The sequence below is a fragment of the Saccostrea cucullata genome, unplaced genomic scaffold (genome assembly GCF_032062105.1).
Source record: "Saccostrea cucullata isolate Sc308-1 unplaced genomic scaffold, CSIRO_AGI_Scuc_v1 ctg140, whole genome shotgun sequence".
In the NCBI taxonomy this organism is placed as follows: domain Eukaryota; kingdom Metazoa; phylum Mollusca; class Bivalvia; order Ostreida; family Ostreidae; genus Saccostrea; species Saccostrea cuccullata.
In genome coordinates, this window is record NW_026927245.1 from 237,346 (window position 1) to 302,883 (window position 65,538).

Genomic DNA, 65,538 nt, shown 5'->3' on the forward strand with positions numbered 1-65,538 from the left:
ACACATAAACTGTGATTTGCAACACTTATTGGTAAGCATAGAATTTATGAATATTTATATTATATTTCATTAATATATATTGTTACAATATTTCTGACCACGTGTCACCCTTCTGAAATAAAACTGCAAATTTGTTAAACGACCAAGCTTCTTTGTTACATCACAGGCCTTTAGATCGCTTAGAAAAAAAAATTGAGGTGTTGAAAAAAAAAATAAAGGTATGGAACTCTTTTCATAGGGTACCTACTTTCGCCAATAAAATTCTTTTAAATCAAATGCTTTACAATTTTACTTTCTATCCATATCTATTTAAATATAAACAATCTTCATTACTACCAAAGTTCATTCCGTAATTCCTTATACTTCTCGAGATATTCTGAAATCAATTCCCAAATTGACAATAATTTTTTTACTCGACATCAGCTTGGGCCTTCACTAATTGTAAAGCGGGAACGACGGGACAAATTTTCCCCGAGTTTATTCTAAACTCAATGAATATTTGCTCATTTGCATTCAAGCTTTACAAGGTTTATTTTTAATTTGATCATATGGTGTAAGTAAGTCATAAACAACATTTTAGCGGTCTAATTGTTTTGAAAATCGAAAGGTATATAATGCAATCCGGGAAAAATTCGTTCTACCATGGCTTCATTTACATTTATAATCAACATGGCGGTAGTTGTTGATGTAGACGTTTTCAAATTAATTTTTCGCGAAAGGAATATTATTACGGACTTAACATTACAATCTGGAGTAAGAAATCAACTTTGAATTGTTGAAAGATATTGCAAATACTATGCAACTCTTCGCCGCACTTCAAACACCGTCTGTTTACATGTGAATGACCAGGGGCCCAAGCTAATGTCGAGTAAAAGAAAGTAGGTCATTTTTGAAATTGATTTCAGAATATCTCAAGAAATATATGGAATTTCGGAATGAGCTTTGGTAGAATTGAAGAATGTTTATCTATGAATAGATTTAAATAGAAAGTAGAATTTTAGAGCATTCGAATAAAAAATATTTTATTAGCGAAATTATGTACCCAGTGTAAGAGTTCAGTACCTTTATTTTTTTTTACACACACAATTTTTTTTAAGCGATCCAAAGGCCTGTGGTTACATATTACATGTACATCTGATGGAAGAAATTCATGTAATCTCGCCATGCATTATTCCACAAATGCATATAGTTAATGCTTTGAAGTCAACAAACTGCATTTAAATTAGTAAGCTTATACTTCCTTCGTTTATTTCTAAGCCCAAAATTTAAATTATCAAATTAACAGATGTTACATAACTCGTAAAAAGGTAAAACAAAAACATCTTTAGCTGAGCACTCTTTCTGGAAAATTAATACATGTATAACTCAGAGCAAGAACTGTATCGCGATACAAGAACACTTCATATGTATTTTCTTACAAAAAAAAAAAAAAGAAAAAATTTCTAAACAATGGACAATTTTAAATGATTACTATAGAAGGAAAAGGGCATGCTTTATATAATACATGGCAATAACGAATAGCATTCAAGCTAAACTGTCCATTCAAACAACAGAAATTTTGGAGCAGAGTAAACATGGACATTTAAAAAATCGAAGGTTGGATCAGGTGCCATGGAGGAATAAGAATCCCCTGTCGACAGGCCACACCCGCCGAGTGCTCCTTGTCATGATCAGAAAATTTTGGAAAATCCATCGACAATTCAGTGTGTACATGATACCCTAAAAATTAATATGAAAAACATCAGTAGTATTTAGATTGTATTATTTGACAAGGTCGTTGTATCGACCATAGAATTTACGAAATGATGACTCTAAACGAGACTGCTGATATTCTTGTTTCATCAACTTTTTTGTCAAATCAAATCAGTTTTTTTTAAGTTGAGTACAGTAATATGCTATGTGAATTGTCAAAAAGTATAACTAACACAAATAGATTGATCTGTTGCTTTTCACAACTCAAACGGTTAATAAGAATCACCATTAAAAACAACAATAACAACATCAAATAACCATACCAAAAAAGCAAACAAACAATTTTTAAAAACTGCTATCTCTCTTGTCCAGAAATAACTGAAAAAAAATATTAATATAAAAATAACACTAATGGCATATCTTTCTTGTCTAAAGCAACTTAAAAATGGAGGAATTTAAAATAAAAACAAAGCAAAAAGAAGTATTAATTTGGAAAAGGGGATAAATTAAGTTTGAGCATCCTTACATTATTTCATGGATACCTTCTGTTTATTGAACGTGCATGCAAATAAAGATTGTAAAAGACTTGCACCAATAGTAAATGAAGTTTCGTAGGATTAATTTTGAACATTTTAGCTGTAGTTTTCTGAATTTTTTTTCTAAACCATCTTGTAGTTTTAAGTACGCGGTGTACTATACAGTAGTTGTTGCATATACCTGTAGTTTTCTTTGCAATGTCCTTAACAAAAGATTTGATGTTATATCTTTTGCAAAATTTGAACATTTTCATGTACCAGTGCGAAAGAAATATCAAATTTTGTTATGAAAATAAGAAAACTTCAGTATATCTGTCATATTGTAATTTTGAATTTACCGAGTGGTAGTAAATACAATTACAATATGAAAACATAATGTAATTTTTGTATTTACTACCAGCCGATAAATTCAAAAATTACAATATGGCATATCTATGACATTTTGAACATTAAATAATAATTATTTGGAAAAGAAATTAATTTCAGATCATTGCAAAATTTAAATTAAGGACACGAGAGGCCATAATATTTCGCTCTAATTTCAAAAAAACTTAACAATGTAAATACACAAAAAATGGGTATTTAACTTTAAGTACACATTCATTAAATATTTCATATGAAATGTTACAAACCAAATCAAATTTTACAAAAAATAAAAAAGAAAATGATTATATAAATTTAAAGCATGAAATGTATCTGTTTAAAAGCTTTTTTCGCATAAATCAAGCAATAAGCATATACCTCAAATAATTTATTTGATATTTTTGAAAGTTAATGTGATATTGTATGTGTCCAAACTTTTATAAAATGATTTCATATTTAGGAAATCTTCAAATACCATTAAGATTTGTTCGAAAATTCTACAGATAATTTGTTATTTTATTTACAAATCATTCACATCCGTGACAAAGGAGAGAGAGGGGGGTACTTTACGTTTTATTGAATTACCGTTGTATCAGACGACCTGAGACACACGCCGTGGCGACATTGGACAGGTGTGCGGTGTTTGGGGAGAGGGCACGCGACCAGACATCACTATAAGGTGTACACAGGGTGACTGAAGTGTTGCTGCCCCCGGGGATCGACTCAAGCGCTGCTGTCCCCGGGGACTGGCTCAGATATATCAGGCTAATGTCACCACAATAACCTGATCATATTGGAAGTGCTAATGTGGACTCTGAAATATTCATACCGCAATTTACGGAATGTTTTGCAAATTGCAAAACTACCACTCGTTACTTTAGTGCCATCAGAAATTGCAATTTAATTTTGTCAAATATTTTGTTTTGATTTGATTGAATTGCTTGTTTGTTTTTATTGTTTTGGGTTTCAAAATGTGTCTGATTTTATGATTTTTTCACCAATGACAGTATTATCAAAACATTTTGTTTTAATTTCTGTGTGATATTTTTGATTTTCTTTTTTGTCCCCAAAAAGCAATTTTTGTTCTTAAGTTAAATGCTGAACATCTTGGTTTTTATTTTAATAAACAAGAGAAAATATTGTAAGTTTATATAATACTCAAATCAAGCACAAGATGATTATTTCATTTTCGTTTTTCATCGACTTATCTTATTTTTTCCTGGTCTTAGTTAATGCCCGGATAATCCTAAAGGCGGAAAGGAATTCAGAAATTAATGTTTACGAAATAAAGGTCCAAAAACAAAAAAATGAGATATATATCCTCAAGTTTTCGTTTTTGGATCTTTATTTAGTAAACATTTATTATACCGGTATATACAATGTATATCTTTACCTATGTTCTATCAAGGCATTGTTCTGATGTCACGAATGAATTTGATTCCAAGATTCTTCAAAGTTGAAGTCCCTTGATAATAATTTAATTCAGTTGTAAGTGTCAGTCTTACTCTGTGCCTTAAAACAAATGACAGTTTCACAAAGCAAGATTTCCATCAACAAAAAATATTGCGTTTTAGTCAGCCTCAAAAATTGTCTACTTAAGATAATAAACTTGCGTTCCCCCTGCACTGAGTCGTGGTATTCGTAACTACTGAATGGTCCCCCTGGAGAGAAAACGAACAACGCCATCTAGATATATTTTAGAAAAACTAGATTTTTATTGTGACTCTTGTGCAATCGTCGTGTCGTCAACTGCTATGATTAGTGTAAAAGCCGGACCCCTGGGGTACCGGGATACGGCGGATAATTTACACCTCATTGCTCGCCCTTATTGTTTTCGGTCCTCTGGTGAATTCAGCCTCATAATGTTCACAACTCTTTATTACTGTGTTCAACAAGAAGAAGGCAATCTGCAACAAAAAAGAAACATTGAAGAATGAACTCAAATGAAAAATAGCAATCTCCAAAATTAAGTTTACCAGAGCATTTATAGGGAGATTAATTCTGATTTATTTCTCTCAAATTAATCCAACACTTTAGGGATTCCAGTTTTAATTTCAACAATAATTCTTCTCCTGAAGAATTGTACACTAGGGATACCTTTGTAAGTAAACAGGTCTGACAAATTGACAAATGTTACAAGGAAATTTTGTTATAAAATACTTCAATAAAAAACCCCATAAACATTTATATAAGATTAAATTATTGATCATTTCTTAATGAAAGTTTAACATTATAAAAAGATTCTGAATATTTTATTCCAAATAAAAAAAAATCAGTGAATAAGTCATGTAAATTAATGCCGAGAATGTACTTGTATTTATTGTATGTACAGCTATACAAATGTAGGTTTAAAAGAATTTTATTTCTTTCGATTTTTTAGTATTCATATTGTAAAACCTTTTCAAAAAGTTTTATTTTTCTCAAACAATAAAAATTATTTTCAAATAAAATTTGGAAGACCTTAAAGAAAATTATACATAGAATAGAATACTTAAATAAAATAATAGAAATAAAATAATGATCTTTGATTATAAAACTAGACAGTCTATTGTCAACTGACAGAGTGCATTGAGATACCGTAGAAACTTCCCATTCTACTATATTTGATAACAGTATTGCGAATCAATCGGGCTGAAGAAGCATTGATATGAAGAGATGAAGAGAACATGTGTTTGGTAAATTATCAATGACCCTCTAACGTATCTGATTGGTCCGCAGTCTCCCTAGGATAATGCCCCGTTGGATGGAAGGCGTTCATATTTCAATCAACTTTTCAAACGCGCTATTCTGATTGGCTAAGTAGGTGTCATCGTGGAAGCTTAGGGCCTCCCGTGGGATATATTACTTTCCTTAGGGATATAGCTCCTTACACCGTACACGAGAATGCAACAAAGTTTAGACCCTCGAGATTCACGGGGCTAGCACCCGAGCGATACAGAAAACGGGGTAAATAATCCTATATCTTTTTGCAAAATAACGGTGCCAAACAATAAGATAACATTTCTCTTTTCTCTCTCATATGGGATTCGACGTAAAACAATTCTCAACATCAACGGGCGACAGAGATATATTTGATGTTTCAAATGTATTATGTTCCATCAACAAGTGTGTGAGGTCTCTTTACAAAGTTACAATGGAGTGTTAAATTTTTAGTGATTTCTAGTATTTACGAAGCTATGTTTTCTTAAGGAGATTCGGTGTTTTTTCCCTGTGTGTAATATTGTACATGTTCATTACGGCTCCCCCACCCGTGACATCCGTTAGAAGTCCCGACCCCCCATCCATGAAGGAGGAACCCGTCGCCCCTGTCCAGACCAACCCCATACGGAACTGGATGCAGCCCACGAGTCTGGACCAGGGCAAGTAAGTATACAAGCTTATTATACAATTTATTTATCACTTCACTAGTCCAAACATAGCACATACGTAAACTAACAAGTGAGGTTTACCTATCTAATGTATTCAATGGGGACCATTATCTATAACAAGAAATGTATCTGTCTGAGGGAAAATAAAAGCAAATGCAAGATTCTTCAGCTTTATCACCGGAAAAATGCACCAGCGATGAAAACCGAGCGCCAGAGTGGCCCCTCAGGTATTCAATCTGCCATTTTCCAATAAGTTTCACGTTTCCCACAGGAGAATAACTTTTACTTTACAGTGTGGGGTTCGGAAGAGCACATTTTGAAAAGCAGCCACCGAGTAATCTACGGAAAAGTAACTTCTTCCATTTTGTGCTGGCGTTGTATGACCGGCAGGGACAACCCATTGAAGTGGAGAGGACTGCCTTCATTGACTTCGTGGAAAAGGATCAGGTCCGTATTTCAGCCGTCGCCGTTCTTTTTTTAAAGGATTTCTCTGTTACCGTCTCAGGTCGTATTTCGGGCCAGGTCCCTTATCCCTTACGTCAATTTAAAGAGGATTGTTTTATTTCATTTTCCGATAATATAAATTAATATTGTGAACAGTTTTGTCATTCAAAATTTGGCCTAAAGTTCATTAATACAATTGCGGAAACACCTTGTAAACTTTTATTTCATTCGGTCATTTTTTTCTCTTTTAGGATAAATTAATCAGACTTAAAATATTACTCAAATCCTTGATATGTATTTTTATCTAAATTGTTTATATCAAATTGTTGCGACTTTATTTTTCTTAATTTTTTTTTCAGGAATTAGAAGGCCAAAAAACGAATAATGGAATACATTACAGGCTCCAGTTATTGTACGCTAATGGTAAGTGCCAACTGCTTTTGAATATTCAAATTTTAAATTTTCTCCGCTAGATATTTATTTTTATATTTATATTATATAGAAAATTATGAGAATATCGATATATAAAAATGATATATATAATGATATGCAATATATATAATGATGACTATTACTAATGTTTAAGACAATGTCTCTTGAACAATTAATATTGACTTCTTTATTAATTTTGAATCTATATCTCATTTAGATGTACATTACATTATGCACTAACGAACTCTACATGTTTTAATTTATCAATGTAATATGTTGTTTGAAATTAGAAGGCCCCGGGGAAGAATAGTACCTGGTACTAATCGGGTTACCTTCTCTAAATAAAGCATTATTATTATTATTATTATTATAAGCAACTTCTGCAGTTCTGGGAATTTAAATAAATTCAGGATTGAAAGTACGATAAACTGAATTATTAAAGACTTTCCCAAGTATAGTTAATTATTTCCTGTCAGTTTTATACATTATTAAAAATTGAGAATAGTTCTTTCTGATAGACACAATAGCAGTATGCTATCTTTAATTTATTTGTCCATTTTAAAATTCTCAATTAACGAGAAACAACAACTCCACATAATTTTACGCTAAATGGATTTTGCATATTTTTTTATTATCGCCTGAATGCATCACATTGCGAAGAGTTTTTATGGAGTGTTCATACAGCACTTTTGTCACCTTTTACGGAGCAGATTGAATTAAGTCGGGGGAGAAAATGATAGGATCGAATAAACGTTTGTTGAAAAAAAATACATCACTCAACGTACTCCGACAATGGTAAAATGGTAACATATAGATTCTCTAAAGAAAGAAGGTCGTTATATCCCAAACCCATAACAATGAACCTAATTCGGCCGGGTCTCCGAGTTTTACCGAATTCTACCTTCTCTGACAGATGGCGGATGAGATTCTGTCGAACTAGAAAATAACAGTTTCTTTAAATAATGGATCGTATTGATTGTATTAAGGAGAAAAAAAGGCAGAAAGCAAGAAAGAAAGAACTGCATAGCTTATAATTTATTAACGTGAATCTTTTGGGTGCTGGAGCCGATTCTTTTCATTTTATTTTAGTACAGTATTAATTATTCAGTTTCCTTGAGTAAGATTTTTCTCTTCACAATAACGGGAACTGGTGGCCATAGGCTTGGAAAATTCTGGTTATGAGATCAGAAATGATGAAGACATTTTGTGTTGTCAGTCGTCCGTGGATTTTTCTCGTGTAACACGCTCTCTCTCCGAGATTACGGACACGCTCCGATGGTTTTTATCTGGGAACATTAGAGTGACGATTCCGTTAGGTGTAGATGTAAATTGTTTTACCCTGCGACGTATTGTTTTATCATTAATTTCTGGCCACCCACTGCTTAAATTCGAATGCAATTCTTTATTTTGGCGAAGAAGACATCGAAGAAAAACGAGTTAAACACAGCACAAAAAAGCAGAAATTTTTACTTGGATTTCTGAATATGCTTGCTCATTTTAAAAGTCGTTTATTTTATTATACCTTATTGATAAAGCACAATCTCGTGTAGAATTTTAAAAATGTGCTAAAATGCCAGCAAAGTAATTTTTTTTTGATAAATGATGTCTGTTCGTTTTTTTAAATGTTGATATACTATTACTTTTAAATAACTGGGGGAAAATAGTTTCGTAATTGCAATTCTAATAAATTAATTATAATAAAATCCTCTGAAATATAACCAATATTGATCACCAATTTCTCTCAATATAAAGCATTCAATTTCTAAAATACAATGAAATTGCTAGTTTCAATTTTCACTCGCATCGTTATTCAGTGATGCAGTTCAAAAACTATTCTAACATTTGTAATTGTTAATTTTTTTTCAGGAGTACGGCAGGAACAGGATCTTTTCGTTCGTCTCATCGATTCCGTCACAAAACAGGTAGCAATTTATCCCCCATATATCTTTAATTACTTGATAATTGATAGCATTTTAAGCTAATGAATATGACTTGTAACCCAAGAAGTTTCTAATGCATGAATAAATATTTATCCGTTATTGCAAAAATTCCACCGCCATTGGATAGATGATATGCCGAGTTTTCCTGGACAACGTGCCTTAAATTCCGCAACTGTCAGAGGTGTCACGAAGGTATTCCAGAGGTGTCACGGAAAATTTGCCGCTAAATCGCCACCAAAGTTCTACCGTTTTGCAGAATCGTAATTGTGGAAGGATGGAGGAGAATTTATAATCCTCTCATTTTGACCCCTATTTACATCTGATATTTATTAGAAGACGAAAATGAAATTTGTCCTATGATTTTCGAGTCTCATTTGCAAGAGGAAATGTAACAACGAACTATACACTATTCATTAAGCAAGCAATACCAGCTTTAAATTTCAGAGGCATGTTCTGTTTTGTATTTTTGTGAGAATATCCGGAGCATATGGCGAGTCGCTAAATTCTTGGTTATAGATGTAAATGAAGTCAGTACAATAGACCAATTTTCTCCTCGCGTATCCGAGAGAGGCGTTCATTGAATATTGCCACCGCGTTTCTTGAGTGAAGAAATAAGGCTATGAATGTAATTTGCCCGAGCGGCGTTCGTTGTAAGCGTTTATATTACCAAACGGACTCAAATTCAGCATAAAATCAATTAATCGACGACTATGCATTGACCCCAGAAATGTCTAAAATTGACAGCAGTGTTCATTTTATTTGTAACGCCCTTCGAACAATTTTGATTTGAATTTTTCAAATTGCTCAGTTTTATATATTTTTAAGTAGTTTATTTTCATTTTCCTGCAGGCAATTATCTACGAGGGACAGGACAAAAACCCCGAGATGTGCCGAGTGTTACTCACACATGAAGTCATGTGCAGGTACTCAATAAATCATTTACTGGCTCTCTCTCTTTTTTAGTTCAATCGACCAAAAACTAATCAACGCAGGAAATAGATTTGAGCAAATTTTACTTAATTCTTTTAATTCTTAGTATCATCTTAAAAATCAAATCCGGTTGAAATTAAATCTAAATAATTAAATAGAATAATCTTTGTAAACTGGATTTGTTCACCTGAAAATAATTACCCATTTCGTGCGTTAGCATTTTGAAATAATTATTCAGTAAATTTTACACCTTAGTAACAATTGCAACAAGCAAAACAGAGAGTGTTTATTTGTGTCCGTAAATACAACACTTCTAACTGTTTTGTTGACAACACACAACTCGGTCCCCCTCCTCAAACAATGATAGCGTTCTTATCCTCCGGACATTATATTTACATTCATAACAAATTTAGCCCCATTACTTTTCATTTATCACTCCCCACAATCTGTTTCCCCTGTCTGAACCATCTGGAGCGGGGCTGTCTCCCCCCTCTATGACCTCATTACTATGCCCCTCCCGCTGTTTGGGGACGTCCGCATTTGATTATTACATATTGCTCGATTGATCAACGCCTAGGTTCAAACGTTTTTAATTAATCTTGTCTTTATGTGGAATCAAGCGAAAATTAAGCATGCAATCTATAAGTGAATTTATAGACTAAAAGTTGATGCTCTGTCATTCTAATTACCATCGAAATTGGAAGTCTTTACTTTATTCGAATTTTTGCCTGTATTTTACTCTTATGGTTTTTTAGAATTAAAATTAAACACAATAAATATGAAAAAAAAAATAAATATTAATAAAGATCAATTTTATCCACCGTTCATTAAGTTTCAAGCTCTTTGTCCAAGTACACTGTATGAGTTATTCATTAATAATTTCTTAGATACCAGTTTTATTCCTATATGATAATTTATATTTTTTACAACGAAACAAATACAAGCAAGATTAAATTACAGCAATGTACATGATGTAGGCAGTAAGCATTTGCATTTAATTGTTGTATTGGCTGTGTATGAAATAATTCCGTGGACTTCATATTCTTAAACAATTAATAAATAAAAAAAAAATTTAAAGTTTAAAAAAGGAACTTTCTAAACTCTAATCTGCTTTTCTTTCCCGTCCTTGTTGTATATCAGTTACTTATTTCGTATTATTTTTAAAAAAAATGTCTTATTTTAAGTTAGACAACATGTTCCTGAATTATAATTTTTCCCATGAATTTGTCATTGAGATATGGCTACTTTATAAATTTTCCTTACAAAAAAATTAAGGTACAGTGCATGGACATTATCAGGCATATGAGCAAGATATCCCATAGGAATGGCAGTTGTACTTTATATACCTATTGGAAATTACTTAGCATTGCTAATATATTTTTTGGTGTTTTTATTTTGAAAACAGGCACAAAAGATATTTGATTGACGTGTCGCAAGACCTTAAAGAAGTGCTTTTCTTTCATTTGAATAAAAAATTGTTTATTTATTTGTTTTTGTTTGTAGTCGGTGCTGCGACAAGAAAAGTTGTGGAAATAGAAACGAAACACCCTCCGACCCCGTCATTATTGACAGGTAGGGTCACTTCTCTTTTATTTATTTATTTATCAGTGGGTTTTGATACAAAAGTCTGTCATTTAACGAGCACCGATCTCTAAAGGTGTCCATTTTCTCGGGTCATAACCTTTAGTTCCCGATATTAGCAATTTTCTTTAATTTTCTCTTTGAGTTCTGTCTAATTACAAATCAGACCGTCTTTTGATATTTCCCCTTCCGACATCTCCAGCACATGTGTCAGACATTGAATCTGTCCACGTGTGACGAGAAAACAAAACCTGTCCCGTTCAGACCAGGTGTTTCCGATGCCGAGACAGCGGCACCCCACGGGCCTCCAAATCAAATGGTGTGATTTTCCGATCGTTTCCGATAATTTTTACTATTGACTAGAAAACAATTTACTGTAGATATTTTTGACTGTGCGTAGGAATTTTATTGCTTATTTTGTTTTTTGTTTTGCTTGATAACTGAATATAGAAAGTTAACTGTCTTCACATCACAGCGAAATGGGAAGATGCTCTATACTTTTGATATTGAAAACCTTAAGAGCAAGTCTGTAGCATCATTATTGAAGCGATTTTGAAGTCTGGTCTATTTTCGATATTCTTTATTTGTCAGGAAACTTATTTCAATTACTTTGCAACCTTTTGTACTGGGTAAAATACAAAAGCCTAATGTCGCATTAATCTCCACGCCAAAGACCAGCGCTCTCCGAAAGATTAAAAACTAGATTTATTTGCAACTAGAAAATGAGATAATATCATTTCTTTTTTGACCCGGTATTAATGAATTAATTCCGAGAGTTAATAGCGCAAAAACCACGGAGAATGAAGTTCTTGTGTGGTGTCCCCTAAAAGATTTCTATAGAAACACTCTTCACCAGATCGATGGACCAGCGCTTCATTCAGTTTTTATATGCAGCTTTATGAAGTGACATTTACGACTTGAAAATCTTAAAAGCAGACACCCAGCTCCATATAGATTCTTTTTATCCGGATTTACTCTAAATTATTTGGCTTAATTTCAACAAAATCCACGAATCTATCTATCAGCATTGCAACAAGTATATGAGCAAAGCGATGCAAAAGGTTTTTGATATGCTGTGATCGGAAATTATTTTGAAATCAATTTAATATCAGGCTCCTTTCATTCATGTTTAATTAACCACTGTATATTAATATTGCGAAGTACATTTACATAACAGCTGTTTAATTGTTTAATTAATTTACCTATCATTCTGTAAACTATTACGAAACCATTTCCCACAATTCCCTGGGGGTAGCCATCATGCTTACGTGTTGTTGCTGCTTGAATGAAACCGAGCGCGTTCCATTGATCACATATCCCCCGGGGAAGATACAAGTGAGAAAACGGCAGAAGGGTTATTTTCAGAGTAAAGTGACTACTCCAAGATCGTTGAATTCTTCTCGACTTACGTGCTAAAAGTCTTTACATTAACATGTGTGTTCATCTAATATTACTGTTACATGTACCGCAGAACACACCTATATGATAATTTAAGGACAGATGATACAAACAAAAAATCGGATGCCTGGATCGGTATATATAGTTTGGCATAATTTCATTGCAAATGATGCAAATAATAAATTTCTAGAATATAAAGAAATTGTAAACCTTCTTTGATGTTCAAACCTCTGCCCTTCTGTAGCCATCCTTATTAATCTATACAAATATTTTTTCACTTCAAATCCCATTTTTGTGAAATTTTGAATAAAAAATTAAAAAGTACGCTGTGAAACTTTTTCATTTTACTCATTTAAATATGACCCAAGTTGTTATTTTCAAATTTTTTGACATCATTTAGTTTGTATCATCTGTCCTTAACTTTAAAATTTACAAAATCATAAGACTTCGATAAAGATGTGATTTTTAAAACTGTTTATATATTCAATAAGTTTACTTTTTCAAAGATATGAATTGTTTTAAAGAATTTTTCAGAAAAAAAATCCACGAAAAATTAAAAACAGCATGCACAAAATTATCGTCTGTAAACACTAGATAGACAGATACACAAAAGATCATTAGAACTTTCCACACCTTCCCATACTCCACATCATTACATAGATATCTCAGAGCTAACCGATTGAAATATTTACTGTAAATCTTTTTTTACACAATATAAATTTCTCAGAATTCAGAAAAACAGGAGCAGACACTGAAAAGAGAGATTGTCTGAGGTTTTATCGCCTCTATGTAACCAGGGTGACAATTTGGCACGTCATATTTCCAATTTACTTTCACGAGTGTAGTTTTATTGTCAAATAATTTTGTATATTTGTGCATCTTTCTTTTGCTCTAAGTTTAAAGTGGGATTCTGGTCTTCACTTCCATTAATCTTTCACTAGGATGACTAAAACAAAGCTACAACTTTATTTATTAGTCTGTTCATTTTGGCCGGTGATTTTTTGTGGATGGACTAATTGACGTTTATGATTTTTATGAACCCTATCGCTCTGCATCAACCCAAGAGAAATAGGATTTACTGAAAATTCCTTTCAGAAAAACAGTGGTCAATTCCAATATCAATAACGATTTTTCTAGATGAATTATTTGTCAAATTCAGAAGATTAGCGAATAAATGGAATAAGATGCGGCCTAGAGCTTTTAACCGCTGCTACAATGCATTATGATATTACTCCGCTAAACTTGTAATTATTTTAGGACCTCTATAATATCCATATCAAACGGTCGTTAAAGCCATATCTTAAGAAACTTTGCTCGTGGTTTGTCATCAAAACAAATCATAACATGATAACACTGTTAAGTGTAGTATTATATACAAATATGCACGTTTTCAATAATATTTGGGTTTTACTGGGAGTACTTAGAGATGTACCAAAGGACTGCTCCAGTACCAATACTGACGCATGTCAGGATAATTGGGTAGAATTTTTGTATATTGTCTAAAACAAAACCTTTAAATTAATTTTTGTGACTAAAGATATAATACAGAGACGTCAGTTGACGGATCCTCTAACAGTCGGGGTCAGTTCCGATGACATCCTCTTTTCCAGACCCCCGTAATTTCGGTCCATCATCATATAATCACATTGGTAAAGTTGCAGGCCCGAATGCTGGTCTATCATTTCTCTGTCAGTGGTTAAAGCGATAGCGCGGTTAAAGCGATCGCAGGCTTTCAACTGCACCATTACCGCTTTTAATATGATACCAAAGAAGCTCACACTGGCTCGTTCAAATGTGGCGGTGACGGAGCGACTTCCAAATTAAGTTTGACAATATTTTTATTGCACGCCGATGCCTCCAGCTTCCAGGAAGCGGTCACGTCACGATCGCCCGAAGATGATACGCGCCTTAATAGGGTGTGTTAAGTCGTTCTGTTTGTCTGGTTTGACGATAGAAGTTTTTCAGAATCAATATTTGGAAACTTCATTTTTTATTATTCTCCAAATTGGTGTTTCTGCAAAATAAAAATTTACACTCTCCAAAAATTCGTCATTTTTTGTGCCAGGCCTGAAGCGTTCTCTAGTTTCTTTGTCTCTGTCCTTAAGCACTGTTAAGATGCCAGTATTTGAAAGTTCTGAATTCTGTAACAGCCAAGAAAAGCAATGCATGTTTTTGTAAATAATAAGAAGAGACAAACGTGAATTCTGCAGCACATTTACAGACATATATATAGTTATATTGTTCTGTGTATGATATCAAAACACCATATAAAACAGGCCTCACAAATAATTCATGATTGCTGCTTTATACATCTCCTAGGTCCAATCGATCAGACAAGTACTGATATTTCCTCTCATAAAAACTGCCGGTTAAAGGTGCCAAACATTTGAATTCCATCATATATGGGTATAACCAACATATTAAGATATTATTATTGGGAAAAATCATTTTTTAAAAAGCTGAAAACCAAAACGGTATTGGTTTTGAAATTGCATATACAAGTACGACATTTGATATTTCTTTCACAATGAGCATGTCACAAAACTTTTTTCTGAAATATTAAAATAAATAGAATGAATAAATTCACTTTATTTTTAGTTATTGTGAGGTTATTTTGTAAATTACAACTAAATTTATTGCATCAAATTAATCTTCGTTCGAAAAATCAGAATGGTTGACTTCCATGCCTTCTCTTATGTAATTCATAAAAAAAGAAAAAAAATCTCGCAGTGCAAGTCTCAGGGGTTTTTCCTAATGATAAGTAAGTGTTCGAAAGAGCGCTTGTTCATCGTTTACGGCACGGATTTTGCCTTTTCGGTGTTTCCGATAGAGAGATATTGCCTTGATCATATCTACCCGATTCAATTTAGCGGCCCCTGGTGGGACGAATTTAACAAATAAAACTTACGATCTTTGAATGAAGATGAGAAGCACTGTATATTGCTGATTATGAAGGCTTCGGCGGCGTCCCTCTGGAATTCTCGCTTGCAGAACAATACCGAAGTCCGTAACTAGCAGCACTCCGAACCCGATAATTCTATTTCGCCATTAGTTTAACCCGGGGTCCTCGCGGGGTTTGGGATCTTGAATATTCATACGCACTATTTGGTGTAATTTGTCAAGAGAACAATTAGCCTATTAGGTAGGTTTGTTAAATCTATTTAGACAAAGGGTCCCTGATGACTCTTTATGTTCACAAAAACGTCGGTTCTGAAGAGGAGCTTCGTTAACAATGCTTCATCGCCGCCATTCTATTCTTTTCGTCGTTATCTGATGCAGATCGAACTTGTTTGTAAATACAGTTTACAAACACGACCAAATAAAGATTACCAATTATCATTCCATAATTAGCAAATGTGAATAAAGAGTATAGCATAAATCAGAAAGAAACTAATTTAATCAATGTGAATTTGAAAACCATTTCCTTAAACCATCGCTAATAATTTGTGACAATTCTGCAGCAGAAAGAGAATAGTTTATGATCTTTTAAAAAATTTGAAACTCTTTCCAAACAAAGCTCTTTTGACGTAAAGAAATTTGGACAAGTAGGAGAGAATATTTCCATTAAGAATGATGGAAATGGTCTAGTTTTGGCCAGAGCCATCCATCATGGCGACCATTTAGCCGTGCTAATACGATTAACACTCTAAAGTCGTCTGCTGACGACCGAGAGGAAGGCGAACGCGGGGCAGCCATTACAAAATTTACTACAGGGTGACAATGTTTATGGCGATTTGGACTCGGGCCGCAGATGGATAAGTATGCAGAAGTCGCCGAGAGCCGATAATTGAAACTGAATTTGTCGTTGGTTTGTTCAGAAATATATTTTGTCATTTATCCAGAGCCAGTGATTGCTCTTGGTTTATATGGCGACGTTGACGGTACAATACAACCCCCGCGGGACCTTTGATCCTCATTTTCTGAGTTCAGTATTTATATTGGAAGTCAGATTGAGGGGCAAAAAGAAAGCTTCTATAAATGAGAGCACAAACCTTTATCTTAATGTGCTCGCTGTCGAAGAAGCTCATGAGTTAATCAACTTCCGCTGGAAGTGATAATATTCACGTGCCCCGGATATAAAAGATCTAATCGGCACGTGGACCTCGTGCTAATTATCATAAATTACGAGCGTTTCGCCTTTTGTGCATCCACTTCTGCTAGTTACCGCGATAACCGAAGACCCGTTTGAAATGATGTGGCTGGTGCCAGTTTCCGATGAGAAACGACACGGAAAATATGGCAAAATTGTCTCACGGAAAGAGATGAATGCTTATTGGTGATATACAAGTGATAAAATTCATAAAAAAAGAGTTTTTAAAAAAATATATCATATTTTATAATTTAACAATACATGTACGTTCTTAAGAAAAAAAAATACACATATAAATTGAAAATATCATAAAATCTATTATACAAATGAATTACGAAGCCGGAGTCATCGACTTGTGAACGTGTTATTTAGTGGGAAGAATTTGAAGTCTACAATCCTCTCCTGTTCGTATAAAACGGAAGGTTGACTGTCTTTAGAAATGTGGACGACTAATTAGACGGAGAATTCCCGGGGGTTTCCGATTGGTTGGAGAACAATTACGTTAGATAGTTAGTAGTCCTGTCGAGGCCGGACTCGTGACGTGGCAGCCGTCTCCAGGGAATGTTCCCGCCAAGATGTACGTCTGCTTCGTCCAACAGATCATTTCTTGTAACTAAAATTCTTGCTAAACTATCTTTTCAGAATCTTCGGTGTTTCGATTTTTGTCTTATAATTGGATTTATCAATTTTGATGGGAGAATTCGTCGAGCGATCAGATATTACTGCATAGAAGGTCATACACACTTTGAAATTGTGTGTATATCTTTGAAACATTAGAAATTATCAATCATTTGAAAAGGTGATTTTCTGGGCGCGGTTTCATGGCAGGAATTGGTCATAATACAAGTCATCGTAAAGAGCGGGGAATTTGTTTATCTTTTGATGTAACATTGTTTAAACTGCTCATTAATGGCCTTGCCACAGTATCTATTTCACCTTTTCGCAGAAAGAAAAATATAAACCCTCGTTACTACATGTTTGTTTGTGTATTTAGGACTCTCTTGGGAACTAATTTTCACTTGGTGTATCACTCCGCTGTAAATGAAAACATTTGTATTCCCATCCAGCCTAACACTTTTTCAAACAATAATTACCACAGGCGGATGACTCTCCGAGGAAATGAAATGTTCGCAGTTTTCTACAGTAACTTGTCTAAATAAACTAACTTAACATGTTATTGGAATCGCATTCCTGTGATGATATTTAGTCATTTATAATCAACACATAAACGTCACAATTAATCTACGAAATATGTTTCTTCAATAACAAACTATATTGCCAAGATCACGTTAAGTTATTGACACAAGACGTGATTATTTCTACACAGATTAACCGCTAACATTATATAATTTCTTCTATGAAATAAGTTAGTCTGTCAGTTTATAATTAAGACGTGCTTGTCTCTCTCTGTCATTGATCTTTGATGTGTGAAATCCAAAGACAGCCCAAGGAGCACACATCGGGTTCCTCTAATTGCCGTAACCCCTTTAACCCTAAGCACCCAACACAACCGACTCCCCAAGAGAGTACTTGTTCAATTTAGTTTCGTAGCTTATTTTGCTAATCAACCCGATTTTGGTTTTACCCCAATCTCTTGGTCCTGTGATCAATAGTGCATTCTGCAAATAGAATGATAGAGTTGTATTATCGTCAATATTTCTGCCTTCAAATAGGTCCACAGGGATGAGACAAGCATATCAGAGCAACAGAGAAGGCTCTGATAAGACTTTTTCCCAGGATTAGTACATTTCTCTCAGTATCTATTCACTTTTACAACAGCACATTCTTCTATCAAACGAGATAAAAATCTTTACACCAGGAAAGCAAGATCACAGTAGAAGAAAGCATTCTAATGCTTTTGTTATGCGTTAAAAGCTGACAAAATGGCATCAAATGTTGTAGTGTGAAAACATTGAAAGCTGATCATTAAACAACAAAAGACAAAAAAATGTTTCAGAAACTTGGAAAGCAGTACTAAATTATTAAATTTCTATCGATTTGGAAATTTGAATTCTGCAAATTAAACATTGCATATTTTGCGAGCCTTTGCTGCGGTCCTGCTATGATCTTGTTGATTGATGTTGTATCGTTAATTAAATAACTTTTCCCGTGTCATACGAGACCTGTTCCGGAAAGCTTTAACAAAATATCATTAGTTGATGGTTCCTGTTGAACGCCAGCAATTCCGATCCGACTGTGTCTCTTGCTCTCATTCAATAACAATAATGGTCTCTATTTGAAGTGTGTCGCTACATGTTATCGATCGGGATCGCGACTCAGGTATTACCGACATTAATGTGCCGATTCCGGGATGCTATGTCGTCTGATGTTTGGAATCAAATGGTGCGATGACTTGAAAATGATGAGGAAATTGCAATATTTCCGCCATTATGGATTAACTTGTCCAATCAACATAACACGCGGCATGAAAGTGAATCAAAACAAATTTATTACTATATAAAGTTTTCTTTTAGCATCTGTTTCTTTTTTCTGTTACTATATTGCTTACGCTTTGGTAAGAGGTCTGTCGTCCGTGTGTTTGTGTGTTTTCCGTTAATTTCCGTCAATAGAACGATACACAATTAGATTACACTAAGATGATTCATATGATTTCAACAAACTGTGTTACGATAGTAACAATTTCTTGAAATTCTACTCCTCTAACAACAATCGTAATTTTTACACAGGCACAATGTAGAAAGAATCGAGGCTGGAAGGCGTATATTATTATCGGTGGTATTAACAGCTCTTAGAGTATGTGAAAATCTTTAAAAAATGTTACTCCTATTGTTTTGATCTTAATAAAAATTGAACAACAGAATACACAATCTTAAAATTTAAAAACTTATAAATTCAAATGAAGGTTCTACTTTTTCTCCTTCCATTGTAAGAAAAAGCAGTAAAGCTGTAATTTATTGAGTTACTTTAGGATCTTTACTTTTCGTCTTCTTTTTTTAATATAGTTAAGATAATTACATATTTTTGAACATTTCATCTATATGAAAAATTATCGTTTGACAGTATAAAAATAAATACCGAAATAAATAAATCTTGAGGACGAATAGAATGGAGTTGGGAAGGAATAACTTTTTTCGGAGAAAAAGACCTAATGTTGAAATTTTAAATAAGCATCAGCCATTGTAAAATGTAATAGAATATGTGAACCGTACGTCTTTTGATATGTATGAGAGATTGTCGGTAGACAACTAATTGCTTTACTGTAATTCTGGTACGGTTTTACACGGAAAGTCTCGCGAGATCTCGGATCCAATCATTTATTGATACACAGGTAATTTTCTCACTCCACTTATACGGGCCTCTGGGGGGATGGGCTTACACATGAGCAACAATCGTCCCAGGGGGCTGCTCGTCAGGGCAAATAAGATTCAGTGGTGGGAGGGAGTTTCTTCAGGGTACATTTAGTGGAAATAAAAAAAAATGCAAATACCTATTGTTTCCCGGTTAGGGTAAAAAAAAATTATATCTAGAATACAATGCTAAATTTTTATTTTTTTTTTTCATCGTAACATTTTTTTTCGTTTTTCATAACAAAGGAGGTTCAAACTTTTTTAAGGTTGAGTGGGCCAGTTAGGACAAGACTTAGAAATATTATATTTGTCCGTAACTCGATCTTCTCTGTAGGACTAATGGCTAGTATCACACCAAGAAATAACGGTACTCTAGCAAACGTTCCGAAACGCCAGGCCGGGGTACTGCATAATTGATGCTGGTATTGAGCATTTGATAGAGGAATTGATAGTGTATTTCTTTATTACCTGCTACCAGAACTAACCCTTTACATGCAATATCGTCATAAAAACTGGGCCGAGTTTAGCATTCAGCCTTAACGAGAGACTTTAGTCGATTTTGTGTTGTCCTTTCCGGATGCTGCAAAGAAAAACTAGAAAGTAAACCTGAAAATAAAAAAAAATGATTTTTTACATAAATTTCTGGCCAGATGTGAGAAATGGTGGTTTCTGATCAGCCTGGTGTGTCGTTACTACTTTATAGTCACATCACAATGATTAACAGACTGTTATCTGGAGTTCCATCGTCTCTTAATTTAGAACAATTCATTATGTAGACTGACGTAGTCACTGTTCTTTGTTTTGTAGGTTTTTCTTAAAGTTCTTCATGAAGTGCAATCAAAACTGTTTAAAGAATGCAGGGAACCCACGAGATATGCGGAGATTTCAGGTACAAACTGTTCCGATATTTAATTCAATGTCTTAATATACTTATTTAAAAAAAGTATAGTAAATAACGAAAAGAAGTTAATCGCATTTCAAAAAATCAAATGTTAACATGTTTTTAGGACCAAACTAATATTTTTTCGTAGTTGCCTTTTTAGGCAATTTTATTTCTGGATCATCTATTTAAAGTTTCTTTAAAGTAAGATTATTTTCTAGATTGAAAATAAATGCTTAATTACAATATATTTTTCTCCTTTCTTGGTAAGTGGCATTTTGTAATGGGTTTGTCGTTCTATAATCCTAGTTACTGGAAAGTCTCGGAGTTAATGCTTTATTTGAGCAGGAACTTGTCAGAACGAGGCTGCACGATCTCGGAAACAAAGACAAACTGTGATCATTTTCTCAATCCATCTCCCTCTAAACCCTTTAATGATATTTATAAAATCTCTAAAAGAATGTTGATGTATGGTTTTGAAACTCCAGCATTATATTTAACCTAATCCCCAGAAAATGAGACATATTGATAAGATTAGGAGCTCTTCAGTGCAACCTCTTCAACGGAGGCAGAAAAGGTGCTTAGTATAAGGCCGCTCGGGGATTAGAGTGTTTGTCAATGGCTATTAGTTGAAATTTGTGTAATAACAAAGAATAGGTGAAAAAATGAAGTCAGAATGACAACATTGATGATAGGTCGATGAATAAAATAAGGTGATTATAAGAAATTGATCTCGGGAACAACTTGTTCCCTCGGATTAAATATACACCAGAGACGGAATGGAAGTGCAATGGGGAAAATGAGCAATGAAAGCGGATTTTGATGTCTAGGTCTTAATTTACACTTTGTTTATGTTAACAACAATGACATAACATTGACACATAGACAAATAAATGTCAACATAACTAAGAATATAATTCTCTGAAGAGTGAAAAAAATAAAATTTATACCTTCGTTTTTTCCAGGTGGCTATTTGTACGACTATTTCTGTAGACGGAACATTGCTAGCCGTCTCGGATAACATGTTTGTTCACAATAATTCCAAACATGGCCGCCGCGCCAGACGACTGGATCCAACGGACGGAGGTCAGTTACTGCACACATCTTCAAAAATAGTCAATTGTTTCTAACATACTGGTTTTTCTTGTCATTTTATGCGTACAATGTATTCATTATCAATTTTCTTTATCGTTTTATTTCGTTAATTGTGAAAAAGAGAGCCATCACCGAATAGTCTGTACATACAAGTAAATTTCGTTTGCAACGGTATGAGAGACAGGCGAATGTTATAAACTTTTGGGAAAAACACTTCTACCTCTTGGATTATTTGTATTCATTTGTAATCCATTTTGATTTTTTTTTTAATTTCTATTTTGTTTTGTTTCATTTAGTAACGTGTGAAATATATTACGTCAATTTTATCCGTTTATCAAGAATTCTCTGTTTTAAGTTTGGAATGTTAACGAGTTATTTTAGTTATGCTTTCTTAGTTTCAGTTGCTAATATTTTGTCCAGTTACACTTTTTATTATTTTTTTTTGTTTGAGTTGCAAGTCACAACATATTCCATTTAAGTCGTCTTTGGTATTAGAGAATGGTAATTATTCAAGAATGTCCAAACTAGTGCGATCGAGTTACCTAAAAGACAATTAAACATTTGATGGTTGATTATAATTTAAATTAAAATAACAATAGCGCACTCATCCAGACCCCATAACACACCAGCTGTCTAAAATCTGATTCTCCACGACACATCTGTTCCGGAGTGGCCCTTCTTCTACCATCTGTACTCGTGTTTTTTAGATTAATGAATTTAACCCTCCCCTTTTATTAAGACAAAGTCGCTCATTCTTGTCTTCAGTGAGGAAAAAGACAGAAAGCTATCAAGCTTTTCTCAAAAAAGTCGAGCGATAAATGTGTCGAATCAATACACACTTGAAAAATGTTAAGAGCTTTCTACAAGTTCTCAAGTAAATCAAGAGTCCTTTCCCTATTCGTCTTAAGCAGGGAGATGAAAATAATTGCAGCAAATTGATGACATTTAGGAAGCTAATGTCAGTGATTGTAGCTAATTTGTGTACACAGCTAACACTGACGTGTTGGTGGCACAAACAGTTAACAAAAACTTACAGCCCCGTCATTTGTTTACCAAACACTTAATCAAGGTTTTATGATTTAAAACAAGACTTGGAGGAGTGAATGCTTTATGTCAATGCATGATTGATATACTAAAGTCAAGTCTCAGCCATTTTGCATGTCAGCTATAGTTCCATTAATAGCTTAGTATAATGGTGTGAAAATAACTGACACGCGAATATTTCTTATCCCTAGATGCTTGGTTTTTTGCCGACTCGTACACCTCCAGGGCCTTCGGTCGCTACCCTCGTGACGCCGGGGTCATCAGTAAGTATATTACAGCCTATAGGACAGACATGCAGATATAGTGTACCACTGCTTATACAAAGCATCCTCAGTTTCTCTTTGTTTTGCATTTCTTATACTCATAAACACCACCTTGCTTTTGCTTCTTAAAGTTTAGTTAAAACACTTTTGCCTAGATGTTCTTTTAGTTTTCTGTCAAGATAAAGTCAGTCAATAGTCTAGACCACGATTTTCTCTCTATAGCCACGCCCACAATCAAGGCCATTTGTCCCAGTGAGGGTTGGACGTTAGGGGGAACTACCATCATCATCATTGGGGATAACTTTTTTGACGGGCTCCAGGTGGCGTTTGGTTCCGTGTTCGTTTGGAGTGAGGTAAATATCTATGTGTGTTCATACAAAATACCATTTATAGCTTAGAAGAATATTTCAATAGACATTGCACAGAGCCCAAGGAATAAAATGCTCAGGGGACAGAAGTTTAAATATATTTTAATTACAATAGTTTTTATGGCACATAATTATTTAATTTCTTTTTAATCAATACACTTTTATTCATTTTATCAAGGCGGTCACCATATTTAACATAGCTGAGGACTAGAGTTCCCGTTAGTAATCAAGTCCTGTTGAAACTGAACAAGGAAATTTATCATTTTAATCTCCGATATCATCTATTGATCGAGCGTTTAACTGTTTTATTTAAGAGTCAAAATGTAATGTTTCTCTATACCTGGGTCATGATTTGGCAGATGGTTGTTGTAGATAGCCGTGTTACGATCAGTCCTCTCAAAAGCCCAGGAAAGATGAGTCGCGTTCACGTGACATTGCTGGACGACCCGGCTTATAATTTCACATTCTGACACATCATAGAGCAGATTTTTTATTCTGATTACACATGATCGAATTTATGTTTAGTTGCAATTCCTGAAATATTTGAATGTGGAAAATTCTGGTCGTGTATCAAAGCCTGTTAAGGTAAAAATTTTAATACAAATGGACAATTCGTTCCTCGTTCAAGTCGAATCGCCATGAATTAATAATGAAAGACCGAAAGGAGCGAAGGTATATGATCTCGAGATAATTAATTGAAAGTGAATGTCAACCTAACGTCGGAATAAGAGGCTCTAATTGTCAGCTTTGGGTCTTTCCAAGGCGACGAGCTAAGCTCTAAGAACATCAGCATTGTCTTGTTTTAAAGCTGACATGAACTCTTAAAAAGGCATCATTTTTCATCTGTGTACGACTTACTACATTCCTGTACGCCTTTGTCCGCCATATTTCTTCGATTCCGCCATATTTACTTGATAATTTTTGGCCACCTGTACCTGTTATATAAAGCCTCGTGCATTTGTTTCACTTGAGTGATTTTCTAGCCTGGCTGTCGACATGTACACATCTCCGAAAGCATAGCTGTCATAAATCCATAAACTGACCAAATGCATGTTTTGAAAGTTAAACTCCAACAAAAACTAGAACTATACTGAGAAGTAAATTATTTTTGAATGCATTTGCTGCAATTTAGAAAAAATAATACAGAAAACAGCAAAAGCCGTTTGGATATGCACGCATGCAGGTCGAGAGTACGCATCGAACGCTGTGATAAAGATATTTACCTGACTACTGCTATCGCTACAGGGATGTGCACATGTCGAAAGAAATATCCTATTTTACTTTTATTGAAATATGCATCTCAGAGGTCATGTAATCCATTGCTAACTGAACAGTAAAAAATTGTCACCACATAGCACTTGGACACACGTGGTCCACGACGATCAGTCTATTTGGTCAGGGGAAATTTCAAAGGTGGAAATCTGACTGAAAAAGTGCATTTTTTTTTTCAAAAATAAATATTACTCTTGTCTGTATATGTAAATGTAAACAAAATTTACAAACATGGCTTAATTACATTAAATTTATTTTAAAGCATGCAACATTACGAATCATTCATCCTTTGACGAGATTCTCCCGTGAAAGGGGGGGGGGGGGTGGAATGCATAACGCTCTCTGAAAATGATCGGATTTTATTACGATCATATATTTTCATTATAAATAATGTGTATTGGCTTTATTTATTTATTTTTTTTTTTTAATAAAGACCTTTTATAACTTGATTTAAACTTCTTTTTTTTTCTTTTTTTTTTAATTCTATAAACAATAAACGAGTTTGATTCTGTGGTACATGAATAATCAAAATAGAATTCATTGGCGGATCCAGAGGTGGAGTGGGGTTCCAGGGATTGGAACCCCCGGCCTTTATTTTTGTACACACATACAGAGAGAGAGAGAGAGAGAGAGAATGTTTTTTCTGTAATATATAAATATTTACACGTCTAATTATATGAATAATTTGAAGACATAAAAAAAAAGTTCTCTAAATCTGTAATTTTCGCGGATTTGCTTTCCTCTGCGTGCCTTCAATCATTTTTCAATCAATTATTTGAATCTCTTCACCATTTTACAACAGTATACAAAAATCACAAAAATATATAGGTGATTTTATACATAACAGTAGATATATAAAGCATGCGTGAATAAGAAACTAAACAAAAAAATTGTACGTTGCTATGAATGTGAAGTATGGGAATTTAGGCGGGGGGCATATTTTGTTTTTTGTTTTTTCTTTATAAACGAGCACAATTTTATGAGAAAACAGTATATATATCATAATGTGTTTAAAATTAATCACTTTCTGAAATTTTAAGAATAGCATTCTTTCTGAAAGTAGCGAGCTGCACTTTAGTGTGTAATGAAACTCATCTCCGAGTTCTTTTAAATTACAATGGGGATCTTGTCTTGGTAACCCTGGCTAAGGGCTTCGACCACCCACAAGTAGCATGCAAGGAAATTCCAGCTAACTTTTTTACCATTTTGGACCATTTTTAGAAGTAAAACTTTTATGCATGCAATATTTCAATTCGTTAAAGATAAAGGTTTAAAATGTTCCCGTAGTATGCAAAAACTTTTTCTGTGGATAATCTTTGCTGCAGTTTTAAATAAATTAAAATTTTGATTTGGAAGCTCTCTACACATTTTTTGTTTGCAGGAAAATAAGCAGATTCAAGCATGTAAAAGTAATGTACCGAACAGAGCCTCCTTTATCCCCTACAAAAAAGGATTGCATAGAGTGTGGTGCATAGATTTTTTTGTTTTGTTTTTTTGTGTTTGTTTTGTTTTTTGTTTGTTTGTTTTTTTTGGTTTTTTTTTTTTGCTTGTCAACTGATTTTGGAGGTCCCCCCTCAATATAAATTGAAGTGGCTGTGTTGTGATTCTATGAATGAGTGCCAAATTAGCTGGGATTTGCAAGGTTATTAAATTTATATACAAAAGCTAGAAAAAAAGTTACGTTGGAACCCCCTCGGAAAACGCAGACTCCCTGGTAAACGCGAATTTGTGTTAAATTGGTACGAAAAGTCTAAGGTTTGAAGCATTAAAAGTCATGTACACGCTGAAATAGTTTTTGAAGTTTGGGCGAGTTTACGGGGTTTTTTGCATGTCAAGAAATATCTGGGTTGGATATAAATTATTAATAGTCGAGGCATATAGGAAGGGAAAGCAAACTGCCGATGAGAGTTCCACATTCTACCAAAAATTAGCTTTTTTATACCTCTTGTCTACATAATTTTTGTCCAGATTCCTTACCTGAGAAGGTACATTTATTTGAGAAAGTTCCCAATGTTCCCATTTCTATGATGTGTAGACTTCACGTTTTCATGAATTTTCCTTTCAATTTCGGCGTTTAGGTTTATTTTTTTGTCAAAAGTAAAATTATTATTTCAATTTTTGAACAAGTTTCGACATCCCCTCCTGAAAAAAAAATCTTTGATCTGTCCCAAGATCTAATAAATGGTACAGCACAAAATACATATGGTTTTATATCTATTTTTGCGCTTACAGATGGTTACAGGAGGAGAGTACGGAAGCCCGTTGGTGCCATGTATGAAAAATATTTTATCTGGCGGCCGCCATTTATTAATTGGCGGCCGCCACATATATATCTGGCGGCCGCTACTTATTATTTGGCGGCCGCCACTTATGTATCTGGCGGCCGCCACTTACTATCTGGCGGCCGCCATTTATTATTTGGCGGTCGCCATTTATTATTTGGCGGCCGCCACTTATATATCTGGCGGCCGCCACTTAATTTATATGGCGGCCGCCACATAAATTATTTTGCAAAAGGTGAGTGTTATTGGGTTAAGAAGATGGATGTTGACAAAACCGCTGCTTATTGATAAAAAAGTAAATGATAAAAAACGAATTCTGAAATATTGGAACACCATTCTTGGAAATCCAAAATGCAAAATTTCATTTAATTCTCAACCAATCATAGCGTACAGCAAACACCATGATTTATGTCCGTGACCCTTGATGAGGCTTCTTAATAATCGAAACACTCTACAAATACTTGCATAATTCAAATCAAATATTAATCTGCTCTATGCAAAAACATATCTATTAGAAGTGTGGATTGGAGTGTTGGTTCATAATAAATCTCTTACAAGTTTGGTTGATTGATGTTGCTATTATAATTTTTACACTGTATCCACCTCTTAAACCACACATTAAAACATGCGAGCGATTCAGGAAGCCAGGTGTTATCTGGCGGCCGCCATATAAATTATGTGGCGGCCGCCAAATATTATGTAGCGGCCGCCAGATATATAAGTGGCGGCCGCCAGATAAATCATGTGGCGGCCGCCAAATAATAAGTGGCGGCCGCCAGATGTTATATAGCGGCCGCCAGATAAATTATTTGGCGGCCGCCAGATATTATATAGCGGCCGCAAGAAAAATATGTGGCGGCCGCCAGATATTATATTGCGGCCGCCAGAAAAATATGTGGCGGCCGCCAGAAAAACTATGTGGCGGCCGCCATGTATTAAGTGGCGGCCGCCAGATATTTAAGTGGCGGCCGCCAAATAATAAGTGGCCGCCGCCAGATATATGAGTGGCGGCCGCCAGATAAAATATTTTTCGTACGTGGCACCAATGGGCTTCCGTAGTAGAGAGAGCGAGAGAGTTCAATGAATAAAAGAGTAATTAAAAATTATCTGTATTCAACCAGGTTTCAAGTATCCCTACCCAAGTTTTTAAAAGTATCTCCCAAATATTGCGACAGAAATTATTTTTATTTTCAAAAAAAAACTAGACTGTCAGACAGGGATACTGAAATCTCGAAAGACTTCCTGTAATAATTATAAAACAGCCACATTCCGCAAAACTGTACATACTTTGTGGTCGGAGTGAGACAATAAAAAATCTTCAAAAATGGATTTGGCAGAAATGTCTGTCTTCCAAGAATATTTAGGTAACGGCCATGTAATTATTTCTGCCCCCCCCCCCCTCTAAAAATACGAATGCCTCAATATCAGTCTAAACGGGGATGTTTTTTTCCGCGGTATGTTAAAGAACGTACAGATGTACACATAAACTTTTGTATTCTGGTGAAATGTTTTTAAGTCTTGAACTAAATATTTACCGTATATCAAATTATTTGGTTTAGATTTGAGATTAGTACTAAAATAATCAGTTGTAATTGACAATGAATTTTGCGATGCAAAACAACTGCAGACTATATAAAGAATGCTTATTAGAACTAGATAGACAATTTTCAGTTATACCTTATAAAGCCGTTATAATTATACTTTAACCCCCCCCCCATTTCAGCCGCGCAAATACCACTCTTTTCCACTTTTTATATTTTCCCTGACCAAAATCTGATCAGCACGGACTAAGTGTATCGACGCGCTAGACTGTACGGAGTAGATACAGTGTGTTTATTGAGTTTTTGTGGAGTTTATTTCTTTTTTGTGATGCATATTTCAATAAATGGAATTCAAGGTGTATATCACTTGACTTGTGCACATCTTCGAACCGATGCAGTGATCTTATTACCAGGTATGGGTACGTTTACAGCGTTCGACGCGTTTTCTCGACATGCATCAAAGTCTGCATAAAACATGCAAATCAAAGACGCTGATTGTTTTGTTCCATTCAAATGATAATAATTTCAAAGTGTGTTTACGGGTTTTAGTGCTTTTTATTTCATGTTTATTCTGCATAAATTGGCGCAGTGTAAAAATGCGTACTCGTGCAACTAAATCTTTCTTTCAAACTTGCATTTTCTTTCTTTTTTATAACATTTGATTCAAATCTTTAATTATTCAGAAATATGATTATTATGTTGTTTGGTTTGAAATGTCTTGATCAACCCATATGTTTTCAAATGTTTTACCATCGGAGATGTGCACAAGTCGATAGCCAAGCCAAAAAATCATTCAAGTGTAACGAGGGTATTGGGGTATATATCGTTACAATAAGACAAGGTATCTGAAAGAAATATGGCGGAATACGGCTATAGTTGGTATGAAACAAGTCGTACATAGATGAAAAAGTTGCGTTTTTAAGAATTCATGTCAGCTTTAAATATTTACGAGTTATATTGTTGTCGTACACTAGTTTAATGCTCGCAAATCATCCGAGCGCAGAAATCGATGGCAGTAGAACAGATCTATCTCACCAGAATACATAAAACGAAGTACCGTATCATACAAAGCCAGGACGAACGACGAGTAACATTACAATTCTTATAGCGACAGGATTTACTCTAAAGAAATTTTAAAAATTATAAAAAAAAGATTTATCGCTGTAGAAGAAAAATTATATTAGTTAAATAAAAAAACTTTGCTTGATTTTGAAATAAAAATTTCTATCAGAAGTACAGCTCCTAAGGAAGCAATTTCAAGAAAAAAAAAATCATTGACAGGTAAAAATAGAACAAAATCATCAGACGTTATATAAATCCTGGAGTCAACGTATGAAGTAGTTGTGATTTTCTTGTATGAACTATATATATCGGCAAAAAATATAATAGGTGTCATCTCCGCGAATTCGTAGGTTACGGAAAAAACTGCAATAAGGCTTTTAAAATTTCATGAACAACATGACAAAAAATTAACCTTCCAGGTTTACATTAAGTATCTAAATGTTTTATAATATAAGTGAGATTTATTTCTTAAACATAATAAAATCACATTGTCTTGATGACGTTTCAGCTGATTACGTCACATGCCATCCGTGTTCAGACACCTGCGCGACAGCTTCCAGGTGTGGTAGAGGTCACGCTCTCCTACAAGTCAAAGCAGTTCTGTAAAGGTGCCCCCGGAAGATTTGTCTACACAGGTAATTATTCTCGGGTTTGTTGTATAAAATATAAATTTTATACTTATATAATAAAGAATATATTCTGTTATAGACTACATCATTTCTCAACTCAACCATGAAAAGGAATCTTCGAAAGTAGTACATATCCTCTCTACCTTGATAAACACTGCATAGTATTTCACCCTTCATTTAATTTTAATTGCTGACAGAGTTTTATCACAGGATGTATCAAATAATGATGTTACACTCAAACGTGCATAATTATCTCAAAAAGACTATTTTAATTCTTAATGTTCAATATTTGCATATTTTAAGGGATTAAAAAAGTATTCCTGTTGATTGCATTTTTATATCGCAATATAAAATTCTGTAATATGTCTCAAAGAACTGTCAGTAGATTAAAGTACCCATTAGATCTTATCGAGGGTAATTTTTCCTGCTGTATCGTCCTCTGTTTTGTTTTCATTAATGAAAACTAAAACTTGGCGAGCTTTTCTTTTGACTTTAAATACGTGCAGAAGAAGCTGGGCCGATCAATCGATAGTCATTACACATGCACCATTGAATTGACTGAGAGTCTAATATCGGCGTGGAATCGTAATGAATATTTCCCGAAGTGATAATAGTAATCTATAGCATCTCCTGAAAAAATGTCAGAGGCTGTAATTTTCTACATGATTATTCTTATAAACCAGTATTTTTCAGATGTGACAAAAAATTCTGCTCCATCTGGCTTTATAATGTATCATTTATAGGATTAAAAAATATACAATGAAAACACATTCATTTGAACGAAAACTTAAAAATATATATATAATTAATTTACATAGACCAATGTATGACTCCTCCCCCTCGTTTCAATGATAGAATAAAGTGAATTGCCTGTCAGGGCTTCACGCATATTTTTTAGAGTTAAGTTCATTAGTTATTATCTTGTACATTAGAATAAATAAACACGTTTTTAGAATTGTTCTTTAATTTTCCTCAGCGTTAGCGGAACCAACCATTGATTACGGATTTCAAAGATTAATGAAGCTCGTCCCGAGACACCCCGGGGATCCCGAGAGACTTCCGAAGGTACTAAACATTCCATATGTAAATCTTAACCAATCAGAAGCATGTTATTATGAACAGGTTATCTGAGTAATATTTTTCATATTTGTTGTGGAATTTGGAAGCAATATGGGGTATATTTCTGAGGTGATAAAACCACGATAGTTCCAATATTAATATCTGTAATATTATCTGAGTTACACGCATCTTATGGTGTTATGATAATAGCTTGAACAGGTTTGTTATGCTAGAAGAGCTTTTTAGCTTATGTTTAAACCGCTGGTATAAAGATTACCAAAAAATGTGAAAGTATCTTATATTCAAAAGTTCAAGCAGCTCTTTTATATCATTCAAAATTGGATGTTCATTTTTAAGAAGAGAATTTTTTTTTCGTATTTCATATTTTACATTTGAGAAAGAAAATACTGAATAACAATAATAAAGTTACGTTGTAGTTTTGAATAAATTTAACGATATATTGTAAGAATCATTCAGGGGAAGACAAATAAGCTGTTTAATTCTTTGACAGGAGATCGTTCTGAAGAGAGCGGCTGATTTGGCGGAGGCTTTGTACAGTATGCCAAGAAACCCCAATCAGCTATCCCTCCCACCGCCGCGGTCCCCCGCGATGACCAATGGTTCCCCTATGTCTAGTTTTAACCCTCCATACTCTGGTCAGCTAGCGGTCAGCATCCAGGACACTAATGGCCAGTGGGAGGAAGGTAGGTACAACACACAGACACACACACAAAAGCATTCTCACACATTCACACACAAACCTCTCTTCGTCTGTTTGTTTAGGATTCATATTATATACGTATATAATCGTATTATATAATCATATGAAAATTACGACCTCATCGGGATACGTTTCGGGAAACCAAGAAAATCCAGGAAAAATAGCAGTAATAAAATACTCGGTTATTAATGTTTCTCTCGTGAATGCTGCAAAAAGATCATTTTATTCAATATCATGAACATTTATAATTAAAATCAAAAGCCTTTGCCAGTAAAAGTTTCTCTAAAGATGTACAGGGTGTATGTTAAAGGTGATGAAACTTCAACTTGACGAAGTTAGTTGCAATGGTGTTTATCAAACGTATAGCATGTTAACAAGCGACATATAATTATTTTTACCTGATTTGTTTTTGTAAAATGATTCCTTTCATTAATTAATATAAAATATTTAGTAAATGATTACTCTATTTACTTCCTGTCTTGAAAAGAATTTTTTTAAATGATAACAATGTTTTACATATTGTCATGATTTTCCCCCAATTATTTCATGAAGGCTACACGAGGGGTCAAGGTTCCAGTTTGTCACCTAGAGGTTACGGTTCTAATGGATCCACGCCCCACTCTAACGGAAGCGGATATAGTTCGGCAGCCATGAACGGGTATCACGCCCCCACCGGTGGTCTTGGGAATATGGGTATTGATATTTCTTATGTTCTTTTTCATCAAAGCTTCAAAATTTACGAGAGTTTGTACAACAAATCTTTTTAAGAAAGACCAACGTAAATCATAGAGAAAAACATTCCTCAATTCCATGGGATCATTTTATTGTTAAATTGTGAACCCTCAATTAGAGTTGAGCTAAAATCAGGTATCCATATTCCAAATAATCCTATATACATACAAGGGAAAGAAATCTATCTTCTTTCTAATCAGCAGGGCCTTTTTAGAAGTTTTAATGCATTTTTATGTTATGTGAATTTATTTTTTGAATTTTGAATACATCATAACATTATCCTCTTAGGACTAGCGTTTTCACCATTATATGGAGTCAAAATTTTTATAAGTGACTTAGTTGAGCGTTGTGGCCTATATGTCTCTTGCTAGATTGTTTTCTAACTATCTATAATAGTGATGAAACATCATCGTATTGAAGAATAAATTCAAAACCCCTAACACTGTTGGTTTTATTCGTTACAGGTATGAGCAGCCTAGTAACCTCACCTTTTTCTAGTGTGAATCCTTTTGCGCTTCCAACGTGTAACGGACAGACATACGGTAGTTCCATCATATCGCCTGCAAAATGAATCAAAACGAATGTAACTGACGGATTTCAGTGGTTAATAGCTCATTTATGTACGATATTAGAAAGAAAATCCAGTGTCATGTAGGGCTAGCGCTGGAGTTACAGAGAGAGAGAGAGAGAGCGGGACCCAAAGTGACCGGGGCGTATTGTTCTTGCCACCGCGCCTTATATTGTTCACTTGCTCACGTGACTGTAAAGTGTACACATCCATCCTGATATTCAAAATTTCAAATGTCATCATTCACAGCAGTTTCAGTGTGCATTAAAGCATTATACAAGTGTATCTTCTATAAACATGATTAAGCTGTTCATATACGAGAAGCCTTGACATATTTGCTAGAATAATACTCAGTCTCTATATAAGGTTTCTTTAGCTCAATATTGTGGTTATCAGTATATAAATCGTTATCTTTGTTTTACACACAATGTTAAAAGTTTTGTTTGATTTGTTTACAAGTAACTATGTTGACGGTAGTCTTAAATATTCTTTACTTATATACATGTATATCTAGCGTTGGTTCTGCTGCCTTTTACGGATTAGATTTTTTATTGTAAAAAAAACATATTGAAAAATGATGTATTTCATAAAATTACTATAATTCAAGTAGGATAGAGAGACAGATTTATTATCATATTGACTAAATGGTCTAATTAGAATTTATTTTTTACAACCTTTGATTTAATTTTATCTCTCTGATGAATAAACTTTTTTATCCATCGCTATTATTTTCAATTCTTTTTTTTTTTCGTTTAAATATTGATATTTCCAATCCTCTTCTACTCAATATCTCCTGTTCTCAGAAAAAATAGCTTTTTGATTTATTGTAATTAGTTTTGTCTAGTCATAATTTATTATTGTGTATTTTTTAATTTTTTTTTTGACGCTTTATACAGATATCTAGTCAATTTTTCAAAGTTTAGTGCCAATTTCTTTTCATGCTCTAGTTTCTAGTCATATGGGTATAAGCAATATTTTATTACAAGTTTTATTACAATTTTTTCAGTAATTTTACAACCTAGATTTCCTTTTCAAAGATTTCTTTCTTGGTTGTAGTGTCGTAAACACCGTCTTTTTAGAAGACCGATTCAATTATTTCTGTATGATGTCCATCTCTTCTATGTTGGGGTTTTCCCTTCTAATAATAACATGTTGAGGGTCTTTTTTGTTATTTTTATACCTCTCCATATTTGTTGTCATTATACATATATACTTTTTTTTCAAACATGTGATGAATGTCACATCAAAGAACCAATAATAAAATTTTTGAAATATTTCTTTCGTTTTTTATCTTTCATTCTGTACTTGAACCCCCGTTAATGGGTTTCTTTGCATTGCCTCAGATTTAAATGTTTTTAATTCTGCAACTGTAAGGAAAAAATATTACCACTGAAGAGAATCCACACAAAACTGAATTATCACAGAGCTACAAACTGAGTATTTGAATGACATCAACTGATCATGCAGGAAATCACTTGATCATGATAGAAATTGCAATTACATTTCATCGACAAACAAGTTTATTACTTTCAAATAAAAAATAAATTCAACTAAATGTTCCTTCTAAATTGATGATACAATTTATAACAATTAAATAAAAAGTAATAATTGTCATAAACAGTTATTCTTTTGCTGCTGGTGAATTTCAAACGAAATGATCATGCAATATTTCCTTTCCTGGCCCAGTGGTTCTTGAAAAGAAGATTTATAAAGATTTTTCTTATATATTCTAATTTTTCTCATTGTGATAACTCTTTGAAAGTTAGCGAAGAAGATTTTTAAATATTTTTCCTATATATTCCTATGTAAAATAATTTTTCTACCCCCCGGAACAAATGTAACATGTTAGGATACCACAGGTCATTTTTCCTGGCCCATTGGTTCTTGAGAAGAAGATTTTTAAAGATTTTTCCTATATATTCCTATGTAAAACTTTGATCGGCCATTTTGGCCCCGCCCTACCCCCGGGTTCATGGAACAAATTTGAATCTACACTACCTAGGATGATTCTACACGAGCATCTTTTCTGGCCCAGTGGTTCTTGAGGAAGATTTTTTAAAAATGCCAATAATTTTTCTCTAAATCATCTTGGAAAAGGGTGTGGCCCTTCGAACAAACTTGAATCTTTCTCTTTGTCTGAAAAGCTAACGGACGACAACAAATACGACAAATTTTGTAAATCTTGTGCGGCTAAAAAGTAATAATTGTCATAAACAGTTATTCTTTTGCTGTTGGTGAATTTCAAACGAAATGATCATGCAATATATCCATTTCTAATTTTTCTCACTGTGATAACTCTTTGAAAGTTAGCAATGACTATTGAAATTGGGTCTGAAGCTAAGGAGACCAAATACGCATGTAATTCTTGTGCGGCTGCCTTTGTGTAATTTGAAAATTCTATGTAATATAATTCTATGTTTGCATTTTTAAAGTCTAAATCTACAATTTTATTTCACAATGAAATGGAAATATAAGGAATCACTGTCTAGTTTGTAGAGTATGCCAGGGACATCAACAATAGTGGGAAAAATGGGATAATTTATGCATAACGGGCTTCGCCCGTTATGCAAATTATCCCATGCTTCCCACTTTTGTTGATGCCCTGGCATACTCTACTAACTAGACAGTGATTCTTTAAATTTCTAATCAAATTAGGGAAGACATTTTGTAAAAGACTTCACTGAATCCCTTTAAGCGTAACAGCTCTGGATTTTTTTATGGGGTTGAACGCCGATCTAGGGAGTGAAAGGGTATAAGCAAGACCAGCAACTTTTAAGTCCGCGAAAGAAATTTTCTTTTAAATTCGAAATCGAAAACAATGAATAAATCAAGCACGTTCACCGCCTTCAAATTTTTCATTCATATTTTACATAAATGTATATATTTCTTGAAACAAGACTTTATGTTCCAACAGTTTTTTGTCGTTGACTTTATCCAGGGCCTTTTTTGGAATGGATGAAAATATGTCTTTCAATTTTGAACCTTTGACCTAGAAGTTTGACCTTCTTATTTAAAACGTTAAATTTGGTCATAAGTTTTTTACAGCTAGTTCTACGACTTTCAACTGTCACAGGTTTATTTCTTTTGTGAAGGCCTTTCCTTCGTTTAAACTTTACCAAAACTTTTGAACAGTAAGAGCAATATGTTTTTTGTATTTCAAGCATGTATTTCTTTCTTTAAAGACATTTCCTTGGATACCAAAAGTTTTAAGTCTCCGACTTTGATCTTGCCATATCATTCCTTTCAAAAATTTATTGGTGACTTCTCACTCAATTTTTAAAGCTATGAGCTAAAGCTTTCATTTTTCACAGGAGTAATCCTTGTGAGCAAGACCTTTTTTGGGTACCAACATTTTTGACCTTGAAGTCCAACTTGCATTTGAAAAGCTTTCACTTGAGTAACACGGCGCATAACGTATGCACAGGCAAAACTTATTTTTAATCATTCGTAATCAAAGATTCGGAGTGTATTATTATAATTTTTGCACTGTCCGTCCGTCTGTTTGTCCGGAAAAAACTTTAACCATACCCGTAACTTTAAACTGAATGGAGCATTGGTTTTCACATTTTACACGTTTACCACTTGTGACAAACCGTCACGTAGCTCAGTCGGTAGAGCGCTCGCTCCGTGATCGGAAGGTCGTGTTCAATCTCGGCTGCGACTGCCCTAAGTCGATAAAAAAGAAGCCTATGCACAACACCTCGCTCACCTAAGTAACTTTCGCCATGATGGAACTTTGATTCCCTATCGTGGCACCGCCCTACCCCGGGGGTCAGGATTTTAACAATTTAAAATCAATCTACACTTCCACAGGATGCTTCCACATGAGTTTTAGCTTTTCTGGCACAGTGGTTCTTGAGATGAAGATCTTTCCTACATGTTTCAATGTAAAAGTTGGTTTCCACATAAGTAAGCTTTTCTGGCCAAGTAGTTCTTGAAAAAAAATTTTAATGACCCAACCCTATTTTTGTCTTTTCTTGTTATTTCTACCTGGAAGGAGACTTGGCCCTTCATCTTCATAATTAAAGTTTCCTTTGCCCAATTATACTTTATACCTAGTTTGGTCAAAATTGACCCAGTGGTTCTAGAGAAGAAGTTGAAAATGTGAAAAGTTACAGACGGACGACGGACAAAAAGGTGATCAGAAAAGCTCACTTGAGGTTTCAGCTCAGGTGAGCTAAACATGAGTAGCATATGCTCCTTCGCCATGCGCTCGGCACTTTTAGGTGAAAGATGCGGATCCTTCGGATGAGACCTTAAAAACCGAGACCCCTTGTCGCAGTAGGTGCTGGCACGATAAAGATCCCTCACTGCTCAATGGTTCCGAGTGCCGAGTAAATTAAAGGTCAAAATTTGAAGCCCTTCACCTGTATATGGTGACATATACAGGTGTGTGCATTCCTTAGTGTGAAAAATTCTGGAATGGGACGTAAAACAACATACAATCAACCAACCCATGTGACTATAGACCTCTCTTTGGGTAGTAACAACCCATGTGACTATAGACCTCTCTTTGGGTAGTAACAACCCATGTGACTATAGACCTCTCTTTGGGTTTTGATCTCGTGACATTGGAGTTTGACCAACAGGAGCAAAAATTTTCCAAATTTTAACCCGAACTTCACATATCTTTTATTTTTTTGCTCTACTTTCAGTTTGTAATTTATATAATATTATTTAAGTGTTTATTATTTCAAAATCTTTTTTTTTTTAATAAGGAGTAAAAAGATTAAAACATTCACCATTCTTTGTACAAGAAGACAACATTGTGACGTAGGCTGATCTTTGTGACGTATGACACACTGGGTGCCCCTAAAACTGAACTCCATACCACTTTGACCTTGACATTCGCAATAATTAATCAAATGATTTATCCATGCTCAGCAGTGTCGCAGGCAATAGAATTCCAATCTTTCAAATATTGACAGTCCTTGATTAAATAAAGCTGATCGATTTGAGTTTCTAGGAGGCACTGCACAAAAAAGTAAAGTGTTTGAGAGAACTGTGAAGCATAGAATAGAATGGAGTACATGTATATATGTGTAAATTTAGTCAACACTTTCTTTTATAAACATGACTTTGATAACTTTGTCTTTACATTTGGAACAGTAAAAGACCAGGAAAAAGAGAGGTGTTGTTCTTGATACATGGACTGCCTTTCATAACAATGCAATATCAGTGCACATTACGGAGTTTGAATGGTCCTTGGAAAAGTTACAGCATTCTCAATGCGGATCAAACTGTACGACGAATTCAATTCTACTAATGAAGAAACTACCCTGGTTGTTATAGAATATAGATATACAGTAAAACTCGGTTATAACGAAGTCAATGGGACCTGTGAAATTACTTCGCTATATCCGTTATTCGTTATAACCGTAGAAGAAAGTCACTAAATTTATATTTCTGGGGATCCAAGAAGACTTCGCTATATTCGTAAATTCGCAATATCCGTGTTCGTACTAAACGAGTTTTGCTGTATATGGAAGTATCCCACCCCCATTTATATTGAATTACCTTGTTAATTCATATTCGAACTTTTTAAAAATATGAAAATGAAATGAGATAATAAAATGAAAATATCAAAATCCTTGTATACTAATAACTCGAATATTTGATAAAACAATCAAAATCTTTTTTTTTCAAATATGCGTCATCCTATACTCTCATGTCAAGATTTGCGTCGATGTTTTGAATACTAAAATTGGATAAAGACTATTGAAAAGTGTACAAGAGGGCTCTTTTTCGTCACAGCTTATCAGCTGCTTATTGCAACACGGTACGTCTGTTAATGCAAAGGATTGACGTCTGCAGTTGGATTCGAATCCGCGACGTAAAGATCAAATCCTTCCTCCCTGACTTTATAAGGTTAAATCCACAATTCTGAAAGAGGCATCCGTGCTTTTCATAACTTTATAAATTAGTTTTATACCTACGAGCAGAAAGAAGATTTTCAAGAATTAATGCATTTCACTATGTGATCAAAGAGCCCAACCCTAAAACCAGAATTCCTGACCCAGGGCCCATGAAATTCATAATTTTGAAAGAGCCCTTGCTCATAATAACTACATGTATATCTGTACTAGTATCAAGTTTGTTTAATATTCATGAGCAGAGAAGATTTTCAAAGAATTAATGCAATTTCACTATAAAATCAATAGAGCCGCGCCTTAACACCTAAAGCATTGATCCTTGGGTCATGAATTTCATAATTTTGGTAGAGGAAACCTTGCTGTATGTGTTTAGTTTGTTTAATACCCAAGAGCAAAAAATTATTGCATTTTCAGTACATAATCAATGGAGCCCCACTCTAACTCTAACACCAGAACCCCTGACCATGGGGCCATGAATTTCACAATTTTGGTACAGGACTCAGTGCTTATTAAAATCATGCCAGTTGTGTGATTGCTTGATCTCCAGGAGTAAACGAGGAAAATTTTAAACATAGCACTAATTTTGATGGTTTTATCCCCTCAGAGGGACAGGGACCATGAAATAAAAATATTGTTTCCCTTCACCCGTAGATGCCATATGCTAAAATTGGTTGAGTTGTTTCAGAGAAGGAGCGGAAAATATTCAAATGTACCTAACGCACGGCTAAGGACCAAAACGGATATAGCAATAGATCATTTGAGTAACACAGGTGACCTAAAAATGAATGCATTTTTTCTTGGTATCTTAAGATTATACTAACACCAGAATCCTTAAATCACGGATGAAACAAATGGAGATAAAAAAAAGTATTCAAGATCAAAAGTCCATAAAATAATACAAAATAGGAGCAGAGCAAACATGGACCTCCAAAACATAAGAGGTGGGTTCAGGCGCCATGGAGGAGTGAGCATCCCCTGCCGACCGGTAACACCCGCCGTGTACTCCTTGTCATAATCGGGAAATAATGGAAAAATCTGTCGTCAATTCGGTGTATAAATATTGGACTAATAATTATATGATAAAAAAAATTAGCATTTGACTTAAATTGTATTTGCTGACAAGGTCATCATGTTGTATCGACCATAGAACTTACAAAATGATGACTTTAAATGAGACTGCTGATTTTCGTGCTTTATAAACTTGTTTGTTAATAATCTACCTTGTTTTAGACATTGTTCATACGAAGAACACGATCTTCCGTATCGAATCAACTGAGAGATATAAACTCCATAGGCAGAAAGATATGGAGATAACGAACAGTATTCAATCTCAAAGTCCATAAACAATAGAAAATAGGAGCAGAGCAAACACGGACCTCCGAAACATCAGAGGTGGGATCAGGTGCCATGGAAGGAGTGAGCATCCCCTGCTGACCGGTCACACCCACCGTGTGCTCCTTGTCACGATCGGAAAATAACGGATAAATCCGTCGTCAATTCAGTGTATAAATAATGGACTAACAAATAGTATGGAAAACGTCAGTCAGCGTTTGACTCAATGATAAATTTTATTTGCTGACAAGGTCATTGTATCGACTATAGAGCTTACGAAAGATGACTTTAAACGAAACTGTTGATATTCTTGTTTCATCAACTTGCTTTTCAATAATTTACCCCATTTTAGAAATTGTTCATACGTAGAGCATGCTCTTGCGTATCGAATCAACTGAGATAATTATATATACTCGGTATGCAGGTGATGAAGGTATATTGCTGCATAAATAAGGGAAGTTGACGATAAAAAGTTAGAGTCATCACGTTTATCATATAGCTTGGTTGTTAGATTACCATTAACGTCTTTTTCAAGTAAAATATCCAAGTATGAAACAGATGTGTCAGACTCTGTGGTATCTTTTATCTCAAGCTCACCAGGATATATCGACGTAGGTATGGAAATTACCATTGTGAATTGACAATACGTCGTCAATATATCTAAATGTCGAGTTGAAGGCCACAGCAAGTGTTTTCTTCTTCTCACGAATAAGATTTTGCACAAATTCTGCTTCATATGAATATAAAAATAGATCTGCTAATAAAGGAGCGCAATTGGTACCCATGGAATTCCAAAAGATTGTTGGAATACATGCAGGTGATGAAGGTATATTGCTGCATTAGTAAGGGAAATTGACGATAAAAAAGTTAAAGTCATCACTTTTTATCATATAGATCTTGGTTGTTAGATAACCATTAAAATTAATATTTTTAGAAGAGTCATTTTACAGATTTGGAAGAGATGTTCTTGTTCATCATGATGAGAACACATTGTTTACCTTGGAATAATCAAAGAATTTCTAAAAAATTGATGCATTTTCACTACATGATCATAAGAGCACCGCCCAAAACTCAAACATCCCTGACCCTTATATGCGACGAACTTCACAAGTTAGTAAAGGGCTCAATGCTTATTATCATCGTCGCAACAGTTTGACTGAAGTCCAGGAGTAAAGATGATTTTCAAGCTTTCATTATTTTAGCCTCACTCCTAAAACCCCAGGGTCCATGAAATTAAAATTTTTGTACCTTTTCGACTATATGTCAACTTTTCAAATAATTTGCAACGACTAAAAGTGAAAACAAAATGACGAAAATTAGTGATGAATTATATTGAGAGTGAGCGCCTATAGTTATTTTCTTTTTTGGCCGTTTTACCAATTCGTACCAAATGAAGATGGATAACTCGCATAAACTTTGCCATATATATTGCGAGCCTTGGCTTATTCCGCAACCTTAGCAAGAGGGCAAGCTACATTAAGCAACCGGAAAAAAAACCTCGAGGCTTTCACATGCAGTCTCTACAGGCACTTGCTTTGCTAATCATTTTTAAACCAATATTCTAATTGCCAGTGCCTTTTCTTTGAAAGTTTAAATGACTGCAATTCAAGGGAGGGTGTTCTTCGTGTAATGCGGAGCTGGGTACCTTGTGTTATTATTATTATACTATGGGTGGAAAAATTTGTTACAGAAACAAGCGCCTGTGTGCTTCTCTAATAGTGTTGGTAACCGTAAACCTAAAATATTTGATTCAGTTAACCCCTGGAGGATTTAGACACATGCCTATAGCAACAGTTTCAAGTATCAAACGAGTTTTCGGTTCAGATTTTCAAAGTTTGTTTTTGTAATGTCCTTCCTGATAATTTTTCATATGAAATATGCTAAGATAAAGAACAGTAGTATTCTAGCTCATAAGTCCATATTACAAAGTCTTAAGTCCTAATTACAAATTAGGAGCAGAGCAAACAAGGACCTCCGAAATATCACCTCGTTTTGAAAATTGTTCATACGTAAAGAGCATGTTCTTGCATATCGAATAAGGAGACACTACTACCTGCAGGTGGAGGGCTGCAAATTAATACCTGTACTCGACACTTGGGACTATTGAGCAGTTATGGATCTTTTCCGTGCCAACTCCTACAGCCACACGAGACTTCTGTTCATATGGTCTTATCCAAAGGACCGGTCTCGAAGTCCCGCAGTGGATTCGAACCCGTCAAGTAAGGACCGACTCTCCATCATGCACTGTTGTCCTTGTGGAAAATGACTAATATTCGAACATCAGGTACCTATTCAACTGAATCATACGCACCTTCATAAACAAATTCTTTTGCAAACTGGTATTATATGCCAAGGTCTCCAGGCTATCCATGTAGCATATGTAGTAAGTTTCAGATTAATTATTGTAGTTTTACTCGAAGTCGGCAATATTTCATCTAAATTTCGGTGGTATTGTTTCAGAGAATGTACTCATTAAATCTTTCTGTTCAAAGAGGTACCGGTATCAATAGATTATCATACTAGTATTGACATATTTCTATACATTTGGTAGTCTTTTATTTCAAATATAGATCTATACACATTTTAACCGCATACGACATTTTCCCTCCACTCACTCTCTCTCTCTTTCTAAAATAAATTAACACTAACTTGTCCAAATTATTCTGTTTAACTATACAAAAGGTGTATTAAAAACAAGAGGCCCATGGGCCACATCGCTCACCTGAGTACTGTAGCTTAGAAAAAGTAGAAATTGGTTTATTATTGAAAAGTTAAAATCCAAAAGTAATCCCATGATCAATCATGGATTTGCTATTCTTCAAAGAATTTTCCCATATATTTCTATGTAAAACTTTGGTCGGCCATTTTGGCCCCGCCCTACCCCCTGGGGTCATGATTTGAACAAATTTGAATCTACACTACCTGAAGATGCTTCCATATAAATATGATGAATAATGGCTTTGTCATTCTTGAGAAGATTTTTAAAGAATTTTCCCATTAATTTCTATGTAAAACTTTGGTCGGCCATTTTGGCCCCGCCCCACCCCCGGGGGTCATGATTTGAACAAACTTGAATCTACACTACCTGAGGATACTTCCATATAAATTTGATGAATTATGGCTTTGTCATTCTTGAGAAGAAGATTTTTAAAGAATTTTCCTATATATTTATATGTAAAACTTTGGTCGGCCATTTTGGCCCCGCCCTACCCCCGGGGGTCATGATTTGAACAAACTTGAATCTTCACTACCTGAGGATGCTTCCATATAAATTTGATGAATCATGGCTCTGTCATTCTTGAGAAGAAGATTTTTAAAGAATTTTCCTATATATTTTTATGTAAAACCTTTGGTCGGCCATTTTGGCCCCGCCCTACCCCCGGGGGTCATGATTTGAACAAACTTGAATCTTCACTACCTAAGGATGCTTCCAAATAAATTTGATGAATTATGGCTTTGTCATTCTTGAGAAGAAAATTTTTAAAGAATTTTCCTATATATTTCTATCTCTTTGTTCATTTTGGTCCCGCCCTACCCCCGGGGGTCATGATTTGAACAAACTTGAACCTTCACTACCTGAGGATGCTTCCATATAAATTTGATGAATTATGGCTCTGTCATTCTTGAGAAGAAGATTTTTAAAGAATTTTCCTATATATTTCTATGTAAAACTTTGTTCGGCCATTTTGGCCCCGCCCTACCCCCGGGGGTCATGATTTGAACAAATTTGAATCTACACTACCTGAGGATGTTACCCCATAAGTTTCATCTTTCCTGGCACAGTGGTTCTTGAGAAGAAGATTTTTAAAATATGCCACCAAAATTTCATTAATTCCCAATTATCTCCCCTTGAATGAGGGCGTGGCCCTTCATTTGAATAAACTTGAATCCCCTTCACCCAAGGATGCTTTGTGGCAAGTTTGGTTGAAATTGGCCCAGTGGTTCTTGAGAAGAAGTCGAAAATGTGAAAAGTTTACAGACAGACAGACAGACGGACAGACGGACGCCGGACAAAATGTGATCAGAAAAGCTCACTTGAGCCTTCGGCTCAGGTGAGCTAAAAACTAAAGAATAGAAAAAATCATATCTCCTATTCAGAACAACTTGTAATGGGTGATGTTTTGCACTTCAGAAAACACGCTCAATGGAGTTATACAAGATGCTTAATAGTATATTTGTCAAAATCTCCTTAACGCTTTGTGTAGTATTTAAAAGATGTTATACTCCCATTATGCACATTTATTTAGAATAAAAAGTCAAAGCATACTCTCACTAGTTTGATTACTTAAACATCTGAATTCAATTCAACGAGACTTCTTTTACAATTCTCTCTGTCTGATTTTGTGTCTCTGTCCTCTTGAGGAGCTAGAATCTTGAGATATGATTTCCTATATTTTACGAACGTTGGAGATACTGGGCAAAGCTGACACAATCTGACACGTCTGATATATTTAGTAACAAAAGGTAAATCGTACACGCCATCTACTTCCGGTTCCGATTCACCATTGTCAGAAAGTCTCACCCATCTGTCGATGCCCCTTTCATGTTTGGATCCTAAAATAAAAAAAAATGTCATTGCAATAGGATTCTTTTTAGACGCCGCCACTTGTCAGTACAGGGCTGCAACTTTATAACTGCACTCGGCACGCAGGACAATCGACCAATAGGTCTCCGCGTCCTAGAGTGGGTTCGAACCCACGACGTAGGGATCAGGGGGTCCGTTTTGCAGAACTTACAACTAAGACCAAAATTTATTCTGCTTATTATAACTTTCTTGTTTGCATAAATTTGAAAATAGTATATATTAAGCTTTTAAAGAGGAATGAAGAAAGATATTTTCGTGGTAACAGTTTTAATCTCGGTCATTAATTGTGCAAAAGTTTACGATCAACCAAAGTTTTTGGTCTTAGTAGTCGTAAGTTCTTTTGTAAAATGGGCCTCAGCCCCTTTTCACCGCTAACTCTAGATAAGACGCTCGAACAACTGCGCAACGCGGGTGACGTATTATAAACTAAAAAAGTGCAATCCAATGGGACGGTGTTGCCATAGTTTCTTAAAATTCAAATTTTTGTGAAATATTCAAAACCGTGACTTCTACAGTTCTGATCTTTATTTCAACTTGGCACACATGTAGACTACACAAAAATGCATAATTTAATGCATGTTTTTTTTTCTAATTCGTAAAATACTTCTAAAATGCTACTCTTCCTACAAATTTGGTGGCACACATGTAGAATAGTAAGACTCATGTTTTATCGTTTTTTTTTTCGTTTTATGTTTGTGTGTGCACTTTAGTCCTAGTTACCCCAAGAAAGAAATTTCTGTGAAAGACTTTTTTTTCAAAATATCACTAGTCGCTCGCTTGATGTAGTGGTAAGAGCGTCTGCTCTCAAAAGTTAATCCTTACGTCGCGGGTTCGAATCCAACCATGGGACATGGAGACCGATCCTTCTGATATCCTTCTTATATGACGATATAAATCGAGGTCCCGTGTCACAGTAGGTCCTGGCACGAAAAGATCCCTCACTGCGTAATGACTCGGAGTGGTGAGTATAGGTCAAAATCTGCAGCTCTCCATCGAAAAGTGGAGAATTATGAGAAAAACTATTGAGAGGAACGTTAAACAACAAACAAACAAAATGTTTTTCCTTGTACAGTTTTCCATGATTTTCAAGATCACCTTGCAAACAAGTAGACGCCACTGATATACATAAGTATGTTCAATGGAGTCTTGCCGTGGTTACCAAAATTAGAGGAATTTATCAAATTCTTCAAAGGGCTACACCTCCAACAGTTTTTAGTCTGATTGTAATAAATCTTGAAATTCAAAGAAACTAAACCAAAGGCCATTATTCTATAACGCTCTTGAATAGTTTTATGTGCAATGCTACTTCCCCTTCCTTTGCAATAAGTACAAGTCTTTAGAGCTTCACTTTAGAAACTTCTGGTTTGTGGATCTATATTTTTTTTCTATAAAGTTGATAAATATGACTATACCGGGGACAATATTATCCAGCAGGAACCCTATAAAACCTCCAGCGAAGGACGCTGTTCCAAACAGAACTCGAATCACTTGGTCCAATTCATCTGAACCTAAAACAAAGTGTTAAATGTTTTACCATCTGCTCATTATATAACAAACAGAGCTCTTCGTAAAAGGATTTATAAAGATACCTGTTTTGACTCTATCCGAGTTTTCAGACAACCATTCAGGGATCATCAAACCCATCAAGAAAGACACCCCGAGAATGGTGATGTTTCTAGTAGAAGACATGTCACAAAACTGCAGCACTGTAAAGGAAATACGTTAAAGCACAGGGTGTTTGAAATGCTGAATTAAATTATCTTGATTCCATTTCGTAATAGGAGTAACTGTAATTGAATAGATTTTTTTTTTTATAATTATTATATATGATCTTCATTAAACAAAACACAATTCTTCTTTCTAGTTATTTAGACATGATTATTTCAACTGATGAAAACCTGAAATGCCGATGGAGGCCACCATCCCCAGGCCCAGTAAAAGGGTCCCCCCGATGATGGGTTCTGGGATGATAGCCAGTGCCGCCCCTAGCTTCCCTATGACCCCACACACCATCAGGATGACTCCAGCGGTAATGAACACCGTCCTACTGGCCACCTGATCATAGAAAAGAAGTCTTATCAGATAACAAATTCAAAATGGAATGTTTAAGGAATTACAGTTGAAGGGAGTTTTCTTTTCGACTTATCTTCATGTAAGGTAAGTTAATTTGTTTCTGAACCTTTGTTATTCCAATGATTCCAATGTTCCCGCTATATGACGTAGTGGCGTGACCGGCTCCAACCAATCCAGATATAATGCTAGACACACCCTCGAATGCAATTCCCCGGTTTATAGCATGCGCAGGCGGAAGTGGGGCCCCAGATAACCGAGCAGCCGCAAAATAGTCTCCAACTGACTCGATTATAGAAGAAATTGTTGCTGCCAGCATTCCCATGTAACCTGCCGCGCTTATTGTTGGAATCCCAAACTGAACTGTGAATTGACGTTTGTTTGCAAAATATATGTATGACACTACCCTTGTTAAGTTGCTGAAACAAATCGCTTCACTTCAATAAAAGCAAGTAGGAGTCCAGTGTCTGGATATTTTAAGAGATTTTAGTGTAAAAAGTGAAAATAGAAGATAAAACGAAAACATCTGTATATATTTACCGTTTTTCAAATGATTTCTAACGAAAGGGATTTAGGTAAGGAAAAGGGTAAATGTTATGAAAAGTGATCGATCTAAAAATAAATCTTTATGTAATCCAAATATATGCTGGGAGCCCTGAAAATCCCGGCCAGAACTGGGACCAGGTGCCTAGGAAGACTAAGCATGTAATGATCAGGTAGACAGAACAAGGCGTAGTCAAATAATTTATGAAATAAAAACTTTGTTACCTAAATGGTTACATTTTATATTTCGATTAAAACTTATTATTAAATTTAATTAATTCATGCATACATGGCGTAGGAATTGTAAACCAGGGTGCTTTCGTCATGATCTCCATCTTGGAGTCCGTCCTGGCTTTGTATTCTATAATAGTGCTGTTATTAGGAAAGACGTCTGTTACAGTTAGCACGTGACTGAATATCCATACAATAGCGACAGAAAAGACAACGGGAAACAACTGGAATACCGGAATCTTCTTCATATGACACTTCCGTTTGAGTGAAAACGAAGGAATCGGTATTTCCACTTTGTTGATAAATACAGAAAACAAAAGAAGAAAAAATAGAGTCCTGAAATAAAAATTACTTTCTGTTTCAATCTATTCTTGAAAACATATTGGATGTAAAACTGCATTGGATGAATTGAAAAATTTTGTTCTTACAACATGGATATTCCCCAGTGTGTTTCACAAAACATGGCCACGACATGTGACAGAGAGAGACCAATCAGCGACACTGTAGGAGCGATAGTTAGCGGTCCGACGAAGCGTAGAATAGTCCCAATGATACCGAGGCTCCCGACAAGCACCTGAGTCAGGGAGGCTAGGATCAGGTTCCCCTGTATCTACACAAACATTCTAATGACGCTGTGTTGTTTATCAAGGCAGGAATTAATTATTAGATTGATTCAGTAAATTAAGATTTGAAAGATTTCCATTCAATATTATACAATTATTGCTGTTTTTTTTTTTAGGTCAATACAATGATTTAGCCATCTTAGGAGTACAATATTCATCGAAACCGAAGGACGAGGTGAATATTGTACTTCAAAGATGATTAAATCATTGTATTGACCAAAAAACAGCAATAATTGTTTTATTATATGATTCACTGTTAAAATGATACAGCTCACTATAGCTATTTGTTTGCATTTAATTAAGTCCAAGCCAAATACAAGAGAGAAGCAGAATTAAAATGTAAATAAACCTTATCAGTCGTATCAATTTAAAATGTTTTTATCTATTATATTATTTTAGTTGCCATGAAAAAAATATAATGTGAATCTTTTTTTATAGTATAGATTGTGAAAGGAAGGAGTATTATTATCAGGGAAAACTGAGAGCCGAAAAAAAGTAAATATTGTTATTCAGTAAAAGTGTCGGAATGGGGTTCCCGCATCTCCTATAATCACTCTCAACCGAAAATATATATTCGCTTATGTTTTGTTCACATGAAAAAAAGTCATAGTCCTTTAAATAGCTTTCCAAAACAATTTATATCAATTTGGAATTTCCCAATCTATTTTTAGATCAATGTAGAGGAAATAAATCCTTGTATTCACCTGGAACGTCATGTGCAGGTAAATATAACGTAGTATTTCTTCCATATAGTTAGATCTCAGCCAATCAAAACGATAGGAATTATTCAATCATATAATAAAATAGCAATTAGCAATAAATATTCATTTCTAGGGAAAATGAAAGAAACATGGTGTACATGTATATCTCGATTAAACTTTGTAAAATTATTTTACATGTATATAAAATTAATGGCGATAAGAGTAATTGGAAATGAAATATATATATTGTTGTCGAACGAGCAAAAAATGCATGAAATAACAGAGGTCTATGTGTTACCTCCCGCATCCTGACGGTCCAGTCAATAACGGTGTTATTGCCCGATTGTTCATCAAGTCCTTCAGCTGTCAAAAATTCAAACCACACGTTATAAGTACTCATAACTTGTATGGTTTATTCAAAGATGCAATACAACTAAGTTTGATTTAAAAAGCTTTCTAGATTTCAAGGATATTTTTAAATGATAATTTTCTACAAAAAAAGTAATAATAATAAAATAAATGAATATTAAATAAAAAAAATAAACAAAAGTAGTATTACATAGTATTATAATAAGAAGTATTAGCTAAGCAAGAAATTAAGAACTGATAACAGAAAATTTTCTGAATTATGCTTTTACAGTTAGCTTCCGATAACAGGTTATTTTTACCCGTAATTCTCGACGTACCATTGTCTGGACACCGGAACCTTTCTAGAGACATCATGACAACAATTGGAGCTACGAATGTGTGAGAACCGCCTTGGATTATGGGTAATCTACATAATGCTAGTAATGTTAGTTGGAATCAACTGAAACTAGTTTTAATAAGTAAATGATTATGAAGTGAAGTATCATAATAACTTGTTAAGATTCTAACCTTACACCTAGGAAACATTGAAGCACAGTTGCTAACCCACACATGAACATACTGATGCTGAGAAGATGTGCTCGCACGTTCTGCTCGTCAACTGGACAGAGCAAAGCTGTCAAGATATATGGCAGAGAGAGCGAACCCCCGATACACATCAAAGCTTGCTTAAAAAGAATTTATATACATTAGCATTCTACATATTTCAAAACTAGAACACAATTTTTAAATTTACTTTAAGAGATGTTCTGACACTAAAAACTTATTGTATGTCTCATGGTTCTAGATCTAACCACTTTTTGCATAATATATATCTTGGCTTTAAGGATAAAAAAAACACAAACCTTTTCTTCAGAAATCGGCAATATTTCTCATAGATTGTATTTTGATTGGTAACTTGAATAACGTTTACCAGGTATCGAGGTGAAATTTTATAAGAAGTACATGTTACTGAAACATATTTCGAAAAGCTGAATGTAAAGTCGAACACTCTTGATATAAATGAATGAACTTTTGCATGTCTCGAAAATGGAACACTTCTTAAGGTTCATAAACCGTTTGCTCACTCGTATAAAATCTTTCTTCGAGCGGGCGTTTATGCATGACTACTGTGTTCGGACGCACCTATTCGCAACAATTTATAACGAAAAGAAAATTGTTTAATCTCTCAGTCATTTCTAGCATGATCTACGCATGAACAATTTCTAAAACGACATAAGTTATTAACAAATAAGTTGACGGAACAAGAAAATCAGCAGTTTCGTTTAAAGTCATAATTTCCTAAGTTCTATGGTCTATAAAACGACCATGTCAGCAAATACAATCTATCATTAAGATGACTGGCTTTTTTCATACTAATTGTTAGGCATTTTTACACACTGCATTGTCGACGGCTTTTTCCTTTATTTCACAACCATGACAAGGAGAACACTCCGGGTGTGACCGATCAGCAATTCTGTGGTCTATACAACGACCATGTCAGCAAATACGATCTATCACTAAGATGACTGGCGTTTTTCATACTAATTGTTAGGCATTTTTACACACTGCATTGTCGACGGCTTTTTCCTTTATTTCACAACCATGACAAGGAGAACACTCCGGGTGTGACCGATCAGCAGGGGATGCTCACTACCCATGGCACCTGATCCCATCTCTGATGTTTCGGAGGTCCGTGAGTGTTTGCAATGCTGATCATTGCGTGGACCCTGTGGTCCACGCAGTAAATATATAAGCGAGGTTAAACCGGATGCCATGGACAAACGACAGGCTTCGCATGCGCGAGAATGCTAGAGATCTCGCCCCTTAGGCAACTTGCCCGTAGAATATTTCGCCCTATTCAAATTAAAATAATATGCCATTCATTGGCAATTTGTGCTTTTAAATCCGCATATCGTATTTATATATTCATCGGCGGATCCGAATTTCTCACTTACACATATGCTTTTATATACAAACTAAACATTGATTCTATGGCACAAGCATTTTTAAGAATAGGACAAACTTGCAGTATAAAATTACATGTAACTTAACAACTTGAATAAAAAACGCCATTTAACGACTAGTTCTAGCTTTTAAAAGATAGAACAAGTTTTCACCGGCATTTGTTTTGTGCATCAAGTCTCGCAAAATAATTTGATATTTCAGCAATCCAAATACCGTTTGACAGAGGTCTGTAGCAACGGTTTTTTAATGTGGGGGAGGGGGGCTCCGAAAAAAAATCTGCGTACTACAGAGCTGTGTTACACGTGTACCATCAGATCTATTTTTCCCATGATAGATTTCTTCCGTATAGATCCGGAACAGATGTCAAGTCCCAGCCATTATGGATTACATGTATCAAATTAGCCCGATTTTTTAAACTGACAAAACTATAGGCTAATCGGAGATAAAATTAAAAAAAAATTGCTTTGAGACTACAATCAGTCATAGGGTGGCGGATCATTGTAGAAAATGTGAACAAACCTGCATGAATATTCACTACACCTAGAAATTTTCTTTAATTGAATTTCGGTAGAAACACATGCATATCGTCCACGTATTGCAGTCCTTTTTTAAAGGACAGCAACTTGTTTTTAATATTTAATGGACATTTGAGTTTGAATACTGTTCGTAGTCTGCACATATTTCATGCAAGTACATGTACTTGCATCTAAAAATAGAAATATTTTGAATGATTATATGTTGTTAACGTCACTCTCGTCAATTTACCATTCATATGGAGACGCCACCACTTGCAGGTGGAGAGCTACAAAATTTGTCCTATACTCGGCACATAGGGCTATTGAGCAGTGAGGGGTCTTTTTCGTGCCAGCACCTACTGCAACAAGGGACGTCATTTTATACGGTCTCATCCTAAAGACCGGTCTCCACGTCCCAAAGTGGGATTCAAACCCGCGACGTAAGAATCAACCCCTTACTTCGCGACACTAGAGCAGACATTCTAACTACTGCGCCACGCAGGCGACAAAAAAGAGGATATATATTTTACCTGAACATACCTGTAATCCAAATAGAACAGTCAGGTGTGCAGGCGACTTATCATTCACTCCAAATAACACGGCATCGTCAACTTGTCGAGTATCCCCCGAGTCCAGCCTTCCTTTGTCCGCCATGATCGAGCTTTATTACAAGTTATCAGATTAAAATCCGTCTTTGGTTTGATGGTCTCAGGCCAACCCAAAAAAAGTTCCGTTAAACGTTTGTTCGACCGCAAGAGAGATCTGTCATTGTTGATAAAACGAACCATATACCACATCTCTAAATTATACAGGGGGCATATTGTGTATATGTTCAATTTAAAGTTATAATTATTTAATTTTACAGTGTATTTTTTAGGACATGGAAAAATTTTCTTCGTAAAGCAGGGAGGTATTAATATAGCAAATAATATGTTCAATGTATAGTATAGAATGAATCATTAACAATGTCAACTTCTTTGTTACAATTTTCTATTTTATATTCGTTTAACTTATAAAACTTTGATGTTCTTTATTTTCAGTGAAAAAATTTAACAGCCTTTTGTATTTCATTTCTATGCTTCAAATTTGCAGATCAGGCGACGACGAAAGAGATCTTTTTATAGTTTTTCTCTTAATTTGAAAAAATCAGTTTCAGTGGTAGAGAAACATTTTGAATTTATATTTAGCTCAAAGATAGAAGGCGTGAATGACAATTATATGATATAATTTGGTGAAGGTCAGGGTCAAACTTGCCTGATTACCACTTGATAGTTCTTTGAGTTAATCGTGTTCAAAAGCATGTTTTGATCGGAAATTATCTTCTTTTTAGTTTATTGACATAGAATTCTTTTACTAGCTAATTCTTTCTTAAAGTGTTTAGGTCAAATTTTGTTTTAGTTTACATATTGTAATGGATATAAAACTAGTTTTCGCTTTATTGTCATATGTATGCATGTATAATAGCATTTTCTTTTGATCGTTATATTCATTTACTTACATTACCTGTTCAATTGTTAGTTTATTCACTAGTTTTATATCTGTCTTATCCACTGTTACTGTCATTCAGTAAGGTTAAACGTACATTAAATAATTGTGGTTTTCGTACAGGTTGTTATTCAACTTGCTTCCGAATCCTGTTACGACAGTACCGCAAATCATGCTGATTATGTCATACTGTTAATATCCTTACTAATTCAGGAAATAAAGGTTAAAAATAATAATTTTGGCTTTATAACAGAAACACATTATAATATTTCTCCGTCTTTGCACTTTTTTGAAATAAAAAAACTATTTGATTCAATCTTATGTCTTAGAAATACCAAGTACTTGAACATTTCGTTGACAATTTATCGGAATTCTAATTCTTTCCATTCTTATAAGTAATATTCTCACCTTCGCTATTCATTCCATTTGTGAATGTAATAAATGTGTACCACATCAAAATTTTGTGTCGTCCTATATTTCCAGTGCTTACACTTGACGAACAATTAAATTCAAAGTCATATTGAGTTTCTCTTCATTACCCTGTTTACATAAATTATCATTTCATTTGCGTGCATATAAAGAGACAATTCTTATATAATACATTATATAGATACGGGTATGCTTATACAGATAGGAGTACGTTATCTTTATATGGACTGGCCGTTTGTCTCCTAGGCCTAGTACTTGCTTTTTATGCCCCTACGAAAAAAAGTTATGTTTTGGTTACGATCGTGCAATATTTGGCAGAGTTATGTTCCTTGTCCAAGGGAGGGGGGGGGGGGCATAAGTGTTACACGAACATCTTTTGTTTTAAATCATGTATGTTTGACACATAAAATATAAGATATTTGTAAATACATGTATTGTATATAATTGTAAATATTTTTTCTCAGATTAAAAAAACATTTTTAAAGGATACACAAAAATATACTTACATGTAAATAATTATATTTAAATTTAATCTCCCGCCTGTTCTATGTAAGGCATAGTATCATATATACTGTATAAACAAATTTTTGTACAGGACAACAATAATGTATTCTGTAATTAAGAAAATGTTTAGAAAATAATCAAAAACGTGTATTTATAAGTTTATTTTTCCTTAACATTAAGAGAGCTACTTGCGCAGAAAGTTACATGGAAAGAAAACCTACATGTACCATACATTCTCAAATGTCCATTTTAACAATACAATCATAGACAAAGCCAACATGGATCTCTAAAAAGTTAGCTAACATCAAGTGTTATGGATTAATAAGCATACGCTGTTGTCAACTCACATCCGCCTTTTTTACTATCGTTTTGTTGTTGTTGTTGTTGTTGTTTAACGTTGCCGTTGGAGAGCTACACGTTTTGTCCTATACTCGGCGCTTACGGCCCTTGAGCAGTGAGGGACCTTTTTCGTGCCAGCACCTACTACGACACGGGACTTCGGTTTATACGGTCTTTTCCGAAGGACCCGTCCCTCTCGACGTTAAGGATCGAATCCTTACTCCGCGACTCTGTAGCAGACGCTGTATTACCACTGCGCCACGCAGGAGACTTAACCTTGAGGCTTCATGCAAAGGATAAAAAAAAATTCAGTTGGAAAATGACCTAACAATTTGTATGAAAAATTCAGTAAATATTCGACTTAATTTAAGAATATTAAATGTACAAACAAGGTTATTGTATCAACCATAGAAGTTGCGAAGTGATACATTGAACGAGTTTGTTAATAAATTTGTATCATCAACCTTTTTGGTAAAAGCTTGCCTCGTTTTTTAAATTCTTATACATTGAATCAATATAACGAACAGTATTCCAGAACAAAAGTCCATAATGCAATGCAAAATAGGACTAGAGCATATATAAGCTTTTGCAACTCACTCCATATGTATGTGTTTAAATGCGTAATAGCTACATGGATAAAGTTTGATGATTGAAAAGTTGAAGTCATCACGTTTAACATGAAAATTGTCTGTTTGCAATCAAAGTCATCCTCCATTTCCTCATTCATATATTGACAAATGCTGTAGACCATTTCAAGTACAATGGGATATGTGGAATCAACAGATGAATGAAACTAAATATTGAAAAATGAAAAAAAAAACGTCGTGTTGAGAAACCAAACAAACTGATGTTTCTGATTTTGTCAATTTTTAATTTTCTATATAGGTTCCTTGGAGTTTTCGAGTATTCACATATGATTAATTCAATATTAGTAAAAGAAAATACTGAAGTGTTTTATTAATATTTTTTCCCTGTCAGAGTGGAACGGAACTGTGGATCGAGAATGTGAAGTGTGGCAAAGCACGTTGAAAAAATTACACACTTTGCATGCAATTTTTCTTTTCAAGTGCGTTAAAAATAGGACAAAATTAACGCACTTTGGATATTTTGTTCAAAATGCGTTAGGGTGTACATCAATAATTTTACCATGGAGACACAACGTACCTTGAAAAAATATGTATAAACAAAAAAAAAATTCTTGAAAAAAAAATAACGCACCTTATATTAAAGAAAAGGGACTCAGGGGCTATTTCACCGATCTAAACAACAATAGTAAATAGACTTTACTTTTGTTGAAATAGCTTTACAAAATAAGGCACAAAACTAAAATATCTAATCTACAGTATTTGTAAAACTACAGAAATTGTGAGCAAGGAGCTCACTAAATGATACCTCGCCTCCTATATGTTCATAATGGTAAAGTCCATGTTTGGCTCTGGTAGTCCCGACATAAGTGTCAGATCAAAACTTAAAGTAAGAGAGGCGTACAATGGCATTATGTAATAAAGATTAATCTGTGGAAGTATCATTAAATTTCATTCAGTGGTATAAGAGGAGTTGCAGATAAGAGATGGGTACCATTCAATTTCATATTTCTTCATAATTTTACGTCACCGTTGGCCAGTAAATAAAGTTTGTCCATCATAAATTTTGTTTGTCATCTATTGACTATCATATTATACTTCATTAAAAACACATTAACATGTGTACTTGCACAATTTTACTTTCTCTATTTAAACAAGATTTGTTGTCACGTGTACACATGTGCATATATACATCAAAAATAGTTAAATGTTAATTCATCAAAAGACCACTGGCTAAAATTAAAGATAATGACTTATGAAAGGATTCAAGGATTCCCACATATTTGTTGCGTTTTTATTAAATTAAAATGAAATAGATTACATTAAACTTTAGTTTTAAACTTATTGTAAATCTCTTAATTAAATCCTTTTATTGAAATACATGCTATTCAAAGTGCACAAGCGTTTAATGTCACAAGAATATATATATTTTTTTCAATTATTATAAAAGGAAATTAATTGGTTTCCTTGCGTCAATATATGTTTCTTGTAAATTTTGTTTGTCATCTATTGACTATCATATACTTCATTAAAAACACATTAACATGTGTACTTGGAGTTTCATAGTTTAATCAATAGTAGTAGACCACTAAAATTAAAGATAATGACTAATGGATTCTAAATGAAATATCTTCCTTATTACCTCAAATCCTTTTATTGAAATACTCTATTTGAATATTTTTTTTATGTGTTAGAAATGCTTGCTATTTATATTTCGGTTGAGTATCATCATAGCTGCATTGTTATGTTAAACTTAACTTCCTTAGCGACCCCTCCATTTTCGTTTTGCAGTTCGCGGAATTCCATCATGGGCTCTGTAAAATGGCTCGTAGTTTGTGTTCTCTTCACTTTTATTCTTGAAATCAATACATTTCTAGTTGCTGGGGGAGTTGGAACGGCATTACTCGCAGGAATATACACAGCTTACACACCGGTCAAGTGTTATTTTAAAGAATGTTGTACAGCGGACTGGATCCACCTAAATGCTACAGGTGAAAATACCAGCAATCTGTTTAAAAAACAAAATTGTTCAATTTACTCAAACCACGTCCTACAAATATTTTTTATTGTTTTTCCCACAGCTTAGACTATTTATCGAGGGTTTCGTAGATCTTTCTTTTAGGATCCCCTCTTTCCACGCTTTTCTTACATTATTAAAACTTGTTAAATAAATGCTCATCTAAAATTTTACTTGGCACATGCATATAATTAAATATGTACACAAAAAATGCAGAAAATGGGAAACTAGAAATATCTGTCCGTTCAGTGGTATAGAAGGAGTTGCGGATAAGAGATGGGTACCTTAAAGCGCAAAAGACGGACGGACGTATACCCCGATCACTTTAGAGTGAGTATATACCCTTCCGGTTTTCAAGCGGGGTATAATTAAAAGTCTTACGTCATTTTACTCTAATCAATCTACTCTATCAGTTATTTGTAAATATTAATGAGTGATGGACTTTTTAAAACAACTCCCAAAGACGAAAGCGTTGTCACCGATATTGTCTTAAAATATGCCTTATTACACAATGAAATACTTCTTATATAAGAAAACTTTATTTTGCTTGATCAGGCGTATTTGTTTGATTGCAAATATCTTATTCCCTTGTATACTTTACTGGTTGAGAAAGCTTTATTATGTAATATGTATAGATAATAACCAAAACTAGCAAAAACATCTTGCTTAAAAAATGTTATATGCAAAAAATAAAATACTTTATTCGATGTCTTTTGATTCACTTCTAACGTATGTTAATAATTAATAAAGTCCTCATTGTATTCGCATCAAACTAAACTCTGCTCCTTTGAAAGTTTTTAAATCAACTGTTCGAAAAGACCAGGTAAATCTGTATTTGAATTTGTTGACACCAGAATAAACGCTGTCATTAATATGACTCGCTTTAGATATTGTACAAACGTAGAGCATGGTCTTGCGTATGAATCAATATTGAGAAATATAAACCCCATATGCAGGTGATGAAGGTATATTGCTGCACAAGTAACAGCTTTTCAAAAAGCTTGCCTGACTTAATCAATCAATATCTGTAAGCAGGGGCGGACCCAGCAATATTTGAAAGAAGGAGGGGGGGGGTTCCAGGGTTGTGTCCCTCTAACCCCCCCCCCCCCCTTTACACACTCTCAGGCAAAGATTCACACACATGTATGGGATAATATAAGATTGTGGAAAATAATATCTTTGTTCTACGTCCTTTTTTCTTTGAAAAGGTACCCCCAGTCCGTATAAAAAAATTAATACATTTAAAAAAAAACTACTGAAGCCTTAAAACTGAATGGATTTGCAGCATTTCCGAAGAGTAGAATGAATTTTCTTAAAGAATTTGAAAATCCTTTTTGGGTTGGGTATAAAACAATGATTTAAATTTTAGTTCCTTCATAAGATTTAGTTGAAAAAAACGGCACCTTCTTGTATATAGCCAACACAGCCAAATTGAGATCGCGGGAAATTAATATCAAATATAACCTCGCATGTTACATATCATATATAAGATATATAAAAATAAGTAGAATATTTTTCTACCATTCACTCATTAAAAGTAACAGTGAAGGTGAATGGAAAAACTAAATGTGTGAGAATCTATCTATTCAATACATAGTCAAGTTAGAAGTATAAATACTTATTCTCGGGAAACGTTTTATCCCTCTTCTTTCTCTCTCTTTCTCCACTTGGCAAAAAATAAAGGGGGGGGGTTCCAAACCCCGGACCCCCCCCCCCCTCTGGATCCGCCAATGGTAAGAGAAGTGATAAACCTTTTGAGAAATACTTTTCTGTGTTTGAAATAGGCCCCTATGTCTTTTTATTTGAGAACCTTGTAAAAATATTTAATTATTTAACTTTTAAAAGAACGATGCCTTTGTTGCATTCTGAAGAGTTGGTAACAGAATGGTTTTCTGCCAATCGCAACTCCTCGGTCCCACTTCTCGGGCCTTATCTAGGGAAGAGACAACAAATGTATTGTCAATTTATACGCCATGACCCCCCCCCACCCCTTTTTCACCAACTTTAAAATAAAAGCATGGACGATGCATATAGACCTACAAGTAGAGCTTTTTAAAAAAGCTTACCGTCTTTAGCAACAGTCTTAAACAGTAAGCTGATCTACACCTATCAGGCCGTATAATTCTTTTGAATTTCTTGATTTCGTATTTCTACATTAGCTTTTTACTGGCATTAGCCCTACCACGGTTGTCGCTCGGTCATCTCCGTCACTCGGAGTTCCTCGGATGACTCGTACCTCGCACATAACGTTTGAATGGAGCGTAGCGGAGTCAGCCGAGGATTGCCGATTGCATCTCCGTAAACTTTGACTTTCGGCAAACCTCGGCTGATTCCATTCCCTTCTTCAAACAAGAAAGGGGAAAAGAATAATAACAAATTGTAAAGCCTGCAAGCAATAAAAATCAAATTTTATTATAATGAAATTAAAGAGATTTTTTTTATTTATTGCTATACAACAAATCATGTTATTAGGAATTAATCACTGCTGATTTTGTTGTTCGTTTTGTCATTTTTTAAAGATTGAAAATCTTGCAAAATTGTTAAGTCGTACAAAAATTAGATCATCAGAAAGTTATCTCCCTTGCCTTGAACAGCATTTCAACCAATGAAATAATTGAAAATTTTCTCATCATGCATTTTCTACCAATCACAAAAGAGAGGAAATGCATAGTCCGAAGACTGTAAAAAACTTCAACTATACAATACCGTCTTCCAAGGAAGACGGTAATTATCTGTGGAATATGGAGTTGACTTTATTCAATGTAATGATATTATCTAAAATATACTATAGAAGGGACTTCTAACTCCGTTTTTACTATGAACAGGAAATGTAGAAATTTTTAACATCCGATGAAGTGGATACATTCGAGTCTGTTTTTCGACCTCTGAGGAAAAGACCCGAGATGATGCGATTGACTTTTCTGCAAGTAGATTGATCTACCCCTGGATCTAAATTTAAAGCTACACCTATTCTGAAATCTGTTGTCAAATCATTCATTGTGAACATTTTAGAGAATGGATACAACTAAATACATATGTTGCAAGAAAGTATTTTCTCCAATGACGTAAACAGTAGTAGTTTGTGTTCATCGATCTTTTTTTTTCTGAAAGGTGGGTACTATAATTTTTTGAGAACGAAATAGGTAAAACCAATATTTAGGCCTTTGTGGAAAAGAAATCCAAGATTTCGCACAGGTAATTTCTGTCATCAAATCGTCTGGAATCTGGTTCAAACTGCGTCGATCGTTTGTGGTGATTGGACTAGTCCATTAAAATTTGGAATAAACCAACAGAGGGGAAACAAATTAGAGAAATCATTTCTTTTGTTTTGCATGTCCATATTCTGATACATAGATTCATATGTTGTTTTAAGGAATAAGATAAAATTTATTAGACAGAATTTCTGAATCATAAGAAGATGGAGGTTACAATAACAAACTTTATTTAATTCCATGGAAGTTAGCACCCCCATTCATACAATATTAATAGAACAATCCAAGAAAAGGCGCGAAGATCGCTTACTCGTGACATTTGGCGCGAAAAGAGCGATTCACCCCTTTTGTTGAATATAAATGGACTGATCCAGTAGTATAGAAATGCAGAAAAAAAGATACACGGACACGTTGAAACGGTAAATCACATGGAATAATCTGTTTCATGCAAACAGAGTAAACAAAGTAAATACTGCATTATTTTGCATAAGTAAAATCATTGTTTCCCTGAAAAATGTTTCTTTAAAATGCAGGTAAAAGATTTCCAAGGTAAATCAGCTTGCACAAAATCTAGCTCTCTGGGTATGATCTGTTAGTTTCGGATCAAGCAATTATCAATCCTTATACAGCCTGACGCCGTGACGTCAGGCAATAAGTAAGGAAGGTTGACGATCGAAAAGTTCAAGTCATCACGTTTATCATTAAGCTTGGTTGTTAGATTTCCATTAACGTCTTTTTTCAAGTTAAATACTGTACAGATGTTTTGTATTTCGAGACATAATGCAAACAGTTATATCGATGCTACTACTTAACTTGATTTATATGCTGAATAATTACAGCCCTCCGCGAGGACCTTCAAGCCAGAGTATTTGGGCAGCATCTAGCTATTGATGTCGTTATGAAGCATCTGCAAGCTCACATGACAAAAGATCCAACAAGAGCGCTAGTACTCTCGTTTCATGGAGGGACTGGCACAGGGAAGAACCATGTCAGCAGAATTATCGCCGGGGGTCTATATCAAGAGGGAATGAGGAGCAAGTATGTCCATTTCATATCAACAAATAAAGAATTCCCTCATGCTGATATGGCACCACTTTACAAGGTAACTTTGCAAAAATGGGAATGATTAAATCATATTTAGGTTTCTAAATTGCAGTTTTTAACTTACCTGAGTCTACGGCTAAAGTGAACTTTTCTGATCAAAGAGTATCCAGCGTCCGTCTGGCTTCCGTCGTCTGTACACTTTCCACAATTTCGACGTTTTTAGCTCTACTGGTCAGAGACCAGAAGAGCTTATGCGATAGTAATGCGTCCGGCGTCCGTCCAGCTGTCCGTCTGTCTGTAAACAATTTTTCAAAATGCTACTCCTCCTACAGTTTTGGTCTGATTTCAATATAACATGGCACACAAGTAGACTGTACTAGGATGCATAATTCTGATTATCAGTTTTTGATTTCGATTAACGATGTTGCCGTGGTTACTAAAAATAGAAATTTCTGTGAAATTCTTTCAGAATGCTACTCCTCCTACAGTTTTGGTCTGATTTCAATATAACTTTGCAGACAAGTAGACTACACTAAGATACATAACTCTGTTTATCGGTTTTTAATTTCATTGTACGATGTTGCCATGGTTACAAAAAATAGAAATTTCTGTGAAATTCTTTCAAAATGCTACTCCTACCACAGTTTTGGTCTGATTTCAATATAACTTGGCACACAAGTACACTGCACTATAATACATAATTCTGAGTATCGATTTTTGATTTCGATAGTGTTGCCGTGGTTACTAAAATTAGAAATTTCTGTGAAAATTCTTTCAAAATCCTACTCCTACAGTTTTGGTCTGATTTCAATATAACTTGGCACAAAAATAGAAATTTCTGTGAAATTCTTTCAAAATGCTACTCCTCCTACAGTTTTGTTCTGATTTCAATATAACTTTGCAGACAAATAGACTACACTAAGATACAAAATTCTGTTTATCGGTTTTTGATTTTGATAAATGGTGTTGCCATGGTTACTTAAAATAAAAATTTCATTGAAATTTCTTACAAAATGCTTCTCCTCCTACAGTTTTGGTCTGATTTCAGTATGACTTGGCGCACAAGTAGACTATACAAAGAACATAGAGAGACTTTATCAAGGATCATTATTTTATTTATTGCTGTTGTGAAGTTTCAATTTTTAACTGCTTAAGTACTTTTCTCTTTCTTTGCTATAAGTACAAACCAGTAGAGCTTCAGTCTCGACAGAGACTTCTGGTTTCAAGAACCACTGGTAAATAGCAAAGTATCTCTTCACCGGAGACTTTCTTCCAAGTCATATACATATTACAAGTTACATCTTTTCTGTATGACAGCACGACTTATATATTGCAATTGCATTTCACACGAAAATAAATTAAAAATCTTATTTAATCTAAAACTTTTTAAAACTTCAAATTTTTGAATGGGTTTGATTGACACACCCATGCACTTTCACAAATTTTAATTTATTCTTAATACTTGTGAAAACGGCAATCTTGCTTTTAATTATGAAAAAATTTTAAAACTTACATCCTGAAAAATAATTATATGCAGAGTAGAAATGTTCGAAAGCAAAACACCTTCACAAGAAAGATATGGAGATAACGAATGGTATTCAATATACAAGTCCATAAAACAATACAAAACAGGAGCAGAGAAAACACGGACCTCAGAAACATCAGAGATGTGATCAGGTATCATGGAGGAGTGAACATCCTCTGCCGACCGGTCACATCCGCCGTCTGCTCCTTGTTATGATCGGGAAATAACGGGAAAATCCGTCGTCTATTCAGTGTTTAAATAATGGACCAATGACAAGGTAATTAAATTTACGAGTTCCATTTTTAATGAAAAAGTAGCTGTGAATGATATAAAAAGCCTGCTGGACTTTATTTATCTTGGGGAATGGTTGTGTATGTGTTGAAGAGTCGTAACTTTTTATGCTGTTGATCTTGTGATTCAAAAGGTCTTTGGAATTTTTGAATATCCACATCTGATTCACACCACTTCTTGAATATATTGTTGCACAGTACTCTTGAAGTTTTTTCACTACTGTCAATATCTTAGTGAGGAGTAAGTATCGTCATTCCGCGCTTAGTGTTGTGTACAGAATTGAGGAAATTAAACACTCCCGTGAAACGTACGCATTTTTTGTAAACAAGACATGAGATCTGTTATTGTTAAGGTTTACGATTCACCGGGTGTGTTCAATTGTTAAAGTCTGCTCACCACAACTGCACGGACTAACAATACACTGTGTGTATGTTTTCCTTTCGAACATTTCTACTCTGAATTTTCTGGATTATAATTTTAAGACTTTAGTATGAAGAATTAAATTAAAAATTGTGAAAGTGTAAAGATGTGTCCATCAAACCCGCCCCAAAAATGATGTTTCAATAACTTTTAGATTAAATAAGATTTTAAATATATTTTTGTGTGAAATGCTAAATAAATGTAATATATAATGCGTAATATTATACAGAAAATTTGAGGAAACTTTAAATCTGTGTCTATGCACCTTTAAGAAGAATCTCTATTTCCCTTGATAATATAAAATTAGAAGAAGAGAAAAGTACACTGAAATTTTCCATTTTTAGGAGAAATTGAAAGAGTTGGTTGAAAACAGTGTAAAAGAATGTGAACAGTCTTTATTTATCTTTGATGAAATCGATAAAATGCCACCTGGAGTCATCGATACTTTGGCACCTTACCTTGATTTCCACGAGCACCTGTCGGGTACTGACTACAGAAAAGCCATCTTCTTGTTTTTAAGGTAAGCAATGTTGAGACAAATGAAACATATGGAGATAACAAACAGTATTCAAGATCAAAAGTCCATAAACAATACAAAATAGGAGCAGGGCAAACACGGACCTCTAAAACATCAGACATGGAATCAGGCGCCATGGAGGAGTGAGCATCCCCTGCTGATAACGGAAAATTCCGTCGACAATTCCGTTTATAAATAATCTTTCTTAATTTGCACCACAAGGTATGCCAAAATGGTTTAGCGTCTTTGCCATCTAAAGTCATCTTAACCCTAATTTATATTTCAATTGAAAAACCATAGCTAATAAGCAGAATCTGATAGGGGTTAACTGTGAGATGTTCAATCTAAAATATGATACTTTTCAGTAACACAGCTGGAAAAGAAATATATGATCATACATTAAAACACTGGAATGTCAGAGATAGAATTAAATTGAATGAAATGGAACAAATCATCAGCAAAACCACTGTTTATACCAACTCAAGTAAGTGAAATTATTAAGTTTACCATGTATGCCGTTTTATCAAGTGTTTGCAATTATTTTGGTTTCTAAATACTGTTACTTCATAGGGCTTTTTGGACTTGTAATGAAATATTGAGATAACATCTGAAACCAAGCAATTAAGTCCATTGACATCGTAGAACAATGATCTCTAAGAACATCAGAGGTTGGATCGGGTGCCATACAGGAGTGAGCATCCTGTCGATGGGTCACATCCGTCGTAGAAAATTAAGTGTGTTTTTGAATGCCCAAAAATTCATTCGACCTAATAATAGGGTGAATTAA

At 34.5% G+C, this 65,538-nt stretch overlaps 3 protein-coding genes across 6 annotated transcripts; 2 read left to right on the forward strand and 1 right to left on the reverse strand.

Moving 5' to 3' along the window:
* Nucleotides 1-5,469: 5,469 nt before the first annotated feature.
* LOC134273851 (transcription factor collier-like) lies at nt 5,470-34,306 on the forward strand. Of its 2 annotated transcripts, XM_062756071.1 has the most exons (15): nt 5,470-5,954; nt 6,253-6,406; nt 6,763-6,826; nt 8,702-8,757; nt 9,625-9,698; nt 11,209-11,277; nt 20,890-20,971; nt 21,928-22,048; nt 23,293-23,364; nt 23,587-23,717; nt 30,398-30,524; nt 31,495-31,583; nt 32,089-32,281; nt 32,851-32,991; nt 33,495-34,306. In XM_062756071.1, the coding sequence occupies exons 1-15, from the start codon at nt 5,818-5,820 to the stop codon at nt 33,599-33,601; spliced, it is 1,617 nt and encodes a 538-aa protein (XP_062612055.1). In that variant the 5' UTR covers nt 5,470-5,817; the 3' UTR covers nt 33,602-34,306. The 2 variants fall into 2 exon arrangements, with proteins under 2 accessions (XP_062612055.1, XP_062612056.1); XM_062756072.1 differs by lacking the exon at nt 23,293-23,364.
* Nucleotides 34,307-44,867: 10,561 nt separating this feature from the next.
* LOC134273853 (solute carrier family 23 member 2-like) lies at nt 44,868-54,422 on the reverse strand. 3 transcript variants are annotated; one of them, XM_062756074.1, is made up of 12 exons: nt 54,278-54,422; nt 52,925-53,146; nt 50,433-50,590; nt 50,243-50,331; nt 49,855-49,919; nt 48,661-48,842; nt 48,291-48,568; nt 47,568-47,821; nt 47,287-47,443; nt 46,978-47,094; nt 46,801-46,896; nt 44,868-45,357 (listed from the first exon to the last, which is right to left on the reverse strand). In XM_062756074.1, the coding sequence occupies exons 2-12, from the start codon at nt 53,036-53,038 to the stop codon at nt 45,089-45,091; spliced, it is 1,779 nt and encodes a 592-aa protein (XP_062612058.1). In that variant the 5' UTR covers nt 53,039-53,146; nt 54,278-54,422; the 3' UTR covers nt 44,868-45,088. The 3 variants fall into 3 exon arrangements, with proteins under 3 accessions (XP_062612058.1, XP_062612057.1, XP_062612059.1); XM_062756073.1 differs by having other exon boundaries at nt 52,925-53,183; nt 54,278-54,328; XM_062756075.1 differs by lacking the exon at nt 54,278-54,422 and having other exon boundaries at nt 50,433-50,538; nt 52,925-53,043.
* Nucleotides 54,423-57,499: 3,077 nt separating this feature from the next.
* On the forward strand, nt 57,500-65,244 carry LOC134273843 (torsin-1B-like). Its single transcript, XM_062756051.1, has 4 exons — nt 57,500-57,716; nt 61,794-62,056; nt 64,579-64,754; nt 65,117-65,244. Exons 1-4 carry the CDS (start codon nt 57,533-57,535, stop codon nt 65,241-65,243), a joined length of 750 nt encoding a protein of 249 aa, XP_062612035.1. The 5' UTR covers nt 57,500-57,532; the 3' UTR covers nt 65,244.
* Nucleotides 65,245-65,538: the final 294 nt, after the last annotated feature.

Bases quoted from the DNA above. Each gene is read 5' to 3' on its own strand.
- LOC134273851 (XM_062756071.1), top strand. From the start codon at position 5,818: ATGTTCATTACGGCTCCCCCACCCGTGACATCCGTTAGAAGTCCCGAC. The intron at 6,407-6,762 runs GTCCGTATTTCA...TTTTTTTTTCAG, and splicing joins ACTTCGTGGAAAAGGATCAG to GAATTAGAAGGCCAAAAAAC. The intron at 6,827-8,701 runs GTAAGTGCCAAC...ATTTTTTTTCAG, and splicing joins CCAGTTATTGTACGCTAATG to GAGTACGGCAGGAACAGGAT.
- LOC134273853 (XM_062756074.1), bottom strand. From the start codon at position 53,038: ATGGCGGACAAAGGAAGGCTGGACTCGGGGGATACTCGACAAGTTGAC. The intron at 48,569-48,660 runs GTAAGAACAAAA...TTTTTATTTCAG, and splicing joins CACTGGGGAATATCCATGTT to GACTCTATTTTTTCTTCTTT. The intron at 47,444-47,567 runs GTTCAGAAACAA...TTCTATGATCAG, and splicing joins GAATCATTGGAATAACAAAG to GTGGCCAGTAGGACGGTGTT.
- LOC134273843 (XM_062756051.1), top strand. From the start codon at position 57,533: ATGGGCTCTGTAAAATGGCTCGTAGTTTGTGTTCTCTTCACTTTTATT. The intron at 57,717-61,793 runs GTGAAAATACCA...GAATAATTACAG, and splicing joins GATCCACCTAAATGCTACAG to CCCTCCGCGAGGACCTTCAA. The intron at 64,755-65,116 runs GTAAGCAATGTT...GATACTTTTCAG, and splicing joins GCCATCTTCTTGTTTTTAAG to TAACACAGCTGGAAAAGAAA.